The sequence below is a fragment of the Apaloderma vittatum genome, unplaced genomic scaffold (assembly GCF_000703405.1).
Source record: "Apaloderma vittatum isolate BGI_N311 unplaced genomic scaffold, ASM70340v1 scaffold6551, whole genome shotgun sequence".
Taxonomy (NCBI): domain Eukaryota; kingdom Metazoa; phylum Chordata; class Aves; order Trogoniformes; family Trogonidae; genus Apaloderma; species Apaloderma vittatum.
The window spans coordinates 57,633-129,721 of record NW_009699521.1 but is presented as its reverse complement, the minus strand read 5'-3'; the positions used below and the strand labels follow the sequence as shown (position 1 = coordinate 129,721).

General features: G+C 40.3%; 1 protein-coding gene across 1 annotated transcript; it reads right to left on the bottom strand.

The window, feature by feature from the left end:
• Positions 1-34,225: 34,225 nt before the first annotated feature.
• On the bottom strand, positions 34,226-63,752 carry LOC104280676 (beta-chimaerin; the record flags this gene model as incomplete). Its single annotated transcript, XM_009878404.1, has 5 exons — positions 34,226-34,511; positions 36,439-36,552; positions 39,644-39,675; positions 55,685-55,740; positions 63,714-63,752. Coding segments are annotated over 5 exons (527 nt in total), but the record flags the coding sequence as incomplete, so codon positions are not given.
• Between the last annotated feature and the right edge of the window lie 8,337 nt (positions 63,753-72,089).

Here is a 72,089-nt window from a genome sequence, read left to right as displayed (position 1 = left end):
CAGCAATGGCATTTATGTTTGGACCCACAAACCACTCAGCAGAGCCAGCTGATCTCCAGAGGGGCTGTAAAGCAATGCCAAGAGAGCTGTCAGAATGTGAAGTATGCTGTGGCAGTCTTGGGAACAGTAAGCACCCTAAGTTTTGTCAGCTTAAAGCAAGAGACTATAATGTGGGTTAGAGAAGATATTTATGTAAGTGAAAGAGAACAAATTATCTGTGAACCAGGGATTCATGAACCAGCAATCATCTTGTCTAAAAAACTAGCAATCTATAAAATTGTCCCTGGACAGCAGAAATTCAGGAGTGGATTCTCAACAGCGTGATGCTCTATTTGTTTAGCTCTCATGGGGAGATGAGGATAATAAGCAATTTGCAGGAAGGACACTGCCAATATCAGCATCAAGCAGCAAGCAGGATTTTCCTCCATTTTGTTTTAGTTTCTGGGTGGTGTGAAGGAATTCTAATGCTTCAGTCTCAAACTTATAAACAGCATGACTGAGTTACAAGGCTGCTCAGCAGTTACAACCCCTTCAGGTAAACTACACAGCGCAATGTAATCACATGTTTTCCACCATTAGTAATATTTCTGTTCCCTTTTTACTGCAGCATCTTGTGAGTTCTTCCTGTAAAAACACATAAAACAGGTAGACAACCTAAGCTGAAAGAAATTTTTCATGCCGTTTAGAAGACAAAGTCATCCATTAGGAAATAAGAATGCAAAACATTCTCTGGCTGAAAGAATGCTTTTTAAGAAGCCTGAGCCATTGCACTTTACCAAAACTGAGAACTGCAGGTTTTATAAAGTGCTGTGCTTTATGACTGTGAACCTCTATTTCAGCACTCTTTTTGAATTGTGTGGCAAAAAAAAAAACGGGCAACAGGGAACAGTTTTCCATATGCTTAAGCGTGGCACGGGGGGGATCACTGGTTTTGGTGCTGGGCCAGCCATGGCTGTCCGATGGCTTGTCTGAGCTCCGCTGCATATCCATGAATGCCTCCATGTCCCAGGACGTGCTACCCTGAGGCGAGAGTATATTGTGTTTACAGCTTGTCCACTTGTGAAATACGTGCTTCTCGCCCATCAAGCTTCAAGGAATGTTACCCTGTTCATAAGAGACAATGTCAAATCCTGGACTGTCATCCCCAAAGAAGTGGTAAGGCTGTATGACCCCTGGTATATCTCTGACTAATGGCTCTGAAATGCATGTTTGCTTAGAAAAAGAACAGGAATCCATGCAGACAGAAGGGATGCGTGGTTAAAGCAAAGCTCCACCTCCTTCCAGGTCATCCTGCAGAAAAAACAGCTCAAAGCATAACCAACTTCTCCTGAATGCAGCTTCTGAGCAGCACTCAGCCCTTACTCAGCTTCCCTTTCCCCACAAAGAAGCAAGGGAACTACTGTGTGCTGCAGACTGCCCATGAAAAGCATGGCTCACTGAGCTTTTATAAGGGTGTGTTATAGGATACGCAAACCACTCGAGTTCACACACTTTGAACTTGTATAAAGTACCAGAATGCATCCAAGTTGTTTTATTTTCCCTTTGAAAGAATTGTTTTGTGTCGTGCTTGCTCTGCCCACTGCTTGAAGCTGGTTTAGTTACTCCATTACTCTGCAGTAGCTAACGGTGTGGCTGTCTTTGGTAACACATATGCATTTCCATGGCCATTAGAGAAAAATTCAGACAAAGACTGACCCCACTCCTCTGCTCGTGAATGAACACATAAAGGCCATATAATCCTAGTTTTGTTGTTCCATACAGGTGTCACCTGACCCTGATATCCTTATAATTCCCTGTGACCTGCCGCCCGCTGCCCTCGGGTATGAAGCAGCAGCTTTTGTTCCTGAGGGCACACCATGCACAGCTGCTTCTGCCATTGTTCGGAGGGGGACAGATGGCTGCACTCTGCACAAAAAAGAGATTTAAAAAAGAACTAGGGGAATGACATCACCATCCAGCCGGGCATTTAATTCACAGGACCCATGGGGCTACCACCAGCAGCATGAACTCAAACTGCAAGTCGACTGCCCAAAGAAAGGAAGAAGTCTGTATTTTGCAGAACGAAAGACCTTTCTTTCGAAATAGGTATCTGCCACCACTCTAGTATTCATATTATTTGTTGAGTTAATCTGAATAGATACTGTCCTATCAGCAGTAGCACTTCTGAAGTACTCAAACCCCAAGACTTATACTGCATCCTACCTCTATTCAAACCCATAGTTCAACTGTAGTAACTTGGTTTGCAGCTTATTTATTTTGCTTCCCTTGTGATGAGGAGTTTGTAAGAAATGGTTGGGGAAACGTGATTCAGAGTAAATGAGTTTCACCGTTAGTACTAATCCTGCTAAGATATTTTGTAGGTGGAAGGATTTAATCTATGTCTCTTAGCTCCACTTAAGTCAATGGAACTAAACAGCACAGAACTTTAATTCTGTAAGTAGTTAGCTTTGTAGTCGTTTTTCTACCTTGAATTTAGCCCAGATCTATTAAACCACTCGAATTTTGCCCTTTCTGATCACTGGACACCAAAGAATGGTTGCTGCTATGGTGCTCCAGGATAAATCCTCTGGGTGACTATGAATGCACTGTTTATACAGCAATCTTGTCCACTAAAGTATTTTCTGCAGTTTACCTAGCTACTGTTTATTTGAATTTATATATTATGTACATTACCCAATTATCATTTGGGACAGGGGAATTCGGCCTCTGTATATGTGTATATGCCATCATATTTTTCTGCAGAGCCCAGATTTTTGCTCTGTGGCAGATGAGGTCCCTAGCAAAACCACAGAAAAATCATGAAATGAAAATTCCCCGCTTGGTCACCATGTGTTGCCTGATCTAGTTGAGAGGCGTCCCTGCCCATGACAGGGAGGTTGGATTAAATGATCTCTAAGGTCCCTTGCAGCCTAGGCCATTCTATGATTCAAAAATGAAAACAATAGCGAGATCTTTCCCAACTGTTAATCTCCAGGAAAAAGGTTAGCAGTATATATATGGTACAGTATACATAATAAGTGTCATGGATATAGATTACATCATCAGCAATCAGAGCAAGATTTCTGAATTGCTTTTTGTAACAGTGTTGACCACAGTGCCAGATAAAACAATTTACCTTTCTGTGCCTGTGTTTTTACAGCTCCAAAACTGACAGAACACAAGTCCACCTACGATCCTGGGCCTTTTGTAAGATGTAACTAGTACTCATGAGCCTCTGTGCAGGGGGAATAGCACAACATAAGTGCAATATTATAAGGAATAGTAATACTTAGGTAAAATTTGTAAAATTCAGCAACCATTTTAAAAAAAAAACAAACACTCAAACAGGCACATGCTTGATGTACTGTGTTAAGGGGGTTGTTACATTTAAGTAAAACGATGTTACTGCTTTAGGAATGTCTCACTGAATTCACTAGTCAACGTGGCCATGTAGCTACTACCATGTTCTTTACGTTACCATCAACAGACATTGCCACAGGGACTAGAAATTATTTTTCTAAACTGTTTTAGTTCACCTTTCCTGTGGAACAATTGACAGACACTAGATGTGCAGGAGTATCACCATACGAAGATGAAATCCACTCACAAAAAAATAAAAAGCTCCCTCAAGGTGTTATTTTTTCAACTCGGAAGGTAAAAAAGGAAGGTATTGAGCACCTTCCGTCTCCTCAAAGATAAATGGGAGTATAATACATGAGCATTACCAAGATCAAGAAAGCACCCAGCATCTTCTGTCACTGAAGCAACTTCTTCCTGCCTTGAGTGACTGGGAGCAGGAGAGAGACACTCCTCCACACAGCCCACTCTGCGGCTGGGACCGACCACTCAACAGTGATTCACTGCAGCTCCTGCTCCAGCCTAGAGGAATGGTTTTACTCCTAAACGCAGATCAGTGTCTGTGGGAGACGTCACTGTCTATTTGTGGTTTTACCCAAAGAACCAAGCTAAGCCTTTTCTTCTCGCATCTAACCACAGAGAATAAGGTTTGGATTATCCCCTTGGGCACAGCTGTACAAACCAGCTCTATCTGGGAGACTTCCGGAGCAAACCTGTGGCTTTAACCGGATTTGCACAGCTATGGCCAGTGGATGAGAGTGCAGAAAACCATGATGCTGATGAGACAGGAGACGTAACAGCTCCCATCCAAAGTGCTCAGAGTTCTACTGTCTCAGCAATGCTGACAGCAGCACCAGCATTTACTGGAAGGGACTGAACCCACGATGTGCAGCACATCTTCCACTGTCACTAAATCAGACCGGGAAGCATTCAGCACACCCCAGAGGAAGACCAGAGGTTATGATAAAAGCCAAAGACTCATTTGTTTCATAAAGTGCCATCACTTTTAACATTGCTAATCTGAAAAGTGGAACAGGGTATCACTCAGAGTGTTTGAACTCGGGGGGGGATTTTTCAGGGAAACATTTTTTGTTGCAGAATACGTGACTCATCAGACTGGGAACTTCACACCAGGAAGTTCTGACCAAGTTCCCAAACTGTGGAAACATTTAAGTTTGAAATACTTTAAAAAGCAATCTTCTGTTTCCAGTTTGAAACACTTTGTTAAAAGCAGTTAATAAAACATTAAAAATAGTTCGAACAGTTTCAGTCAATCTAATGAAAATCTTCTTCAGCCTTTTTTTATCCTACTTCCTCAGTGCTCAGTCATGAAAAGTTGCTTCTTTTACTTTTATCGCAATTCAGAGCAAAGCAAAAACAAAAGAGCAGAAATTTCCCACTGCTGTTATAACCCTCTACTACAGTGCTTTGATAACATGTTAGTTTCAAAGGCAATCCTCTACCCATGACTGCCGAGTAAAGTTGTACGAACTCAACACAGGGACACAAGGGCTTTGCATTCATTTTCTTTCTGTTAACCAGTCATTCCCCAGTGCTCTTTTAATCTGCAATGACAGCCTCAGTCCTGCCAAGAATGGCTTTTCTGCCACTAAAACAAAAGGCACATCTCTAAATACTTTATAATATCAGGCAGAAAAGAATCTTATTCTCCTAGCTGAAGAAAGCAGTAACAAAAGACTCATGCCTTAGCAGGCTGATGTGAATCACGGCCATCTTCTCCTTTCAAGTTTGCTCTCTTGGGATTTCAGCTGAAAGACAGACTTAATCTAGCCGGCACGGGGAGAATGAGCAGTGCCTCAGCCTTGCCCTCGCAAAGGCCGGTTGACAAGACGGGTCCCTGAAGGAATGCTGTAGAGAGACTCTCAGCTGTTTGTAAAGTATCTCACTTGAGCGTCGGCGGAGGGGACAGCCATACTTAATATAGACAGAATTAATGAAGGATTTAGTCAGCCAGGAGAAGACGATGCAATACTTTAAACCTCATGTTTACATAAACTACTCAAAGACTTGCCAATACACAAGATAAAAGCTAAAATCAGACTTCACTGCACTGAAAGAAAACCACATCTTTATGGGTGGTACATTTTCACACCATGTTAATTGCTTCCATTTATATTAAGTTAATTTCCAAATTAGATGAAACTCCATCTTTTTTTTCCTTGCAACATTAACGATAACAGCTCGTCGGCTCTATATTTTGAAAAATAGGCTGAGCACTGTATTGCCTATTCAGACAAAGTAATTTATCGCTTAAAAGCATTTTCACTTCATTCTAAAACATGTAATTTGCTTTAAGAATTTTAACAAGTTGGTTTACTATTGCTGTAATACAGGGAGATTTCATTAAATGACCTGCCATCTCCTATCAACATCATCATGATTACACGCTGCACTTGTTTTATTTTAATTTATAGCTATTTTTTTGCAACTTGCCAACATGAGTTTTTAGTAACTTAACAGAAGCACAAGACTGGCATGGAAAGCAAGAGTCGCTCCCATTTCCCCTGTGCTCCACATTTCATTTGCCTGAGTTTCACAGCCCTTGGTGCTGCCTGGTCCTTGAAGGGCACCAGACCTGGAGACCCTCCTGATGCATAGGATTGAGGTCTTCCCACCTGAGGGCTTTTTGCTTTACCACTAATCTTCTTCATTAACTTCAGGGGTGGTAAATTTTGGTGAAAAGTTATCTCCACAGGTAACAGCTCACAAATTGTCTTGAGCTTTACAGGTCAAAACCTCAACATCCTAAATTTGTTTGCAAACTAGCAGGCAGAACACACGTTACAAACAACCCGCACCACTTGCTCTGCAATGCTCACTGTTGCTAACCCCATTTCCTAGCTTGGTTTTCAGGAACAAGCAACTGGTAGAAGCAATGGGACAGATTCTGGTGGCAATGACTGTTTCTGAAGGAAACCACTGCAACCTCCAGGCAGATGCAGGTTAAAAATAAAAGCACCCTTACTAGATACCACTGCTTATAAATGCCAAAGAGTGGCAGAGGGTGTAGCAATACTCCCAGCTGCAGGCTCTAGTAACACGTGTCAGGTAAACTGTGGGACTTGAAGGAGTAAATGTAATATCCAACAGACTTTCAGGTTGCTTCATCACATCACCTAGATTCAGCTCCACATTATCTTAATTGTGCCACTGATTTCCACACTGCTGCCTCTATCTACACAATGAAAATCAAATGGGGGTTGGCAAGATAAAGCTCTACACCCCTCTACCACTGCAGCCACATGGACTCTGCAAGGCAGACGTGAGGGGGAGCATCTGTCCCAGGGAGCTCCTGGGACAAAGAATCAACACCTAGAAATGAACAAGTGGTGGATCTCTGCTAACAATAAAGCCACTAAAAAGGTATTACAGATGTTCCCCCGGCTGTTTACACTGACAATCTGACCAATGATGGTCTCAGCAATGTGAAAATCATACATGTTTACCAGTAAGGAGAGGAGTTAGGAACCACCCAGGTACCAGTTCTCTACATCCAGCTAGTAAAGGCCAGGTACCAGGTTTTGGCACATCATGTGCAAAGGACGGTGGCAACACTTCCTAAAAACCATAGCAAGTGCTTAGCACAAATGAGATTAGAAGGGCCTTGGAGATCAATCAGGGATAAGGAGATTAGCTCCTTGGTTTCACACGGACCAGTGTCATGGGAAGTTGAAGCTACAAGTGAAGAACAGTGGTGATTCTGGCAGATTTTTCCCTATCAGAAAAATATCAGCTGGGCAATGAGAAAGCTCTCCTGAGCAGCCAGAGCGATCTGTCTAAAGCACTGCTCCTCCAAAAGTAGAACATCAAAGACAACTTACAGCTGCAGTACTTTCATTTCTTATTTTTGAATGATAAACAAAAATTCACTTGAGAGGAATAATTCAGTGAATCTTCAGCTGACACTCTTCCGTAGTCCAGCATCAGCTCTAAACAGGGATCTCTGTTACCTCATAATGACAGACTTTTACCCTGTATATTTTTCACCTTCTGCTTCCTGCCCTTGAGTAACTGCCTGTCTCACATTAGAAGTGGGCCCCCCATCCTACTGAATGCACTTGGCACATCACTTTCAATGCAGTTTTATGTACGCTACCCATACTATCGACATTCCCATCATTTCCTTCTCACGTTCAGCTGAGATGACTCTACTCGCATAACCATGTGAAGCATCAAATGAGAAAAAACACTGAGCTAATTCCATTGGTAAAGTTTCATTTTTACTCTCTAAGATGTCTGGAAGCACTAATACACATTAACCCACTGCTTAGAGAAACTTTTTTTTTTTAAATAAGAAAATGAAATGTCCTCTGCAGTTAGCTATATTGTAATTCATGTAGTGAACTGAATGATCAGACACCCTAGAATTACTTCGCTGCCTGCTTTAGCAATCCTGTGGTTTACAGTGATTAATATTTACAGAAGCCCTTTAGGATTCAAGGGCTTTTTAAATGTCAGAGTTGCACAGTGGGAAGAATTTTCCTTTGTTTGGTAAATCTGTACAGTCTCACTATTTATTGTTAACAAGAAACGTCATCATATTTATCAGCAGCAAATCTTCTAAAGTCTGCAGAGTATCAACTAGCTACATGGCTAATTTATAAAACTCATTACTAATTTAAATTGTTACTATGTGCTAAACAACCCATACTGGACAGCATTGACTTTGACACCTAATTTTCCTCTGTTCATACTTGAGTAAGGCTCCAATTGACCGAACAGATCCTTTATTTTTCAGTAGTGTTTATTACTTGCATTGCAATAGTGCACACGAGCTTGAGCCTTCAAACACATCAAGGCAACAGCAATGCTGTACAAACACGGAGTAAGAGACCATTCCCTGCTCCAAAGAGCTTACAGTCTAGAAAGCTGCCCCACCTTCATAACAAGGACGTTTTTTCACACAGGAAAAAATATGAAATGAAACAACATAACCATAACCGACAAAGACAAATTAATTTTTAAGCCTGTGAAAAGAATTTGCAAATATTGGAGCAAGGTCCCAACAGTAAATTACCAGAGTGTTTTAAAAGTGCACTATATATAATACCCCAAGTAGTAAAGCTCCTGTCTCTCCTTTGCTTAGGTGCTGAATCACTGATTAACATGCAAATAAAGAGGAGGAGGGAAGCAGAAGCCGCATTTTAATTCACAGGATTTTCTCCTTGCTGTCCCTGTTTTACCCAGAATAACCGGATCCCTTATTTCTTCAGAGAATAAAATGTGACAAGTTCAAGAGAGAAATGTGTACAACAAATGCCAGGCAATTTATTCAACATTTTCATAAATCTAGAGCTCTTCTTGAATATTATCAGGGGATGTAGATTATTTTACAAGGCGATGCTTCATTTTGTAATTCCTAAAAACCACCAATCTGCCTTGAGAATCAACCCTTGCTATTGCAAAAGTCTGCAGTCCACAACACATACGAAAGTATAATGTTTATAGAACATCCACTGAAAAGTCACAAGCATTTTAGTTTAAAATGAGCCTCTCAAGACTTTCCATTAAAATAAACCTTTAAAATAACTTCCTAAGTTTATAAATAGACTGCAAACTAAAACATTTATGAGCCAAGAAATACCAAAGCTAAACACTATCTGAAGAATTCCAGCACTGCCCTTCAAATCTACCTAATTACAGACAACATATTTTGTCTAATTTTGTGTGTGTGTATATATATATATACACACATATATATGTGTGTATATATAAGTATATATTCAGAGAGTCTGTCATTCCACGGACATAATAGGAAAGAGGCAAACATTAAAATAAGGTATTGTGAATTAACGTGATGATTTATCAAAGTGAGTGAGTGGACAGGACATGGCTGAAAAGCAAAGGGCTTGTTCTGTGTAAAACTTCTTTTTTCCAAAATTTTAAACGCCAGGGGAAATAGCAGGCATTTGGTGGAAGGAGTTTTCTGGCAAAAATGTCACCGGTCCAGGTCTGCTGTGTCTGGGGAAGATCTGCCAGCCAGCCAGGAGACTGTGTTTCAGCTTGTCAGCTTAATGGCAGACTGCCTAAGGCCCAGAGATCGTTAACTTCCAACGTAATTAGCCAATCTATCAGGCAGATTACACTAAGGCTGAGGACACCCAAAGAAATCCAAGGAAGTGGTGAGGTGTGAGTGCTGAGGATGGAGGTGCGATGCGTGAATACATATGGTCACTTGGACTCAGTAAAATATTTTTTTCTTTCAGATGAAACATTTCAGGCTCAAACATACATCTTCCGAAAAAATAAAATAGAAAATAAAAAATCTAAGTGTTGCTGGAAACCTTCCAAATATCTCTAAATTGGACTCCTGCCGAAGGAGCTGGACTGTGCTTACTGGAAGAACCAGAACTAATTTAATGAGCAGTGGGTCTACTTTTTCAACAATGAAGATAAAAATAAATATTGAGCAGCTGCCTACTTTGCTATGCAGCAGCCACAGGCTTTAATCCATTTGATAGACTATAAATCCGTACAGAAACCAAAGAACACTGGGAGTATTTTATATTTATGAATCTATTACACTCACATAATATAACATTACACTATTTGTCTTTAGTACATCTGCATATGTATCTATCTTTTGTTATGCTACGCACATACAATATGTATGCACATAATATGCATATCAATATTGAAGCATCTCTATATCTAAATTTAATTACTTGGCCATATTTGGAAAATGTATTACAAGCAAAAGAAAGCCTTGGCAGGTCAACTGGAGCCATGCACAATAAACACCACACTTACGTATCCAAAGTCTGTCTCTAAACCAGACATTATTGTGCTAAAATGTGTACAGGTAAAATAGTATTATCAAGATGTTTCACCAGAAACATGCAAATATTTAAACTTTTGCAAATTACAGTCCCACACAACTAAGTAGTGGATCATATGGCTCTAAGTTCATAGCCAAATTAAAAGAAAGCTTTTATTCTAAGCAAAATGTGTTACTTGTTCTTCCTGCAGACCTTTTAAATATTAGTGTTAAAAAAATAATTGTGCTAGGAAGTATACTATAAAAATAGCTTTCTCTCTCAAGCAGCCATGTGCATTTGCTGTCAAAGACTGTGTTTGGTAAATAAGAACCTGAGCTGCCTACTGAGGGAAGATAAATCATCCTTCCCCAAAATGATATCAACGATTAACAGAATTTATTAGAGCTAGTATCCCTTCTCAGCCATCAGGGAAGATTTGTGCCTTACACTACCAAGGATGAGATTGCTTTTCTCTATGGAGACTTTGCAAGAGATTCCTTGCTTTAATACCTTCAGGGTGAAGGAACTTCCACACCATTTGGTTAGGATGAAACCTGGAGCACCCACGAGAGGCTCTGCATGACACAGGTTGTAGCTGCCAGCCTCCTGAGTGGGAGCGGGATGCTCAGAGCACCCAGCACCTGTGCTGAGCCGCCTGTGATTTGCTTCTCCCCAAAGGCTCTCCATCAGCCCTGGGAACTTTGCTTCTCCCATTTCCTTTTAACACATAAATTTGGCAGGCTACAGGCTGAACTTCTGAAATGGCTAGATTTTGGAGGGTGAACAGGAAGAAAAAGAACCAGGAAAGACTATCTGTGAACCTTTTTTCTTTTTATTATTTTTTTTTCCTTAAAATATCATGCCAGCTGCAGGCCATGCTTAGATTCTTCTGTGGATCACCTACCACATTTCCAGGTTTTGTTAAACAAGAGCTGTCATGGTCAGGCATGCATGATAAATCGTTACAAATAATAGATAAATAAATACAGCCCGGAGAGACTCATTTTACACTGCTACAGGCAAACTCCTATTGATTGCAAGTTTCTAGGAAAAGTAACTTGCTTCTTTGTCTACAAAGTGCCTAGTACGCCTTGGTGCTTTTACAAAAATAGATATTAATAAGAAGAGAAAATATTAATAGCAATCCTCAAGATATCTGTAAGATGAGCAAATATTTGCTTCTGGGTGATGGAAAGCAAGTGACAGCTGTGGGAGTAAGCGTGGTCTAGGAAGAAAGCTTCCAAAGCATTTTCTTAAGAAGCTATCTAATTAATTTTCCTTTCTAATATAATATTGTGACTAAAAACTTTGCTTATAACAACCACAAAGCTGGCAGACCACCGCAGTGGTAAGAAATGCTTTATTCAGTCACATTAAGCTCTTAAAAAAATAAAAATCAATACTCTGTGTGTCGTTTGTTTTATTTGTTTCTTCCCATGACTTTATGGAACAAACTGGTGGCTATTTTTCCATCACGCTGACTTGCACTCAGAGAATAGCTGATTACTCACTGTCATCCATGTAAATCTTTGATGTGCAAAGGAAAGAACATCCCTGTTTACTTCTAGAGTAAAATCCCAGCATCCAGCAGAATTTTAAAACTGATTTTTCTAGGGCAATACCTCTTTCATCCTCCCAACACTAAATATTAAAGAAGAGAGATCTGTCTTAAGCTGAGCTCTGACTACTGAAGTCTTATGATGCTGGTTGTGTTTACATGTGCAAGGACTACTTTTCTCCAAGCCAGCTCACATCATGCACGTTCCTCTCAAACTCTCTTCTCAATCCTGAATGTTAATGTCCCTCCCTCAATCCCCTGGCTTGCCAGGGAACTGGGAAGCTCTGCAGCCTGGATGCTGCACAACAACTTTCATCAAAAGGCTGGTACTATTCCCATTTCACTGAAGAGGATGACTTGCTATATTAATCTTTTCTCCTTTTTGGCACCTAACGGGAGTCGCAGCTTGCAATTTTTTAATAACATTTAATAGAGTATATTATTTTCTATATTCAGATAACAGATCTCATTAGTTTCACCTGCATTTACTCGATACTCCTGCAGAATCTAATTTGTGCATTCAGTAGCAGAAGTAGCCTCGTTAGCCTCTGAACATATTTGAGCTACTTGCCAACACGAAACAAGGGCTCTGGGCAAGGATGTAATCCAGCCCATTGTGCAACTTTCAAACAGTTTTATCACTGCAGTAGACTTTTTTCCCTTCTTTTCATCACATGACTTTCACTTCCATAAATAGCAAGGCAAAGCTGCTTGCCCACAGCCACCCACTCACCCACAGCCATGACTTAACAGTCATCAAGAAATGGAAACAGTAGAAATTGTCATCAGCTACAGCTGTGACATTCAGGGGAAGGCAAAATTTGGAAATCCTTCTTGCTTTTAAACCCCTTGAATCTAACTCGTGGACAACAGCATGTTTCACTACATAACCATGCTGCTTTAGCTGAGCAAAGTTTCTCCAATGCACTGAGCAGGAGCCCCACAGGAAAGATCCTGTAACTAAAACCAGTACCGCCATGTCAAGGTACAGCTGGGGTTGTACTGGTGACCCTCCATTTGGCATTCCCTAACTTTCAAATGTTTGACTTCCTCCCTTCAAAGCTCTTCTAATGTTGACTTTCTTCCTTAATTACTTTAGATTCCTGCAGCAATGTGAGCCCCTTTTCCAAGCTAAAAATATGAACTGGGGAACTCTAATGACCCCAACATGCTCAATTGCCCAGACTGGACCAAAGCTTAAAAACCCAAGGGCAGACATCCATAGTACGAGTCAGCACAGTGACCATCAGCAAGGAGCAGCTGATGACTTTGTGGATGAGTCAGTCATAGGAAGAGCATGAGACATCAACGAATTTTCGTCATTTTCTGCTAACAGCAGAGCAATGATGAGACTTCAGAATTTTTAAGCCCTCTAAGGGGTAAAAACACCACCCTGTCAGCCACCTGCTTGAGCCTGGCCTCCTCTGCTTCAGGCTCCTTCAGGATATCTCTGTTAAAGTGAGTAGTTTGTTGGAACCGATCCTCCTCCAAAAGTAGTTGGTATTTTTCAACAGAAAAAAAACACTGTGTAGAAAAATTCCCAGTTAGCTGCAATCTTCTATGTGCTGTCAAAGCCTTGTACTTTCCCCCAAACTCATCTGAGCAGTTTTCTGCAGTTAGCAGAGAAAAGCCAGCTTGACACATGATGTGGAAACCTTCCAGCCAAGTGGCTGAGGCTGAGCAGAAGCATTTTTGGGGCCTTTTTCAAATGGAGAAAATCAGGCATTTATTTCTCTGCACAACCAAGAGAGTAACTCAGTGGGAATAGTCTCATTAAAGAAGCGAAGGAAACTCAACATCTCTTGGAATCAGAGCACATGTTTTAGAAGTTGCCTAACTGGAGATTTAAACCAAACCAAAAAAAGAGAACACTTGATGCATATTTTTGGAAGACAATTTTTTTGTACTGCTGAGCACACGTAACTCCAAGCGCAATCAGGTGAACTGGATGTTGCAAAACAGTTCAAAACAGATCACCACGAATGATACACTGTCTGCTCAGGTACAAGGATATGACCCACCCTGGAGGCCCTTCCTGCCACTGCAGTGAGGACACAGTGTGTGTCCCTCAGTCAGAGGCTTAACTGTTGCTGAAGGGTGATGTCCCTTGTCCACCTCTCAGAGCCCCCATTTTGAGGGACAGAGGTAAAAATGGGCATTTTCTCAGGGATCTCTGCTAGAGGAGGACAGAGTAAAGATTCCCTTCATTTTACCCTCTGTAGGTAAAGGTAACAGCACTTTGCCGCTTCCAAAGCTGCTACTTCCAGCTGCTAAAGACAGGAGCAACTGCTCTCCTTCCCTCAGTCCACCTGGAAAGGGAAGAGAAGGCTGGAAGCCACATGTTACTCAAGAGCATGAGGAACGGCTCCAATGAAACCTCTTCTTTCCCCATCCCATGCAAAACCACCAGCCAACTTCTAGAGAGGCCAGTGTCACCCACCTCACAGTTTCAAATGAGGTCTCAAACGCTGCCAGTGAGATGCTCAACTCACCCACAGACACATCTTCTTCCAGCAGCCACCACGTAGTGGAAATTGCAGTCAGCTACAGCTGTAGCATTCAGGAGAAGGCAAAATCTGGGTAGTCATGGTGGTTTGTTGTATTTTTTTAAAGCCACCCAAAGCCAATCTCTCGGCAAGTTGCAGGGTACCTGGCTAGCTTTCTGTAAAACACCCAGAAGCAGTTTGTGTGGCACTGGTGGAAAGTAAAGGGGCCCCTGCAGCCAGGTAGGTTTTTGCAGAAGAGGCACGTTTATAAATGGGGTCAGGGGACAGGGGAAGAGGTGGATATTATAACTATATTTACCCTTACAATGAGGTAAAAAACATGTTTGGAAACCGTACCTATGGTGCTTAAAAGAATTTATTATTAGCAATAAAAGGTAATATCAGCCTTAACGTAGCCTGGTTGCCTCTAGAAATGTAGTTGCAGTATATATCAACCCATCCTGCCACTTGCCCTGACTAATTCTAACTGAAGTTGATGGAGCGAGAGGTGTCTGAATTCCATGAAATTTGGTAGGTGGGCCGAGGTGAGAGATGCAGCCTGTGGTCTGAGCTCTCATGCTCTCTCTCCCGGCCAGCCTGGCAGCAATGTCTTCTGCCTCTTTTGCGGGTAGTGGAAAGGAAATGCTGAGGGAAGAAGAGGGTAGGAGGAGGAGTGGGGGCAAGGGAGGGATGTGTGAAAGGTCTGGAGGGATGGCTCAGCTTACCGAAGTGGGAGTAAGGTGTGCAGAAAGACAAATGAAAAGGGAATCAGGCATCACCAATTCCAGTGCTCACCAAAAACAAACTCTATGTAACTGTCTCTGAGCGTTTTGTCTCAACCAGAAATATCTGGAATTGCAAAGACTTATTCTTTCATGCATTCATAGATTTTAGTGCTTAAAATTTCAAGGCATTGCAAATCTTTGCTATAGGACTCCCTTTAACCCCTTTGCTGCTGGTCCTTCTTGCATCTTCTGTGCTGCGGCAGAAAGTGACTGTTTTCCTTTTCTGTGCTGGTGCTCCATAGGCAGAAACCAGAGTATCTGTGTTGGGGTTTCTGAAGCATAAAGTGGGAAAAAGCCAAAAGAAAGACTTTTTCTTGTCCTGGGAAGGCAAGAGGGGAAATAATGAGGAAAAAAATAAAGGTGGTGGAGGGTAGTTTTTAGGTTGATAGTTTAAATAAAGGAGGAAAAAAAAAACCAAATGAAGTAAACCCACAGGGTGAGGGGAAGATATTTCAGTGCATCAGATTGGAGATGAGTCTGTTGATTTCTCAAATGACATTTTTACTAAGGAGATCCCTCTTTAAATTCTTAAAGAATGTTAAAGCAAAATTCTTCCCGGAGGATGCTTCTGAGAGACAATAATATTAGATAGCAGTTGAATTTGTAAACTTTGCTGCCAACTTCTTACAGCTGACTGGGGCAAAAGTTGTCTTTGATGTAATTTTCTCCAAGATTTCTCAGAGCAACACCTGAAAACTTTTCAGGCAGAATCCCAGCATAGGACTCTGTCTGTGAAACTCTGGGGCTTATTGTGTTTGGTTGCTGCCAGGAAAGAGGAAGGCTGAGGAGAAACACAAAGCAGACTGTGTTCCCTGTTATGCCAGTCTTTTTGGCTCCCAGAGAACAGGTGCACTCATTTTTTTCATGGAGCAGCTCCGAATTGCCTTTTTTCCTGCCTGGCTCCGTGCTATGACCAGATCTCCTCCATGAAAGCTACACACAGAAGAACATGGAGACAGCCAGGCATGGCTCCTCATGAGCCTCAGATTCAGGGAAGGACACCCAATACTGTACTGGGGTCGACAACCTTTCATACACATTCCCTGGGCACCCTTCTCTCCAGATTCTCAGGAGAAAGCCCCTTTCCACTTTGACATCTGAAAGAAGGTAGCAAGGGCTGAGCAATGTGTAATAAATATATGTTCTGATATAGCTCTGATTCATTCTGCTATGGCCATGACACTGTGATGTCCATAGCTCCCTTTGCTAACAAGGGAAAAGCTGAGATTGCAACACAACTGATGTAAAATACTAAAAGACTCTCCAATGAGGGCTTTGAACAACCAGCATGAATGATCTTGCTAGTGAAGTTAACAAAGAGCAATGAGGACAGGGCCAATGCTTTTTTCCCTGACTATCTGTGTACATGAACATTACAAGAAGGCATTTCTATAAATTCTTCAATAATTCACTAATTCAGTTGTTGACAGTTTGTTTAGAAATGTGTCTAGACTGCTTAAATGAAAAAAGAAATCAATGGAACTAAGATCTGCCAATGGACAGACTTTTATTTCCTATTTCTGATGTTTACTTCTTCCGTCATTGCTCCTCTAGAAGTGATGTCACTTGTCAGAAGAAATTGTCAGTGCTCTGTTCCTTAGTAGCAGCAATAGGAAGCCACATTTCTTATCATGCGCTTCTCTTTGCAACGGAATCTTGATAAACCTCAAGTTCCACTCTTGCCAAAGTTATTTTTCTTTTCACTCCATATGAGAGATTGATGTTGCAGAACAGGGACTGAGGTTGACCTCCTGACTTTCAGGCTGGTATCCAAATGGTGGGAAAGATTTGCAAATATCCAATAGGAAGAGGTATAAATAAGAGCTGGTACTACAGCCTCTTCCTTCTCTGGGATTAGAGATAGACACCACAACACAGCTTTGACTTGTATCATGTTTGGTCATCCCATGGAAAAGCAAAGGATGGGACAGTAGGATAGAACTTGGTTGCCCCTTCTCAAGGTCCAGGCACTTGATTTTCTTCTTGTAACTATCAGCAATGGTCTCTTGCTGGAGCTTCCCCTCTGCTGAAGGGTGGCAATGGCAGTAACTCAGTGTCTCTTACTCTGGGCAAACTGGTGGTGTCTCTATATGGGGCTTTCTAAAACCTGTTGGTTCCATATTCCTGTCGCTCACCAGGTCAGGAGTGCATACAGGCTAGTTAGAAACCATTGCCTCTCCTTTCCCTCTTGCCTGGTGAAAGAGGCTGAAGCACGGCCAGAGGTGACTGCAGTATTGGCAGACAATATTAAAATTTTATTGCTGTTCCCTTTGAACAGAGCAGTAGAACCTCTCCTGAAGTGACAGCACAGCACCTGCATTTTCAGAAAGTCCATGACACAGATTTAAAATAGAAAAAAATTTGATTGCTGAAGTGGGACATATTATTTCTTATGCAGACTACACGGTCAGATTCAGAAACACTTCCTTGTTTTGAAGTGTCTGTTTCAGAAGATGTAGAATCTAACCATGGTAATATTTTTCCTTTTTTAGAGGCTCTATTTTAAAACCTCTCTCCTCAGCGTCTGGCTTGGGCAATCTGCTTCCTCAAAACAAGTTCCCTGGACTCCTTTATTACACCACCAGAAGCTCTCAAGCTTGATTTTGAGAGAAAAAGTAAAGCCCTGTAAAAGAAAAAAAATTAGACTGAGCGGAAGGGCTCAAAGCTAAGGAAGGTAAAGCTTGAAGCACCATTACCAGAGATACACCCATGAGGGGTTAGGAAAGTCATAGGTGAGAAAGCTGCAAAGTACTTAACTAGGAAAAGGACACCTTATTTATTAAGTCTTTCCTAAGCACACACTGTGAAATCTTACTCAAAGTTACAAAGCTGAGGTAGTGGGACTTACTGAACTGAAGGATGAACCAAGAGCCAAAGGCTGCTACATTCAAACTTGGGCTTTGACTGTATTGCACTGCTCACAGTCAATTCACTCAATGGCTCACTGCATGCCTGTGTTGCTACGTTCAGATTCGCTATATAAGCAAAATATACGCTTATCTACTCATCTGAGCGAAAATTCATTGAAGTTGGGGGAATTTGAAAATCCAGGCTTTGGAGACTAAATCTGATGAACATTCTAGCACTATCTTTTACATATTTATTTTAATATTAGCTATACAGATGTGTTAAAAATTCTGCCATTTTTAGATCCTGTAGTCCCAACTATCAAGACATCTATAAAAGTGTGATTAAAGCAAAATATTTTGTCTTTGATATTGTGCCACACGAGAATATTCAAGGGAAAAGACTGATGACTGAGAACAGTAAGCAATTTTTTAAAATGCTTTTTATGCCATTTCTACTATTGTTTCTGTCTCTCATGGCTCTCTAGTTTCTTCACAATAGCTTTCTCTACATTTGCCACCGAGATCAATAAAGAGATGTTAATTAAAGGAAAATCTGCTGGAGGTTGTACTGAGTGTAACACCTCACTAGCCTTGACTAGAATGTCAAACTAGGCCTATTCTTGTCATGGATACACGCTCAGGTACAACCTTGACCTTCAGTGACAGTTCCAGCAGCACAAGTGTGCCTCCGTAACAGCCTCCCAGCAGAGTCCCTCCTTTACAACGTGACTTCTGAGGGCAGTAAGGTATACAAAATACATCGTGCATCAATATTACTATTCCAAATAAACCATCATGAGAACGTGTTTACAAAACAACCCTAATTACCACAGCCATCCCAGTGACACATCATTCTCGAACAAGACAGGTCTGCATTTCTTTCCGAAATTCACCGTTTGCGCATCTTCACCTTCCTATCTGTGAATCAAAGGAAGAAAGCATCTGTGTGGAAATCCACTTGCGCAACGGTGGTGGAGATAAGGACTCAGTGGAAGCCGGAAGAAGGGACCTCACCAGGTGCTGAGATAGAAACATTAATTCAGCTGGGTACAGCATTTAACCCTACATTGGTGAATGGCAGAGAGAGAAGAATTTTCCATTATCGTGGCTAGCAAATACCAAACACAACAGTTTTTCACTACTCCAGGCAACACGACCACAGACAGACCAACTGCTCTGTGTAAAAAGAGCGAGGCACGCAACCAGTTCCATGGATTCAAGTTGAACAGAACATGTCCTGCTAATGGAAGCAAAACCAAGAAAGACAAAGAGCAATGCTATGCTTTCCAGGAGCAAAAAAGGCATCCTCTGATGCTTTGTGTGACAACTACTTTCAGTAAGTTCAGCCAAAAAAAAACCCAAAACAAAAAAAAAAGAAGACATACCGCTGAAAATAAAACAGACAGTTTGAGGCTTATTATTGCGCATTTTGCCTGCACCTATGTGTGGGCTGAGAAACCCTTCTGCTCAGTTTCTTGCTTTTTCAATATATCACAAGTGCATGCACAGATGAATCGCAAGGCACAGACCTGTCAGGTGGCAGACTAATGTCAGCACTTCAGCCTCCTGGCTGCCAGGTCTGATTCCAAATAACCTTTTGTCTTCCTGTTCCAGCTACGAAATCACAGATCAAGTGAAAAATGTAATTATAGCCTAAAAGGCCATGGACAGCATCTTAAAGTACACTGAACTGTGAATGGAACAATAACAATAATAAAAGATAAACTAGGATTACCCGTGGTGCATAGCTAATCCAAAATGCTCCATGGTCCCACACGGGTTATTACAGAACTGTTTCCTATTTGCTGATTTCTGTTTTGCAGGGACAAGTACTCCCCCCTGCCATTTTTAGTATAATTTTGATATTTGAAGTCTTGTGGAAAATATACCTTCCCGGTGGCAGTAAATACTCTGTTATAGCGTTACTGGATTATATTGTATTTGGTATTTTTCCTGAAGATGATGCATAACTTCAGCACTTGTGGTTTTTAAAGTAGTATGTAGATGGGAATATCAAGCCTTATTTTCTATGCACAAATTTAGCTGCCCAATTTTTACAGAAAGAAAAAATATTAAAAGCCTGTAAGAATTTATTCTTTTCTCAGTTACATCTGAGTATGTTATGTTGGATTGGAAGTGCTACCAAATACTGAATTAACTTGTTTTTTCATCTCATAATTGGAATATTAAATATTCAAGGACTTTTCCTAGATTCTTGCACACATCTATAAAAATATAACTACTCAAAATACTAAATTATTCTTAGTGACACCTGGCAAGATAAAAATAGGTGGTGGTGTTAAAAGTGCAAACCTTCACAACTGTTAAGCCAATCTGCATACAATCAGAAAGGCTGCTGATGGCTGAAATTTTTCATCTCCTCTTCCTTATTAATGTCACGATTCTTAGGTTTATTCAAGAATTTGAACTCACATTTTAAAAAGAAAATAGACAGGCAATAAAATGGAAAAGCATTAACATTTCAGTCACTGTCTCTTTATCTGCAATCTTCTACCTCAAATATAATTTGCAGAAGAATCGAATTCACCACCCTCATCTATTTGCACCAGAAAGAATTCTTTTGAGTCAAAGGAGATACTAGTATTTTTTTTACTCCATAGCTAGCTCAGTACTCCATTCCCAAGTTCCATCTTGAATACTGTTGCGACATGCTCTGCTCATGTAGTAGCAACTCCGGGTAGCAAATTGAACTAAATGCACTAATTTATTCCCGTTACAAAATTCTACTTAAAAGACAGGTAGATGTCTCAACTCCATCCATGTGGTGCTTTAATCTTCCTATTGCTGTCATCCAGTCAGATGTATGCACCAAGATCTCCAGGTAACCTGGTCAGAACAAGAGCCCACGTGTTCTGTGAACTGCACGTGAGCTGACGCATCGAACAAGCTCCCTGAAACATCTGCACGAGCTGCCTGATGCTGTCCCCATTCAGCAGGCTGGCTGGCCACTGCTCCAAGGCACTGGCCCCTGTGGTGTATGTCACAACACACTTGTCCACGTTTCTCATTCTGGGCAGCTTTAACGGGATACCTACGTGCCTCGACCCATGGCTAAGCAGGCTTGCTCGTGTTTCAGCTGGGGCTTTGTGGTAGCGTACACTGTGATCTGCAAAGGAAGAAAATGCTACTTATGCCCTAACCACTTACTTTTTTCCTTTTTCTTTCTTTTTTTTTCTTTTTTCAATTTGCAACATAAAATTTGATGAGGAATAGGACAAGAGAAATTGCAGAAAGTTTTCTATTTTCTTGTGAAATTCAGTGTCTATAGCTGGACAATACAGAGCTTGTATAGTTCTCGCATGCGGAGAATGAAACTTCAGCCACTGAATTGAGGGCTTATTGAAAAAACACACACGGAAAAATTCCCTACAAAGCATCGTGTGGAAGTTAGATGAATCCCGCACTGCACGCAGTGTCTCATTAGAAACAAGTTACATAAATGATGACTTGACTTTATTCACTTGGGCTTCTGCCAGCCCATAAAGGAACCACAATCCAGCCTTTTCCCTTAATTCCTAATACTCTGAGGTCTACAAGAAACCAAAGTATACGAACAATATCCTTGAAAATACACTCTCTTTACTGCAATCTCTGCCAGTGTACTTCATTTTCAGCCATTCTGGAAGTGCCTTGAGCTTTGTCTGCAAATTCACTTGGCCTGACATTCGGCAATGCATTATAGGCCAGATGGATTTAGGAAACTGCACTGATTGGATTCATCTAATTAAAGGGAGGGGAAGAGGGAAATAAAAGGAAATTATTTTTCCCTCTGCTTCCTAAAATATATAAATAAATAGAATTAATTTATCTGAAGGAGTTGCCCAGGTGTCTCTCTATGTACTTAAACTGTAAAACACGGCTTTGTGAATGCATCCCAGCAGTGGCTATGGACCCAGTCACTGTGTGGAGGGCTGCAGATCTCAGTTCAACTGTCCAAGTTACATGCTAGTCTACTAGTGTTTTCCTGAGACCTGGGAAAATAACAGACATGAAACCCCTTACAGAATACAGATGTCAAAAGACACCACTGAAAAATAAAAAGAGACATAAATTCATCTCTGTAGTACGAACCTGACCACCTTCTTCTGATGCCAGAGCTTGGATGCTTTGGACACATTTTTGATGTTCTAAGGCAAGCTGTAAGACATTCGGCTTTTGCCACGCCACATCCCCTGGCATCAGATAATGCAATAGCTACAGCCTGCTTCTTGCGGGTAATGAGAGGGTGGAAAAAGGAAGGGGAATCAGACCTTCTCCCCTTGAAGAAGACAAGCATGTCTTGGGAACAGTTGGTGTCAGGCAAGGAAAGGATTTGCCCCCATAATCCTGTTCTCATAATAATATTTATTTTCCACACTCCTCAGCACTGGCATAATGAGCACACCCTGTCCCAGACCTACATATTTAGCTCCCTTTTGTTCGTGAGAGCACACACTGAACAGCTCTAACCAGTTCTGTTTTCTCAGAGGTCCATACATGAGTCACAGCTGATGGATGACAGGATTCACCTCAGAAATCCGGCTGGTGGTGGACGCTGGTCAGCAAAACTTCAACTCCCTTCCAGGGAGAGCTGCAACAACCTGCACAACCAGCACTACACACATCTCCTGCGCTAGGGAAGTTTATCTTCATGGTATCCACAGTTAGTCGAAAGTATCTATCTGTTTTTTTAAACCACCCATAGGAAAAATTTAGAATTTTTACAGCAGACATACTAAACATGGTATATTTTTCAGCAGTGGCTAAGTGCTCTGCCCTGGTGATGGCCGTGTTTTCTCATGGATGCAGCATGTGCAAATCTGTGAGCTAGGTGCATTTATTCTTTCACCGATAACAGAGAAGCAGCAGCATATGGAAAACTGCAGCCTGGCTGACTTAACAGGTGTCACATAGACACAAAATAAAGGCATATTTTCTGCCTTTGAGTATTTTGCCCAAACCTCTGGATGCTATTACTTCAAGACACCAGCTCTGAAATCAAAAGCTGTGCTTTGCATTCATATTAGGAGAAATGTTACGTTTCCTTCACCTGACTTTTAAAATGCATTATATATGCCTATATTCAGCCTTTCAGGTAAGTAAAATAAGTAAATCACACTATGTTTTTGCATATTGACCTCTCTCATTAGTTACACAATTCCTTTGAGACTGGACCTTCCGTAGGAGCATCACCATGTACATCTATTCCTTACTGCACTGCATTTAATAATCCATGTGTTAATATAGAAGTGACTTCAAAGCTAAAGAACACCTCCAAGGCTGAAGTAAGCAATGGTGTCTTTGTGTCAAGTTTTTTAAGAAGTTTTTTAAGAGGAATGCCTGTTGTTAAAAAAAGGCATCACATGGTCATGTTTCCATGAAACTACACTCATTGCACGAGCACAAATGGGTATCAGCAGTGTAAGATGCCCTAATACAGTCCCTGGAAACTCTTAAGTAAATATGCCACCTAGTGTTTAACAGGGACAATTTCATTCATAAATCACCTTGATTGATTCCTCCCGAGCTGTTCCCTGCAAGTTTAGGTGGTATCGAGTCTGGCCGAGGTATTTGGTGATGCCTTCTCCAACTTTGCCCCCTCCCTACCCCTGAAAACCCATCCTACAGCTTTTTCACTGAAGAATTATCTTCCTCCCCAGGGATTGTTTAGCTCCTGATAGACTCTGCCAAATGGCACAGCTACACTCCCAGCCCACCTTTTTCATTTGAGGAGCCCACAGCTGAGACTGCCATGAACAATCCAGAAGGCACAGAGCTGACCCTGGGGCGTGACCTTTGCTGTAAAGATCCCGAAACAGCCCAAAGGACTTCAGAAAAGCTGCCTTGTACCACCAACCAAACAGTACTTGGTTCAGTACACAGGCATGGAGTGAAGGAAGCAGGATTTTCCACCTCTCCCTGACTGCAGGTGCTGGGCACAATCATTTTGAGAAGCAGAAGCACCGTTCCTGGCTTACTGCTTATCAAAAGGGGACAGCGAGTTACCACAGCAATAGGTATCATCTAGACAGATGGATGACCAATGAAAGAGACTTTCAAAGTGTAAAAACAACTATTTCTCTTGACAAGTGGTGGAGACATAATTCCTTCTGAGGTTTGGCATTATTTTCCTTCCTCACCTCTAGCCCCGGCTCAATAGTGGCACACCTGCCTTAAATGCAAGCAACCCTCTCACTCTCAACAGAAGAGATGCTCCAGGTATGTACATGGCTTGGCCCCTTTTCATGTGCTTAAAACATGCCAAATTGTCTTCTTGCCTTTTCTATTTGCGATTCTTTTTATGTTTCTGTCATGGACATTCATTATGCTTCCAGGGATTAAAGTCCTACAGTGAGTCATATCATAGCACAAACCATCCTGAGTTTTCGGTAATGTCTTGTTTGCACTTCTTCCAGATCAGAAAAAATCCCAAATGAAACTTCTGTCTCTGCAGTACTTCATCAGATACCTTTCCCCAAGGTATCAAGCTGCTGCCTACCTTTATTCTTTGCTTGAAATTCCTCTATTTTTGGCCTGTGTGACCGTGTTCACGTGCCAAGCAATTTGAATTAATGTCAAGAGTATGATTTCATGAGACATTGTACTGCTTTGCTAAAAATCCAATTATTCTGCATTTGCTGCATTCTTTTCATTCAGTACATTTGTAAATCTATCAAAGAGGCAATCAAGTCTAACTGGCAGTATTCTTTCTACATAACCCACGCTGACAACCATGCACAGTCCTACTTTCTTCAGGGCTGAGAATACATTACAAGAAAGAGCCCATTGTTACGATTTGTACTTTTCGCACCACAGCATCCTCTCTTCCAAAAACGAGCAGTTATAAAAAGTGCTGTTTCCTGACATTTCTAGTCAGGCTTCAGCCGAACGTCATCAACAGCATGTGCTTCACTGTGGCCATTACTAGTTGCTGTTTGGACCAGGATGCTGCCTTCTGCTGTCTGGCAGCTCCAGCAAGCTCTGGTAGCCTTGTGGCTTGGACTGCAGCTGACTGATGGCTGCTGACCCAGCCCAGAGGTGACTGTGGAGATTCCTGTGCCTGGATTCCCAGTATCCCAGCTGCAGGGTGAGGGTGCAGGCTGCTGAGCAGCAGCTCTCTGTGGCAGAGCTCAGATCAAACCGAACACTTGCTTGGGCTCTGCACCTGACTTCACTCAAGTGCCCACATGCCTCAGGGGAGAGACCTTCTGCCCCCTGAGTATGGAAAATTTGCTCAGTGGATGTGACATACACGTTGTATGCTCAGAAGGGATAACATCTAGAGCATGATGGGACATCACACCAGTCAGTGTGTAGGGACATAGAAAGCTGGCCAAGACATTCCTTGGCCAAAGGTCTGCAGAGTACACAGGATATAGAGGAGGAAGAACTTTGTGTATCTTGGCTAGTGATAAGCACTTCATGGAAGCCTTGGTTACTAGGATCATAGCTGCAGCTAATTTCTCACTAGTGAAGTAATGACTCAGAATTGAATCAGAGAACCACTGAACAGTTTAGGTTGGATGGGACCTTAAAGATCATCTAGTTCCAACCCCCTGTCATGGGCAGGGACACCTTCCACTAGACCAGGTTACTCAAAGCCCCGTCCAGCCTGGCCTTGGACACTTCCAGGGAAGGGGCTGCCTCAGCTTCTCGGGGCAACCTGTGCCACTGTCTCACCACCGTCACTGTAAAGAAAATTGCTTCCTAATATCCGCATTAAATCTACCCTCTCTCAGTTTGAAACTGTCACCCCTTCTCCTATCATTACACTCCTTCTTAGAGAGTCCCTTCCCTTCTGTCCTGTAGGGCCCCTTTAAGTACTGGAAGGCTACAAGACGTCCGCGAAGCCTTCTCTTATCCAGGCTGGAATGTAGTCTCCTACCATGGGGAGGAATTAAGTAACTGCTTCTCAGGTACGTTGGCAAAATGTCTTCATCTACACACAGTAATATTTTTTCAGGCACAGAAAATGACAGACAAATAGGACTAGAAAGTACTTTCAGACTTTTTTTCTCCTATTCGCCTCAGGTATCAGTGCTACCTGTGCCATTTCTCCCAGATGTTTTCTAAAGTGTTTCTGTGCCTTACTATGAGTGAGATTTTGTCATCCCCTTGGGCAATTCAGCCCAGTGTTTCACTGGTTTTTTTTTTCCCTTCCTTAATAGCTAACCTGCAATGTTCACCACAGTATTTCAGGCCTATCGTCTCTTGTCATGTCCACCATGACCACAGAGGACAGGTTATTTTTTTCCTTGTAATTAGCCAACGAAGCATATGACCTAAATAAGCACATCAGTAAATCCACTTATTTTCTAAACAAAATATGAAGGATAAATATCAGTCACCATTTAAACCCTTTCCTTTGGACACTAACTGAAAGTCCTTCATTAGCAAAGATTAATAGCTCTCTTATTCTTAAGAAGTTGGACACTTGTCTTCCAAGATCAAAACCTGACAGTTTAGAGGCATTTGTAAAAGTTTAGTGCCTATTCCTACACAAGTGTCTCCAGATTCATGCAAGATAATCAAGTATAGCTTTTTACTCAAAAAATGGCTTTTCATTTTCTAGTAACTAGACAAATGAAATGTTTACACTGAAGGCTCTGTCCCAATCCCTATGGATAGTTGTTCATACTAATTTAATACTATCAAACTATGTGAAGAGCATAAATGTCAAGACAACAATACCCATTTAAGGCTATTATTTTTAATACATAAAACTAAGCATGGGTTTTACGCAACAAACATTTAGCTTTACTAGCATTATTAATATGCTCATAACAGGAAAATACCCAAGAGGAAAAGATTAATTTACATATTCAGCATAGCCTACCAGCAGATACAGTATTGTACTTAAAGAGTCACGTCGCATTTGCCTTAGGACCTACTGTAAGGACTTCTGGTGTATCTAATCACTTTTAGTACTAATCTGACATTCTCATTTCAGTAAATTTCAAACTACAGTTCTGGTATTCTGGTATGAAGTTTTCACAACGCTTCCATGTGCCTGTCTTCATAAAACACTGAGTTGGGAAACACTTTAGTGGTAAGAAACTTCATATTTGCCTTTGCTACATATGCTTAACAGTGCCCTTAACTGCCCCAAGACCCAGTGAAATTTTGGGGGGCCTTCCCATTAATTTCAGTAGCCTTTGGATCAGGTCATATTCGTTGCATTATGTCATCTGTGTAAACCACCGTTGCCTCCAACTTAGAAGTCTCTTCAGACATAATCATATCACTTATTCTGCTTGAGGGAAATAATCATGAATCCTAAGCTGACGGTAATAACATAACATAAACCAGGAACCTGGAGAGATGTTAACAGCTCAGGGAAGCAATGTAAGCAAATACTCTGCAATGGAACCTCTCTTTCTCTTGATTCCCTCAATTTCCATCACTGTTAAAATGAACCCAAATTATTCCTCTCAAACTTTGCTGGATCAGGCAAAACATTAGGTATTAATTAGGAATGCCACAGTCAACTACAAAGCAGCATCCCTTTTCCTACGCATAAACACAGACAGCCAGAGGGAAGGAATTAAAAAGGGTACTTTCCATGATTTTACTTCTGTAGCTTTCTTATTTTTATTTCTCATATATTGCCTATTTCATATTTATGACTCTTTAAACAAAAAAAAGAGAGAAAGCTGTACAGAGACACAGCTGGAAAATACAAAAGAATGCCAACACTGAAAGGCAAAGGAAAATGAACAGCCAGCTATATTTTCAGTAAGATGGTATCTGTCACTCGAAATACAAAACTGCTTTCTAAAATATGTATACTGTATTCATTGAAACTCCTCCTTGCTGTGGTATAAAACCAAAGAGTATTCTGGATGAATTCACTAACGAATTGCTAACAGTTATTTAAAGACAGTCAGGTACGTAGTTAAGAACTCATGTCAGGGCACGCCACAATTAAGTACGTACATGTGGTAATCTGTGTGTAGAATACTACTCTTCCAGGACAAGCCTGATTGACTGATGAAAGGAATTAATTACTCCCAAAGTCATTTTGATGCATAAGTTTGTTGCTTCTAGCAGCAAAAATGCCACACACCTTTATCCTGCATGAGTTACTGAAATCTGCAGATAAAGGCCACCTTCGTGCATAGGCTTTATGTTGCTGCTTATCGTCTGTGCATCCTTCAGGAAAATCAGTACTGCTGGGGAAAAGTCCCTTGTGAATTCTGTGGCTATCCATATAGGAGTGAGACTATAACCCCTAACAGAGAAAGGTGGCCGGTTGTTAACGTCCCTGTAGAACTGAGCATTTTAATTTGTTCCGACCAAGCATGTTGCAAAAACCAGGGAGCTGAAGGCGATGTAAAACACACCATGTCACATCACCAGTGCGGTTCCAGCCCGGAGTCTGCAGGAACAGATGTTTCTGCTTGCTATCTTCTTAACCCCATGTTCTGCTGCTGGTGTGGAAGAAAGTGTTCAACATCTGGATAGACATCCCAGCAGAGAGTTAAACACTAGCTAACAACCTGTAATAGGATCATTAGAGGTTTAGAGGAGTTGCAGAATGGGAAGAATAATGAATAAATGAAAAAGATTTCTTTATCACTGGCTAACAGCAGTACCTGTAGAAAAGTCAGCAAAGAGACAAAAATGGAGTGGTAAGATGAGGCTAAAAGGCCTTCAGAAAGGGATGTGGCATGAATAACAATGTGGAAGTGTAAATACTTAGGAAAATTGAACCAAACCTGAGGTTTGGTTCATAAAATTGGCTGTCTCCTGTGCCGTTTTGATGTATGGAAAACTGCAGTGCCCCCTAAAAAATTTAGTTCCATAACCAGATTACATCTTCAATTAAGGGATGTTAGAAAATAGACTTTCCTGGAAGCCTTGCATTTTCTTCTGTGGGAAACTGTGCACGAGCAGCATGACTAATGAGGACAGTAATAACAACTACTACTACTTCTAGCAAAGTTATTCTTCCTTTTCTATCACCTTTGCCTTAATAGGAACAGGTTTATCTGTCTATTATTTGTGTGGGATTTTCTGCTGAGGAAATCTGTAAGTTTCCAGACTTTGTAATACGCTTATCATTTCAGTGCTTTAGTTCTAGCTGCAGTATTAACTATAGGCTCTATCACTGCACTGAAATGCTCAGTAATGAGTTCCAGCAAAATAGGTAGAGAGGTTACCATGTAAAGCAGCAACATTTTGTTTCTGTTTTTTTAATCTTCAGTTTTCTGCCCTGCCTGTTAAGTGAAGACTCCACATACAGTTTGCTCTTGGTGTAGCTAAAACTGCTACATTATTTTTTGCAGATCATCGCCGTTAAATGCCTCTTGCTGCTCCTGGCATGTACTTGCAACCAGAGAGCAGAATGAACGCTCCAGCCCAGGCTCCAAGCAAGCTCATATTTCATGTACAACCGGTATGTTTGAACTGACTGTGCCAGATCCTACTTGGAGAGAAGTTGATGGGAGCTTTGCCAGGATCCAAATAAGCAGAGACTTGGCACCAACAAAACTTTCCTTAATCTTTACTGCGTTTACCAACAGTTTGTCCTCTGTCAGATAGGTTAAGATCATTCTTCTTTTGCAAATACTTTAAGCTCGACTGCTGCCAAAGCTTTTCTTTAACTCCCGCCTGCCGTTTCCATTGTGTCCCCCATGATGACATGAATACTTGAGAAGCTATAAGGCAGTGCAAACCCAGGAAGCTCCTGTGTATGACCAGCACAGCAAAGAAACACGGTGTGGGGCAGAGCCTTTCTCTGACCCAGGGCAGCGTGTCACAGCATCTGGGTCCCACCCAAGGCACAGACTGGCTGTGGCATGCACAGGGCAGGTCACACCAATGGGAATGAAAGTGCAGGAGCCAGGAGCTGGGGTGGTTTCCATTCAATTCTTCCAATGTATTTTCCCAAATTGCATTCTCTGGTGTCCAATTAGAAATTAAAGACCTTTTTCTCCTTGCCTGGGACACAAGGATGCAGTAAGAGCAGTAGTTGCAGGATAACATGGTATGTGATAGTGATAGATGTTTTCAGAACTACATGTTTTACTCACAGACCACTGCAAAATTTTTCACTCCTACACATCAAGATTAATTGCTTACAGCAAGTCACAGTTCTCCTACGTTCACCAGTAACGTGAATTACTGGTAATTAATTACAGTACATACCAGTACCAGGTACTAATCTGCCCTACATCTTCTATTATATGTTCATTTGCCCAAAGTACAGCATTCTATAAGCAGAGCAAACATGAAGCAGGCGATTGCAACTTGCCCAGAATTACAGCCCTAAGCTGAGAGCATACAATCTTCAAATGTTCTTCGCACAGAAACCTATTTCTCTATCCAAAATCCCTTCTGAAGCTGGATTCTGTTAAAATTGCAATTGCCTACACTGCTAAAAAAGTATTCGCAGCATGCTGTGCTCCCACAGCACTTCATTCCTAAAAATCATTGCGACTCCTTTCAGATTAAAGATCTGTTAAACCATTTGGACTAAAATTTGGAATCTGTGTCTACAAATCTAGCACCTCTTTCAAGTCAGACAGAAATAACTTTCGGACAAAACATCGGCATTAAGTATCTTAGAGTACAAATGTTTTCTTAGGCCTGTTACAAAGAACGTTGGATAAAAAGGCATGAACAACAACAGCGTAATCCAGCCCATACATCACCTCCTGCTTCTGGAATGGGCCTGACTCCATTAATTACAGCCTCAAAGAAATTATCATTATGGGAACAGACAGGTACCCTGGGCAGTTCCAAGACATTTTCATCCAAAGGCGGGCTGCTCCTGCCAGCCCCTGCTTCGGTGGCCTCTTCCATCGACCTGCCCCACAGGGACCTGCCGAGACGTTGAGCGACAGCTGCTGTCAGCAAGGGAGGCGACAGAGTGAGGAGTCTCCCCGGCTGGTGTTAACAAACCCGCTGAGGAGACGAATGCCTTCAGCTGCACTTTCACACCCTGGAATTGCTTTCTGTATAAAGCAAAATCTCACTTGTAAAAAGCCTAATCTGTAAGAGGAGTACGGGTGCTTAACCTCAGAGCGCTGAATTCTCACCTTCCTCTTGAGAAATAATGGAAGTCTCTGTCCTGCATGTATGGCTTCCCACCCACCATTTCTGAAATATTCAAAATAATCCAGGTAGCCCTTTCAAATAAACCAGCTCAGTTATCAGGGGGAAAAAAAAAAAAAATTACCTGATCTATTGGCCAGAGGAAACACACCTTACAACACACTCGACAGTTTTTCACATATGCAGCAAAGAATTTACTTTGTAGAAAAATGTCATCCAAAATAATTACTTGCTTATTTCTAGGAGTTCTGAAATTTTGAAGTGGATGAAGGTTTTGATTTGTGAGCAAACCGTGGTCTTAGTCGAAAATGCTGTACAACACGATAGCCTCAAGCAAGACATCTGATACAACTCCCACTGAATCACCACTTTCTCATATCATTTCTATATTTTAGAGGACTTCTAAAGACTATATAAAACCAAATATCAAATTCCTTTTATCCTCCTTTGTCCCTATATGTTATTACTGACAATGCTCCCTATTTCACCAGTTTATTCCAAAGCCCAGTCCACACTATATCTGAGGTTATTGTGAAGAACAAACGGGAATGATGTCCCCTGAGTTTTTGCTACCCAAAAGCTCTTATGAGCTTCCCCCAGGAACATCAGAATCAAAAGCAACCATGGCAGGCTTTACCATATAGACTTTTACGAATTTCTTTCAGTTGCTAATAATTTAGTTGATGTAATCTCTTTTCACATGGATTCACCTGAGATGATGGAAAACTACTGGTACCAGTAGAGGAGTCCACTGGGAATCTTAACCACCACCACCAAGGTTTCACCTGCAACAGCAGGTCTTCAGCCTGTGAGCAGACCACCTTGCCTATTTAGCTCTGCACTTCTTGTGGCTGTGGTTGCTCCTACTCCTCCTGGCAAGCAAAATATGTTACGAACAGCTGCTATTCCTCCTTCTGCTGCTCCCCCTCAGTGGGAGGAAGGCAAAGAGGGTTGCCAACAACGTAATGGCTCAGCTGAAGCCAGCTATTTGTACACGACAACGCAACCAGGCAGCCCAGTCTTGCAGGCTGCTACTGCCTGCATGTACGGACATCTGGATGAGCACAAGTCCTTGTAGGGTAAGGCCTGTGGTACTGCCTTTCACATCATGAACCACCTCAGATGTAAATAATACTCTAAATACTTTAACTTCTTTCAGCTGCGATACAGAAGAAGAGCCAATCCAATCACTAGTGAGGTCCAGGGTTGCATTTTCACTAATGACAGCAAGTTCTGTCAAGCCCAAACATTTTCAAGCACAGGGATCTGGAACTAAGGGTGCAGCTCTACACTCACTTTAAGCCAATATCATCATTTTCTGAGCTGTCATCGGAAAAAGGTCTGGCCCTCTCCTTTGTGCTGCATTTCCACTTATTTGAGATGGATCAAGTATAAGATCTGGCTGAAAATTCATGGGGTTTTTCTTCTGAAGGAGAGAGGGCAGGGGTCCCTTCTGCAACAGTTCTCCTTCTGTTAGTTTAAAATAGTTTTCACAGTACTTACTAAAAACTGCCCAGCCTGAAAAACAACATCCAACCCCAAACACAAGAGAAAACACAGTCTGTTAGAAAACATACGGTACTAGAACAAGGCCCTCTGAAGTCTTGAAGAGCTCTTTGAGAGATACAAAAGACCATTGCTCCTCAACTGCAGGAACTGTAATTAAAACGGAACATGATTTTGAAATTGTGTCTTTTCTTGCACAAAAAAATATTCTCCTGATTTCCTAGAGAATGTAGCATGATTTTCAACTGTCATTATTGACATATTAGACTACAATAATGTAAAAATATTTACAGTCATCCCAATGATGGTGCAGTATTTTCTCAATAGAAAAGAAACTTTTCCAGAACGTCCTCTGGACCATTTTCCTCCCTACATAGAAACAACTACACCTATTGTCACACTGTGCTATTATTATTTCTTAGCATGCCTCAAATAAAGTGAAAATTCACTTTCTTGTGCCTGTTAGAGCACTCGCAACCAATCCATAATCAGTGTCCAAATAGCACTCACAACCAATCCATAATCAGTGTCCAATCAGAGGAATCGACCGAACAAGTACAAACAGCGTCTCTGTGGCATCTACCCCTCTTTCATATTACAATATCATCCAACTGAACCAAAAACTGTTGTCATCCATGGATTCATTTTGAAATAAAGCTTGAACAGAGGACTTCTTGCTGTGCCATTCTCCGAAAAAAATTCCCTGCAGCAGTATGTCTTCCTTTAAATATGTCATTGTTAATGGAATTAATGTGTTGTAGTGGATGAGCAGGTTTACATCTCAGGTCAGTTACTCGAGCAATTATTACCATTGAGAAAGACGAACCAGTATACAATCAGCTGATGAAGATATGTGAACCCAGCAGATAATAACTATGGCAAAAATATCCTAGAGTCATGAGGATACACACAAAAAAAAGCTGATCTCTTTATGCTCACTATTAGTATATGACAGCAAATTCACTCCCTGCTTCCCAAATGCAAGCTGGTTCTAGTTCTCGCTAGCTAGCACATTAAAACCATCAATCTCACTGCAGAGGTATATTTATAAATGTCAGTAAGTCAATTCAGCACAAACACTGGACTCAAAAAAAAGTTTTGTTTGACAGTTCTTACTGCCTTACCACCTGGGAAATGAAAATACCCACATGTCACTGCTTACAAGACTGTTTCTCATATGTAAAAGAACTTCTAATTTTACATCTTCACATGACTGCTAACTGCACAAAGTTCTCAATTTATCATCATATAAATAAGTCCTTGTCCATACAATGCTACAGAATATGGGCACATGAGAGAAAGAGATCAAGGAGAGCCCGCTTCAAGAGAGAAGAGCGAGAAGAAAGGGAGGCAAACAGAGAATGTCCTGATTTCAGACCCATGAGAAGAAAGGAAAGAAAACCCCAAATATCCCAGTTTGACACTCATCCAGCAAAGACCCAGCAGAAAAGAGGAGCTTTGAACTGTGAATGGAAATGTAACAAACTTGAGCTGTGGTGAAGGGTCAGTGGGAACCAGTTTCATAAACCTAGTGTGGAATATGCTTGAGTATACATGGATGAAGAAATGTGACTTGTGAACGATTTTAGATGCAGTTCCTAAGTCAGCCAGAATATGTATATGTATACATTTACACAGTGAAAACATTTGCATTTGGTACTCATTAGAAAACTTTCATCATAAGCTCCAGTCATATATTAGTTTGGAGCCATAACTATATTAACAGGATATAAACTTTTCAGTGGGGTAGTAATACTTAATGAAGTACAGAAAAAATAGAAATAGGTCTTTAGACAAAACACTTTTTGCTCTCAGATTTTATAAAAAGGCTGGCATTAACTGCCAAAGTATTAAACTGAACACTTACCTTTTCAACCGGGGTATTTTCCTCACTCGTTACACTTGCTTTTCTTGATTCATTTTTTGTTCTGCTCAGCCTTCGGGACACTTTTTCTCTAAGCAAAGTGGCATATCCAATGTGTTCATAGATGGGGTTTGTTGTCATTTTGGAAATATACTCAGAAGCCTTTGTTTCTATATACAATGTTATCAAGCCATCTGTAACTAGATCGTGGATGGATTCGAATCTTTTCTCCCCAACAAAGTGCTTCCCATCATAGAACAACCTGTAGTTTAAGGTCTGATTACCAAATCTGCAAACATCAGAAAAAAAAGGAGGGAGATAAGAGTAAGAGAAAGAACTTCTACTGGCAAAACACTCAGGAGGTAGTTTGGCTGATGGGTCTATACATCTAGATTGCATATGGAACATGCACATGGCTGCAACTGGATCTTTGCATACACAAAATCAAATTCAAATCTAAACCTGACTGCATCACAAGGACTGGGCCAGAGAATCGAGGTCACACAACCCAGACGTATGGGCTTTAAATCTAAATCCTAAGGGGATGACCATAGCGATCAGAGAGCTGTGTTTGCACTGACAAGACCTTATAGCAGGCTGTGTAATTATGTGCTAGGGGCTTTTCCGTTCCAAAATGTTTCCGAGGTGCAGAAACGGGACACATAATCACCTGAGCGTATTTACAGTCAGTGAAGAGAGATGGGCATCCCTAGCAAGTAATTCAAATCCTAAGGGATCTCAATCAGCCAGGGAGACCAAGTGCCTAATTCAGGTGCACAACTAAACACCCAAAGTTCTGTGGGATAACTCTGGCCCTATGAAGCTATTCCTGGCAGGTGTAGTCTATATTTTTTTTTTGAAGAGTTTTAAAAGTCAAAGTAGCACATTCAGTTTGTAACACTGATGTTGGAATCCCATTACTGATCGAAGGATTTGAAGATACGATATTGGGTTAAATGGTACTTAGATTTCATCAAGTGTGCATGCCCCAGCATGCTTTGTTGGGCATTCAAACCAAACTGTTTAAGCCTCTTATTTTTTCACCCACATTTTCATACAATTCCCAATTTACTATAGAATTCAGTTTATGATTTTACAAACAATTATTCGGCCGGATTTAGAAATCATTCTGTTGTGTCAAAACAATGGGCACTTTGCCATAATCCCCATCTTTTGATAGTTCTTTTTATTCTTTATTTTGAAATCTCTTTCCAAAACCTTAAAAAATTACATTTGTTCTTTTTCAGCTGACAAAAGTTGCTTTTAATTTACACCACTTTTTAGTTGGCATGACTCACCAGCTTCTCCAGCTCTACCATCTGCACATCAATATGAATTCCGAGGATGATTTCAGCACTGTATCACTGCTACTTGGGATAAAAGATTTTTCCTACTGGCTTAGCCGCAGAAGGGTAAAAATACAGACTTTTGCATATATCCCACAGAAATAATAATGCTATATACATTGGAAAATATTGCCAAGGAGATTGTTTTGGAAAAATCCAATAGTCCTCTTGCCGGTAAGTCATTGCAGCTTCAAGACTGTCGCATGGGCAGGTTGTGAATAGCGCAGCTGAGCCAGGAAAGGCACCAGTGAAGGGCAGTAAGGTTGCTGATTGGGCTCTCACTGCATTTTTCATTCACCTGAATAGCAGACTCTTACTTCTCTGAGCAGCAGTGCTTCACACTGTATTTCTACAGCAAGCTTGAATTCCAGTTAAGGGAGAAAACTCAAGTCAGGTATGTTGCCTCTGGCAGCTGATCAGCCACTAGCCTTCATGATTTTCCAGGTTTATCCAGGATTATTATCGCCCACGGTTACCAGTGTTTGTGTATAACACAGCACACTCTGCTCAGAGGACAATGCGGCTGTGTCCCCTGCCATGACCCCCCCTGGCTCTGTCCTCCCTCACATCTCTTACACAGTTTTCAAGAAGTTCCATCTTTACAATACTCAACTCTATGTAGCAAAAATTTTGAGAATAGGCACAGTTTGCATCTGAAAAGGGACTTCCTAGCCAAGTGCTACAGGAGTGTCTGAATATTGCAGCATTGTGATTGTCAAACCCCTGACAAAAGAGTGCACCATCACTCTGACACCATGAAGTTGATTAATAAACAGTGGACATTGACTTCATTCACGAGGGACTAATATAATTTCCTCCATTAAACAAATTTACATTTGAACTATAAATCTCTATTAAAAGAGCAGTTACCTGAGAGCAAGAGTGTAGCAGCCAGGTTGCCGTTGGCTTTCTCTAAGAATATATGCTCCTTCTACGCCAGCAAGTATTTCATCTGCTTGCTCCCGAGAAATGATCCCGTGAAACCTAAGGGGAGACATTTTGGTGATTTACAGAACAATTCAACCAGAAATACCTGCCCCTCCACCTCAGAAACCACTCAAAAACTTCTGCATTTTAGAGTGTCACGGTCTAGGCCATTGGAACAGCACTCAAACATCTAAAAGTGGCAGGAGAGTCTTCTGGGCAAATCCCACATAGAGGCTAAATAAAAATGACACTGGATATGCAGTTTCAGTCAGTATGACACTTTGACTGCACTCAAAGGCTTTTTTCTGTGAACGCCCCATCGTTTCACAACTTTTCTCCTCTACCAGTCTATGCCCCTCTTCCTTGTTTCCCTTCTAGAAGCCTTACAACAGAATTTAAAACTAGGCATAAAGGCATAATTTTTTCTTTTAAATGGAGATGACTTAAGATGTCATTCTTATTATCAGTTTGCTTTGTCTTTATATTACCATTGCTTCCTCAAATTTGTAAGGGAAACTGACAAAAATTTGCAACAATTATTCAAATTTCAATTCTGCATATATTAAAGATACAGAGTAGCCTTTAGAAAAATACAGTTCTTAATTTCAATGAGTTCCTTATTCAGTGTTGAAAAAAAGGAATACTTCTCTGATTCTCTTGTCATCGCTATTTTAAGAAAGAGGCCCTAGGATGCACAATTAACCTTGCGATAATCAATATTTAACGGTGATCTTTCTGAAAGTACAAAGGCAGTCTTTATAGCAGTTTGGTCTTAACTCCTACGCACATTTTGCCAGCAGATAAGTCTCTGAGGGTCTCCTCAGAGGTTTTCAAAGTTTCTATTTTTGCTGCTGTCTGAAAAAAAGGCACTAAAATGTACTGGCCTTCAGCATTGTCTCTTTTCTGACAATACATACGAAGTGGCACATTTCTAACACTGCCTCCGGCTCAGTAGTGAAAGAGAAGAAAAATACATAGGAGGTAAAAGCAATTGCCATTCCGCTCTTTTTAATCCATCTATTCACAATTAATATATGTTGGAAATACTAGGTTTAGGTGATCTTTCCAGAGTGATGTAAATTAATTCTTACTTTCTGTCTCTAGGGATGGGGGACACACTCATTTACTGCCACATCCAAATTGCAATGAGCATATCCTCTAGATGACATAATTTAAGCATGTCTTTACCAGTAAACTCATAGCAATTACATAACTCCAGTTAAAAATAACGAGCATAAGCTATTCACTCCTAGAACTTCATTATAAAATATAGCAAGCTTGAAGTTAAATATTAGGGAAAAAAGCTCTCCTGGAGATCAGTTTAAGACTCCACTGATACGGGATACTTGGGTACCTGTGAAATTTCTCTAACCGTGGGTGGTAACCACTGGGTAATCCAGGCTTTCTCACAGATATTTTGGATACATTTTTTTAAGGGCATAAAATCAGCTTGTATACAGTACAAGATCCCTTGAACTCAGACTCCTGCCTCTGACAGTAGCCGACAAGAAGTGCTTACGGAAAGAGTACAGGAAGCAGTGACATATTTCTTTCACTTCACATCCCTGTTCATCCATCACTGGTTGCGCCAGAAGTTGTGTCTGATCAGCTGTGACCTTACCCTTCATGGATCTGAGAACCTCACTAGTAAACCCTTTAATACCTTTATGCTTTTGGCCTCTGCAGCACCGCACGGCAATGAACGTCAGAGGGGTACTGTATGTGTCCCCCTCTTGGACACCCACTGAGGAAAACCTGCTCATTTTCTTCCTATGGCAGAAGCTGCATCCCTTTGCTCCACCACTGTTGCATTTTGCTGTACTCTTCATTTCTTCTATAACCTTTCTAGAAAGCAGGGAGGCTGAAGGGGTAGAAAGGGAATAGGACTACATCCACTATTTAAAATGCAGCCACATCATAGTCTTATATAGTAATATAATTATTGTTTTCTTCTGTTTCTTTCCCCAGAAATTCCTGATCCTCTTCTCAATCACTACTGAGCACTTCGTCAATTGCTTTTATAGGACTGTCCCAGTCATAATAACTAATGTGATCTTGCCTGGGCAGCTTCGCCCCAGGTGATTTTTACAGCTCCTGCCAGCCCTGCTGCTCTGCAAAGCCGAGGTACGCCAGCAGCCAGGCAGGTTCCTGGATCAGAGACTGCAGTAACAGCTTTATGAGTCCTGCTGTGGGAAGTGTGGTGGGTTAATCTGCTAGGTACTGTCTTCAGCTCTTTTGTACTCTAGTGGCTAGATCTGAATTCCCTGTTGTCAAAGATAATATTTAAGAAATGAAACTTTAGTAATTAGGGGCAAAGCTACTGGCTCTTGAGGTTTTTGATGGTGGAAAAAGGATCATTAAACACAGATGATGCTCTGGGATGGAAGAAAAAACAGAACTAGCAGTAAGGGCTAGCAGTAACTAGCAGTAAGGCCTAGCAGTAACTAGCTAGCAGTAAGGGCTATGTTCTCAGCAGATTACTCTAGCAGAGGCCAAATGCCAGATGTGGGTGGTTGCTGCAGTAGCTATGCCCTTCAACTTCACCTGCCCAAACCTCCATGCCAATGCAGGATCCAGCCCCTTTCAAGATACTTATTGGCAAGAAAACTGCCGAGCATGAAGGAATTACACTCTAGTGGTTTGTTATTTTCCTCACAACAAAATTACACCTCTTCTTTGGGTACTTCAGACTTCATAACTTCGACAGGGAGAACAGTATTTACACATGCAGTAGTATATGTGTATGCTTCCACAACCACACAGGGTGGTGAAAAATGTAGGAACATATCCAAAAAGATAGTGAGAGAGGCACACTGCTTTTCTCCTCCTCAGGCCATTGCAGGACCACTGGGTGGTTTAAGCGAGAACCAAAATACAAGGAAGAAATACTCCAGACTATTTTTCCTCAAAGCTGTCCTGAGAAAAGCAAAATAAACATGCAGGCTCACATAGCAGTAAAATTCAATGGATTGTGAGCAGCAGTACTGGACTGTAACACAGCTGAATTATTAGGCTTTCAATATATTTAGCTCCCAGTTGAAGTGAAAGATGAAATATTTTATCAGACCTCCACTGTGTCTTTTTTTTAGTTCTAGAATGACGGCTTTTGGATACTCCTGACAGATACTTAAAAGAGAAAAATACTTACTCTCTCCCATAATACTTTGGTCTGTTCTCCACCTAAATTTTGAAAGAAAGGAAAAAAATATTAAAAATATACTCAATTTTAAATAAACCACATAAAAAAATAAATTGTGCTTGATTATTAACAAGGACTACTGCACCCACTTCAGTTCTGTAGGTTCAACACTGTGACCAGAACACGACTACATAGAAGAATAAAATAAAACAGAAGAGGGGGTTTTATTGATGGATTTCTGGGAAGAATAACACGTATCAATTGTGAAAAAACAGAATTACCCATAACTGCATAAAATCTGATCAAACTGATAAAGAATGGTTTACTGCAGTTAAGTAAGAGTATTTTTGTTATAAACCCTTCAGTTTCTTTTGCCTATATACAGCAACTGACTCAAGACAAAAAGCTTAATATTCTTGGAAGAAAAAGGTTCCTGACTTTAGACCTAGTTTTAAACCCCTCAAAGGTCTCGAGACCTTGCTGGCCTGATCCAAAGCACGCTGGAAGCTGCTGGAAGGACTCCCCATTGCTTTAAAGGTCTTTGAGTCAAGCTTCGGGGATGTCACATCCTCGCCCGGAGACTCCGGAGACTTCTGACCCTTTGACCCGTTGTCCCTCAGACCCCCCATCTTTCCCCCAGTGCTCCCCAAAACCGGGCTCCCCCCAGCCCCGGCTGCTCCGTTCCCGCCAGCAGGGGGCAGGGCTGACCAAGCTTTGCCGCGGGGCCGCCCGACCCTCTCCCCCGTACAGAGAAATTCCACATATATAGAAATAGATACGCAATCATTTAAGTGTCCTTATAAAGACCTGCTCTCCCTGTGCAGTTATGGCACTTAGCAAAAGTGTCACCTTGCCCGGCTGCAGCTCCAGCCAGCATTTTCATGCTGACAGAATTTAAGATAGACATAAAAGTTTCATGATTATTTAAAAAAAAAAAAAAAAGTATGGGAGTGAGTAGACGCTGTCGTAAAGCTGTCCTTCTGTCCTTTATTAATGAGATCGCTGCTTCTTACATACCGACACACATGCAGGAAAATTGCATTTTCAAGACTGTTTCGTCCCTTAGTATAAACCCAATGAATTTTCACCATTTTATCTGCGTGGAAACAAGCACCCTTCTTCTCACTTTGATTATATTCTCATTATTTCACTCATAAAAACTTTAAACTGATGAAGGTTTTTTACTTCTGAATACCACACACATAAAGATCACATTTTTATTCAATTATCTACACGCCACGCATTAAATTGAAACAGCTGATTTTCTACCCTGCAGTCACTACGGCTACGATACAGTGCAAGATGAACAAAAGTCTGTAAAGGATAATGAGAATCTTCAATGCAAGACCTATGGGAGTTCAATCAAGTCCTCACTGTGCTTCTTTCCCAGCTCGGCATTGCTCTGCTAGCACAGCACTAACAATAGCAGTAGCATACCCTTCAAACTCCTGCCTAGGAATAGTACCTTGATGCAAACATTTTCTGAGTTCTGAAGGGCAGGAATAAGAGGAAAAAGCAAATGCAGAAGTGAAGAGAGAGCAAAATCAGAGGAATTGCCAAGTGCAGGTGCTGTGTTCCAATGTGCATATATGGCATCTCAGAGAAGAAAGTATATTCACTTTTTTGAACTTTTTAAGCAAAAAAAAAATCAAAGAAAAAGCCATTTTATCTCAGAGAAGAGGTTGTTCATATGTTCATCTTCAGTAGCACTACATGACTTTATTATCTTGGAACTATGCTGCCTTCCTGTCATCCTTATAGACCTTAATGACCCTTTAAAGCATATATTTAGCTGGGAACTAAATTAAAAATGTGTATCAGAAGCATGACTACCACATGCAATCTTCTCTTTCATGGAAACAAAGGTCACTCACTACACTGAAAATGGTGACAAGGAATGAACAGATAAACTTTCATCCCCACAGAAAGCCAAACAAAACCTTTACAATGCAGAAATAAAAGATGACTTTCATCTAGGATTCAGAATCCGCTTCTATTAAAAAAAAGAGACTTGCCTTGATTTTGTATGTATACACAGAATAACCCTCAACACTTTCAATCTACCACAGAAAGAGAAAAGAATTAGCACTCAGCCTCAAAATCACCTGTAAGCACAAGTTCCCCCCAAACATAAATACACACACACATATATATATGTAAAAACTATGTATATAAAGCATAAAAGTAATCTGGAAATAACTCCTTCAGCAAATGGAGGCATGTTTTCTATCCTTGTCACAACACCCTTTATACAAAAATACAAAATTTATCTGTGAAATTTTTATCATTTAACTAGTAACTGACTGAATTGCCCTAGACATGTGATTTCTGTTTACCCTGCTGTTCATGAGCTAAAAGATTCGCTCCTCTGGGTATCCACTGAAAGCCCATCAAATTCTATATTCTTCCTCTTCTTTCATAAAACAGAAACCTTCACTCTCAGCATCTTTTAACTTCCATGCAACTTAGCTTTAGGAAAGAAAAAAAAGTCGAATTTCCTGAAATGAAGCTCCACCCAGGTGCCTCAGCATCTAAAACTTCTCTCCTGTGCTCACCGCAACCTTTCACCTGAAATAGTTATTTCGCTCCTAAGCAACTTCAGCACCAGGAACAAACACGGGGAAACAAAGTTAGAGCAAGATAAAAGATCAAAATAACATCAGGGTCTCTAGATCAAACCCAGAATGTTGGACTGAACTTGGAAATAAACCAAAAGCCTGCACAATTGATGGAGCAGAGGCTTAGAAGTATCAAAGGAGCCAGTAGGTCTGTTTTGCACCGACCACAGACTCTGTACGAACTTCAAGGGAAATTCTATAAATCCCAGAAGGCAAAGGTGACTGAGATTCAGTTGGGATTAGCTTTCCCTCTCCTGCTATAAATGGGTTTGCACACACAAAGTCAGGCAGATCTGCCTAAGAGAATTCTTAGTGGTGGAAAGAACAGAAAATCCACAGATAAAAAAAGGGACTGTTTCCCCATAGTAGGAGCCCAGAATAACCAGCCGTATTCTGAGGACACACACACTTGGGTACTTTTCATCGATAAAGGCTATGAAGGACACTTTCATCACTTTCCATATAGCCCTCACAATTTTCTTGCTGAAACAGGGGCCACCTTTCCCAGGTCACCCGTTGGTTTTCTCCATCACTCTGGCCCATCTCCCGAGACGTTGAGCAAGGGGTTTGAATCATTTAGGACTCTTATGCTAATAGCCAAAAACAAAGTACAAAACTGAGGAAAATTATGTAAGGCAAATAATAGGTCTTCACCAGTGAAAATATACTTTGCCTTAAAGCACTCCACAGCTTGCTTTTACTACTCTCATTCAGAGGATATATTAAATGGGTTCTCTCTACTAAAAGTAAGTAGCAGCTTTCAAAACACATGTGAGATAGTAATTTTCTGGCTTAGAGAAGGGTATTATTGCCAAACTCAAACAAAAAATATTGTTGCAGAGAAGCCACTTCTGGCCGTTGTTCCAGAAACCATGGGGAAAACACTGAAAATTACTACTGAAATTCATAGCTGTATAAATTCTGAATCATCAGTGAGTGACAAAATTGTTTGAAGTCAAGTTGATCAAGAAACAAAATCCATGGTGAAACACCCTAAATCACTTCTAATCCAGTACTCTTAGAAAGCCAACAACATTCAATTATCTTGAAGCACATTCAAAACGAAGTGAAACCCAGCACCAGCACTCTCTAAAGGCCTTTGGAAGCTCGCATCTGAGAGATTCTGTATACTCCAGCCTTGACTCCCAGCCTGTTAAACCTGAATTCCTCTCCCCATCTCCCCCAAAAAAGCCAATGGCGCTGACTTGTACATTTAGTCTAGTTTTACAAGGTTTTTTTACGTTACAGCATATTCTTCAATGTGTGGAGTTAGTTGTACTGCAGCTTGAAGTCAACACCGAGAAGGAAATATATCTTCTTCAAAGAAAGCACACTAGCTATCTTAACTAATTCAATATATTACGTTTACATGATTTTGAAGTTTACTGAATTTTAATGCCCTGGGATTTGTGGGTCCTCTTTTGGCCAGGGTGCTTTAGCCCTAGAATGACATACTCCTGCTAATGTACAGATCATTGTATTAAAACCCTACACCACTCTGCAAGATAACTCATAACAAAACTACTGGGAATCACGCAGGCAGAAGGTGAGCATCCCCTAATGTGACAGATTTTCATTGCAAGCATTGACATATCCAAGCCACACTGCACTGAAGGTTTGAAGACACCCTAAAGAATTCTTTCTGCATTTAGCACTACCACAGAAATAAGATAACTCTAATTTCAGAAACGTGTAATTTGTCTTCCTCTTCATTGCACATGACATATTTCTGTACCGAGTAGCCCAAGCTGAACTCTAGAAATGTTGGACTGAAAATTTAGAAATCCCTCTAGGACAGTAATCTGTCTGTAATCCAGAAGGGCTAGCTTGTCATAACACTGAGTATCTACCTATTTCAACCACTGCTTTCATGCACCCATGAAGAGAACATAAAAGGGGAAGGGAAACAACGAGGTGGGTAGTTGCACCTGGCTTGCTGTTCTTCTCTCCAGAGAAAGAGCAGAGAAATAAGATCCAAGAGTTCAAAATGTCTGTGTGTTCACTCATAGCAGGCAGTGAGGCATTTTCTCAAAGGAAGTTTAATCTGATGTATTTTCTGTTTGGAACAATCCTAATTATTTTTCAGTAATTCTAGCTGACTAGATATAAATAGGTTTTTCAGCTCAGTTTGACATGAAGGGAAATAGAAGAGTTGGAAGGGAAGCTTTCAAGACAAGTCCAGTAAAAACAAACTGCACAGAAAAGCAGTTCATTGTCTGAAATGTTTGGCTTTTTGCTGAATTGTCATGTCAACTGCTAACTTTAGCCTTACAATCAACAACCAAAAATGATTAAGAAAGATTGTAAGCCCCCATTAAATGGAACAAAGTAAAAAACTATGTTGTACTTCCATTACTTCTATAATATAAATTTTTTTGCCTCTATATGTTTCCTAAAGAAATTTCTACTCAGAACAGTTAGTTTATCTATCTTTCTTTCCAAATAGGACAAATCATTTTGCATCAATGACTCTGAAGCAATTTAAATTTGGACAATATTCTTTTTGAAGGGAAATATCTACCTTTTTACTACCTTTTAACCACTTTCTCACTATTACCTTATCAGGCCCTCTGGCACCAATGTCTTCAAAGAGATGCAACACTTGGCTTCGCAAAAAGCGTCGTATCATAAAACCTTGTGCTAATTTCATTAGTAGGAGTAGCAGCATAATTCCGCAGCCAAGGACAGGCCAATTGCAGACACTCACTATGTACATACATAATGAAAAGATGGTCTTCTCCCCTAAGGTTTTGGGTCAATGGCATTGAGCATGACTGATGGGACAGGCTTCATACGACAAGCCCACCTAGCACACGTACATTTGTGTATGTTTCTGTAGTTTGGCTGTGTGATGAGGGAGGAACAAAACCATTCCTCAGAAAGAAACTAGCAGTGCACAAGTCCCTCTAATGTATTCTACCTGAGCTGCCCGTGTTTTTGAGGATCTCCAGAAAAGTGTCTGCATCTCCTTTTGTTATTCGGTCACAGAGCCATGGGTATGCCAGCATTAAGGCCACTCAACGGACGTACATTCAGCCTCGTGACGGCAAGGGAATACAGCGCCTCCAACAAAGTAGCTGGGAGCAAGATGTTGAAGTCATTCAAAATACCAGAAGGGCAATGATTAGATAGGTCTCTGCAGAAAAGGATCCTGGCACCATTACAGGTCATAAAATGAACATGAACCACCAATGCTGTCTGCTGCAAAAACTGACAAAACCAGAATATCTTAGAGGGGTATAAAAGTAAGAGTGCAGCCAAGAAGACACCTGAGAGTAAGCTCCTTGCAATGTCCACTCAGAAAGCCTCCAGCTGGAATAGGGAGAGTTGGTTTGGGCACCACATCTCAAGCAAGACTGGAGGAAATAACTGGAGTAAGCAGGAATTTAGCAACTGTGAAAGACATGAAAAGAGATTGCCCTAAAGAAAAGAAGACAGGGGCTGCAGCAGACAGGTAGGAAAAAGGCTGCTGTCCAGAGGAAATAAAATAATTTGTTCTCCATGCGCTTACTAGACAGGACAAGAAGTAATAGGTTTAAACTGCAGAAGAGAAGATAAAGCTTACGTTTTAGGAAAGTGTTAAAAATAACTAAATAAATAAATAAGCAGAGGCAGTCATGAAACCTTCAACCTTGAAAGGCTTTAAGAAGAGAATATGCAAACATCTCTTCTTGATGCAAGGATTGCAACCTCTTGAGTTTCTTTTGGCCCTGAGACACCGTGATCCAGCCTATTCCTCATCTCTGCCTGGACTGACTCCTCCCTGGAAGTGTTTGAGGCCAGGCTGGATGGGGCTTTGAGCAACCTGGTCTAGTGGAAAGTGTCCCCGCCCACAACAGCCAGGTTGGAACTAGATGATCTTCAAGGTCCCTTCCAAAGCAAACCATTTTATGATTCTATGATCTCAGGAGATGGGGATTAGCAGGGAGCAGACTGAATAGGTTGTATAAATCATGTGTAAAATCACGGTAATACCGTGTCTCTGTCACCTCTGTGAGGCTCTCAAGAGTGAAGGCATCAGGGAGATGGCAGCGGACTGAGTGAACTGTTCTAGAAGAGAAAGCCTAATCTTCAAGTGATAAACTGGTCATTACTTAACTAAATAACAAAATCCAGCTTAAATCTATCGGCATAGCAAAGCGCCAAATGGCATTTGATATCACCTAACAAAATATTCTGTGGTAAGATTTACAGTGCTGAGGAGAAAGTAGGAGTGAAATTCTTCACTACTAGGAAGAATGTAAAAGGAAAGGCAGAAGTGAAGGACACAAAGAATGCTTTTATTAACTGCTGCTCAAACCTACATAACTTCTCTGCCCTGATAGTGTGCTGTAACCTATGGAGAAGGCAAGATGCACAATGACCCTTTTGCGCAAGGGTAACACATCGCAAAGAAACACAGGCAGCTCAGCAGCTCTGTCCCTGAGGCACTTACTGCAGACTGATTTCCACTCAGTTGAGATTATTTCTATCATTTTTAAAAACAAAGAATTTAAAAAGAATTGGATTTGCTTGTTTGCTTACTTGCTTGTACCAAACTTTCAAGAGAGCTGCCTTACAGCATTGTTCATGAGTGTATTTTTAACTCAGGTTTGTTTCCTATCTATGACCTTGAGCAGAGTGTCCAGGAGCCAATAGTCAATATACCAGACAAAACACTGTAAGATCTAAAAGGTAACAAAAATCTCCCCCAACATGAACATCGGCTATTGCTACCAAATCATAATCTCTTTCTGTATATATTCAGCTCTAACAGAAAAGAGCAACACTGAAGAAGAAAATAAAACAAATATTTTCTCATTTAGTAAAGAAAATAATGTGCTCATGAACAACAGCTAAAATAAATTGAAATAAATCTTCATCAAGAAGTCTGATGCTAAATAGTCAGAGTCAGGTTCAAACAACTTCAACAGCAAAACCAGGAGACATCTATTTTCTTATGCAGCTTCGATTCACACAGTGAAGACATTGCTAAATGCAAGAAGGAATATTGATGTTACACTGAATACAAGATGATAAATTCGAATATAGCATTCAAACTGTGCTCCCTTTTTCTCAAGTATGCCGTGGCAAGTCACTGAAACGGGAGGAAAAATATGCCCAGCAGCAGCAGATAAACGTAGTAAGCCATATCGGTGCTCTAAACGCTGGCTGCAATTCCATAACCAGCGAGCAGCTCTAAAACATTCCTGTGGCACAAATGTCACAACAGTCCTCAGTACATCGGTACAAACCTATTGGTGTTATGTCACCTGTCCTAAGGGACCCCCAAAGGCCACGCTTCCCCAACAGCCTGCTTCTTCTATTGGATGTCAATGTGTTGCCCTGTGAATGTGCTCACCAAGTGCCAAACAAATGTTTAAAACCAATCTGCTGGAGACTGGTTATAAACTTGGTTGTGGACTGGAGGCATGGAAGGAAAATTAGGAAAAAACCCATCAGAACTGATGGTGGGTGGGGCAGGTGGAAAACAAGGAGGAGGGGACCTCAGGCAAGCCCCTGTGTCTCATCATGAGGTGTGAGAAGCACCATCACTTCATTACACTGGGAGAACATCCGCGTGTGGCGACAGGGAAAGGATGAAAGCAACAATCCAAGAAGGAATAATGCTATTAATTCAGTTTATCCCATAGTAATTTTATTAATGCTTCTGCTCTGGACTTGGAAACTGCAGATGTTTCTCTTAAGTCAGCCTATCTGCAAAGCCTGAACAGCTATAAGGGAGCTTAGAAAGTGCCAGGTATTTTTCTGAGTCTGGAAAAAGTGGGGATCCTATTGGCTCCTCTGCTAAATACTATGTAGGAGAATATTTACTTCCCAAATGACGAAGAATACAGGAACTTATAGATGCTTTCACTTCAACAAAGCTGAATATTTTGATAACTATTTATGAGACATCCTATTCATAAAAACACTCCTATCACACATGCACTCTTACTAATTTGTACAGGGAAGCTAAAATGTGTCAGTTTATATTAGCTAGTCATGGGCATTTCGAGCAGATGTGCAAATATTTTGGAAACTAAGAATAAACAGAAACCCACACTGCAAACCTTCTGGAATTTCACTCAGAATGCTGAAATTCAGAAGTCCTTGTCTGAAAACCACGCAACCTCCACCATGCTCATGCCTATGTCTCTTCAGTGTTCCAAACAGACAAGTGTAACCGACTGATTTGTTCACTCTGTGTGTATAGCTTTAATCATATGTGTACAGGAAGCAAGATAGATGTGTCTATATTCATTCTAGGAAAAAGAAATTCATCAGCTGCTCAATGTTTCGTGTTTCTCATCGTGAACCTTGAAAAAGACACCTCACAAAGTATCAGTCAGAGAGCTGAGACAGTAAGACACCCCCTCGTACATATGACTTAATCAGATACAAGAAATAATTCTCTAAACTGAAACAAATATGTAAACCTATACAAGCATATAGCATTTTCACCTACAAATAGGCTTATGGATAAACTTTTGGTTGAGATATGAAACTGGCTCTCATTTATGTTGGCTTAAAAACTACTTACATTCGATATCATGCCCAAATAAAAAGAACTAGATGAAAGACAGATATGCAATCAGGATAAAAGGTAATAAAAAAATTACGAGAAGAGCAAAATCACAAATACAGACACATACACACATCACCCACTTCCAAGGAAAAATAGAGGAGGGTGAAACCTCCCAAAGAAGCTTTCAAGCAAAGCCAGAGGGATAATTAGCAAGTTCAACAGCCCGTAAAGACAGCTACATGCAGTTCATGCTCATTAGTCAGAAGTTGCCATCTTGTCTTCCAAAAAGATGGCTTTAACTTTTCCATTTCACAGTGATCAATAAATGCACCAACTGGTTCATACCGTATTCCTCTGATGAAAATGAACACCAGTCTAATTTGCAAATCAAAACCTAGAACATTAGTAAATCAAACGTAATGAAATTCAAGTGGAACAGACAGAACTCTTCCAGTTTTGTTTAGCTGTAACTACTTAAATGAAGTATTTACTATCATGTCTTCAGAATAATTAGAAAGCTTTCTTCTCCATGCAGTAGTCAACTGACTGTTACAAGGATGATGTAGCTTTGTCCACGTGCTCAATCACCCTGACACTGCAGTAGGATGAGACTTCATGGACTCTAGGAGATGACAGAAGACGACTTGTCAGTACTCAGAAAACACTCATGCCTTGGAAAAAAACCACTGGCAGCTTTCTGTGGTGTGATGAATATGAGGGAACTTTGGACAAGCAATATTCCAGCCTTTCTTCTTTCTTTCACCCGCTGCTGCACATCACAGGCATTCTGTGGGACAAGAGTCACTATGGAGATAGCACAGAAAAATGACACTGGGTGTAAACCCACATTTTAAATCTAACAGGAAAACCTGCATATGGCCAGTTTACAGGGACGTTGGATACAATATATTTTGACATTCCATGGGTCCTCTGCACAAATTTAACCTGGCCTTCAACTGTTTTCAGTCCCCTTCAGTGCAGCCAGGCTTTCTATTTTCACTACAAATTACAGCTGAAGAACTAACTTTCTTCTGTGAATATCTATTCAAAATTACTCTTCAGCTTCATTTGCAACCCACAGACTACTGCTGTGCCCTCCTTGTTTCTTTTGTTTCTATCATAAGGACAGGATTATAAAAACACAATTAAAACAGGAGCAATATTATAAGAATTTGAAGATACAGGCTCCATTAAGTCTTATATGTACAAACATTTTCATTAATGAAAATAGGTTTCAGAACAATTCTGCCCATTTTCACTTAACTGCTGGCTAATGGAATTTCTTAGTGTGTCACTGTGTGTGTTCTGAGGTTTCTTACTAAAGAAAAGATAAAATAATATCCTAAATTATCTTCGATAAGCTATCAGGACTGACACCTTCTCATGATAGTGTCTGGTGTCTGACTTCTTGCAGTAGAGTGATCTGAACAAGTGCCATGAAAATTCCCATTTACTCCCATTATTTACCATCAATTTTATGGCCAATTTCAATGCCTATTACAGCTCCCTACTACTTTACCACAGTAAAGACATTGTTCTTAGAAAGAACGAGGGCAGAGGGAAAGCGGAAATATTCAGCTTGTAAAGGTCATTAACTGAGAAGAATAAGGGAATTCATGGAAGACTTATTGCAATGATTAAACACTTATTATCCAGTCAGATATACTCTGCAAACATCTTACTAAGGCTTAATTCTAACAATCTTGCTCAAGCTTCTCTAATCACAAACTTTTTATTACGTGCAAATATAAAACATTTTTCTACCTGAAAGGAGGACTGACAGAAGCAAACAGCATCTGTGAAGCACTTTTAAATGCTGCTGTTGTTTAAATGACACTCTACTAATTGCAGTGCTCTTAGCCTGAATCCCATGCTCCAGAAGAAACTCTGAGGATACCCGAGTAAAGAAAAATTTGCAGTGCTCTGGGTTTGAAGATGTGCAATGATCCTGTATATTTCTCTGCTGGTAAGGTACAAGATGGTAATAACATTACAAACCTGCTAGTGACCATTTCAACAGTGATGCCACTATTTATACTCCCGTTTTGACAAATCTGTGTAATGGATACCCAGAGGGTCAAAGGAGTTCGAGACCCTCCGCATGCTTAGAGTGAAAGATTCTCAGTGGTACAGCCTGAACATGCCATCGTTATTTTAGTCTCTTTCAATCACTTAAGCAAAAAGAAAAACCCTTTTCTTTTTCAGTGAAAAATCTTATAATCATATTTGCTTTTATTCAAGAAATCATATTTTTGATGCTTTAAAGGCAGAGACAATAATTTCTACTGCTTCTGACACAACCTATTTAGAATTCAGAACAACGAGGAAGGCAATTAACTGGCATTTTTTCTACATAATAATATAAGTTAGGGCTCTAAGGCTTTGTCTACACTAGGGAAATTTAGATGAGTTTCTCACTGTTGCTGACACCGGCTTGGCCAAGGCACTGTTAGGAATATGCAAGGTCTAATGCAGATAAACTCAGCAGCCTCAAAAATTGCTGTAGGCAATTAAGGTTTTCTTGGAACAAAACAGGAAGAGCATCCACGGGTATGAATATCTCTACAGAAGTAATGCAAAAATGCATGGAAAAGACTTGCTCCCTCTTTGAAGGAAATTTATAACAACATAATATTCCTTAATCAAAAATATTCCCAAATAATGGCCTCAATTCTTTTACTTTGTTAAAGCCTGCGTCTCTTTAAAAGATACTTTAACTTTGAATAGTCTACTCCTGAAATACTTCTTAAAATTAAGAATTCTTTATTACTTTTGAGTAAGACCAGGAAGTTGAATATTTGAACTATTTTCTGAGACTGTCATTTTTTATCAGCATTTCTGTAGAATAAAACCTAAAAGACGCTGTACAATACGACTTGCTCACAACACGAACCTGATTCTTTGGTGCCTATCAACACACTCGACAGTAGTTAAAAGCTACTCCTCCACCTGAATAGCGCTTTTAAACAAAACTTTTTCTATTTAAAAAATAAATCATTAAAACATTGCTGGAAGCAATATGGTTACAAATGAGGATATTGGCAGAAATCCAATGTTACTGGGAAGGTAGGATAGTCACACTAGTCCCGCTGCCAGTGGTGATTAATTAAAAGCCGTTAGATACCTGGAGCCCTAACAGTTCATTCAATATGATTCCCATTGCAGAAAGATCTGCTTTTGCTGACAAGATATTTATGCAGGTGAAAAGAAGAAGGAAAGGGAAAATCATGATACAAAGCTCAAAGACACAAAGATACAAATGTTCATGTTTTATTTACAGTCCCAGCTTTTAGTCTGGTGGTTTGCATATGAGGAGAGGTAATTTCTGCCTCCACAGTACAGTTAATCAAGAAATTCACACAAATCAGACAGCAGAACTGCAGAGATCTGAGGCTAAAACCCCTATGACAACGGAGTAACAGAGAGGTAATGGAAAAACAAATGCAGAGCATGTGGAAGACGGCAGTGGAAAACGAGGAGGAATGATGAAAATGTCAAGTGGCGAGAGCAAAAAAACCTCCTCCAACCCTTCACAAGTTTATCTGTTGGTGATACGGATTTTGTTTGCACCAGACGATCCAATTTCCTTGCGAACAGTGCAGAATTCAGCAATTATGAATGAAACACATCTTCCCATAAGTGTGAAGGATTTAAAATTACTTGCAATTTTTACATTTGTCTGAAGCTGTTTGAATCCTGAATTACACAATAGGACACTCTCCACCAAGTCTAGTTCCTATGATACACATACAGAGGGATAAATCTTTCCCCTGTCAGTCACACATCCTGCTGGCACCTGCTCTCCAGATGTTGGATGAGCATCATGTTGCATACTAAATAATTATCATACTGCCAATTAATATATTTTCAAATACACAATATAAAATTAGATTCTGAGATCTGTCTACATAACTGATAGAGATTTAAGATTAATAAAACACCATTTTCAGCGAGGCAATCCTATATAATCAGCAGATTACACTGAAGCCAAACTGGAATCCAGAAAAACAATGCCAAAACACCCACTTTACAGTCTGTGTGCTAAGGAAAAGCTAACAGGTGTTCTAGAAATATAGTGCTGATTTTTTTTCTTTAAAATAATCTGTGATGCTCTATAAAACCAGTAGATACTTCTACTTCATATAAAACTGGCAATACGAACCACAAGGAGCAATCTAGCTATGAGGGCACCCCACCTTCCACCCCTGCCTCCTCCATTATTTGTAAAAACAGAGCACATCATCAGTGTTGTAGTGTTTTTTTGGCTCTGGGGTCAAAGAACCTGTTTCTAGCAATCAGGTTGTGAACACATGCAGCTTAGCTACACAAACATTGAAAATCCAAGAAAATGAAGTCAACCAAAGATAACATTTGTGGGAATTTGTACTGCTCTGTATACCTACCCCGAATAAATTCTCCTATTTTCAGCTGTTAAGCTAAATTAAAAAAAAGAATCAAAATAGGACTTTCATCAGTCTGTGAAGTGAGTCACTAAAATGGTTCATCAGTAAGAATCAAACTCAGATGATGTGAATCAGACATTTTTTACTTCTTTTGTAATGCACTGCTTTGCCAATTATGTATTAATTTGATTAATATAATAGGATCTTAGCTTCTTTCTGCAAATCTTTGGAAATGACCTGAATAGACGCTAAATATTTATGGTCTTTAAACATCAGGCAAAAGGGGCAAAAGATGGCTTCAGTTGTACATAACAACTGAGTGTAAGGAAATAAGTTCCATACAGAGCACTGATACAGTTCACAGTCATACACGCACTCCACTTGTGTAGCTAATCCTGTTTCTAGAACAACATTACAATTGCTACTATATGTTAAAAGCACATTGTACCTTGATTCAAATTCTCACTCACGGAGGCAAGCTAAAAAAATGCTTCTCTGGAGACTTTCAAAACCACCTGGACACGTTCCTGTGTGGCTGCCCCAGGGGATCCTGCTCTGGCAGGGGGATTGGACCAGACGATCTTTCGAGGTCCCTTCCAACTCCTGAAATTCTATGATTCTGTGATAATAAATTTTGGACTAAACTTACTCTAAGTCACTTACATCCCCACAAAGATGTGTTCCAGTTGTAGAAAAGGGTGCCTAGGAAATCAGTGCTTATTAATCAGATTTTCTCAAATGCTTCCTCAAAACAGTTTCACTATGAAATAGATAAATAGAATATTAGATAAACTACTATCTCACACAAAGTGAGAAGCTCCTCTAAGGCTGCATTGGAAGTGAATAAAATCATTTAACTTAACCAACTACACCACTAAAAGCTTAATACCTGTTACGTGATATTCATTCAGTACAAACCTTAATGTCCTCTCCTGAACACCAGTCACAGAAACCTACCTGTCATGTGTTTTGCATGACAACTTTGGAGAGGAAGCTCTTGTTAAAACCTTTCAGCACAGGTGAAGTCCCAGAGGGCCACAGCATGCTCCTTCTCCCTGAGCCTCGTCTTTGACAGGCAGAAAGGAGGGTTTGCCCACTCTGGTGTTTCGCCTGCCCTTCTCAGCATCCTCTGTACATGTCTTGGGACCATCCCAAGCTGACAGGGCTTGAAGACTTCCAGTGTGAGGCCAAGACCCTGCTCTCTCTGCCCTGAAACCACTGGTAGATGGCACTTGAGAGAAAAACATCATGGCCTTTTAGTTAAGGCGTTGGGTGGACTCCGGAAAACTGGATTCAACTCCCAGCTTTGCAATGGATCATCTTCATGGCTCTGGGAAGCTACATGTGCCTTATTAAAAACTCCTGCCCCATGCAGAACTGTTTTGAGACTGTGTCTGTTAATATCTGACAGTCGCTGTGCTAGGGCTTTACTTCAGGGGGTACACAGTGCGGGAAGCAGGTCAGAGCTCAGGATGACGTTTGAGAGTAGAGCTATATATCACACTGATGAACTGCAGTTTCTGTCTTCCCTCACATCATCTTTTATACCTCGTGCAATCACTTCACGCATGTAGCATTCCTATTACTAGTATTACATGTCTATTTGCACAAAATATGTCCCTGACATTATAGAAGATAAAGCTATCACATTTTTATTGATTGTGCAAAGACACCTACATACGTTTTCCCTTACTATTAAGCCATACAGGTTGTGAAACTGACATATTTAACTAAGTAGAAATGGAGAAATACAGAAAAAAAAACACACCTGGGAGACAAGATGACTGAGCCAAATCTGTAGCCCTATAGATTCCTAAATATCCCATAATTTTTAATGTTTCTGTAACAGAAAAGAGCTCTCTGGTTATCAGTCTAGTAGATTTAGTTTAGATATTAGAAAGAAATTTACTGTGAGAGTGGTGAGGCACTGGCACAGGTTGCCCAGAGAAGTTGAGGCAATCCCTCACCCTGGAAGTGTTTGAGGCCAGGCTGGACGGGGCTTTGAGCAACCTGGTCTAGTGGGAGGTGTCCCTGCCCATGGCAGGGGACGTGGAACTAGATGATCTTTAAGGTCCCTTCTAGCCCAAACCATTCTATGATTCTATGTTTCTATGATTATAACAAACATAACCCTTTTCAGAATGCATCCAACAAACTGGAGCTACATAGACTGTGTTGAAACATATCACGCAGATGTTAACATGCAGATGCAGGAAGAATATACACCATTTTGACAAGGAAATGCAAAACTTTAGGTAGTATACAGAAAAGCACACTAAGCAATGATTAATGAGTGTTCGTCTAATGAAGGGGCTTCTAGTGGTAGAATGAGGCCTCCATGCCTAATTAGCAAATATTAATTTGCTTTAATTAATCAACCTTAAGGAAATGATTATATAAAATAATGGCTTAGAAAAATTAAAGCAAATACTACTCGCACACTGTACAAAAGATTTTTTGGTAATCATATGCTGCTGACAATTCATCAGATTTAACAAGGTAGAGTGAAAGAAGAACTGACCTCCCGAGGACAGATGATTCTCTTGGGACGTGGTGCCTCTTGTTGCAATTGATACACTGTCAAACACAAAAATGTACAGATCATTAGAAGATGGCAACACACACAAACTTTTATTCAGATGAGTCTGTTTAGCCAGAGGCTGCAGAGAAAAATGCAAATGTAAAGAAAAGGACAGCAAATGGAGGTATTTCAGTTCATCTAAGTCATTTATATGAGTATCAGTTGTTGACCTGCAAACTAATAAAAGTGATCATTAGCTTTTAGAATTATTATCTCCTTTTGTACTTGTTATTACATTTCTACACCGGGGAAGACTAGTCAGAAAGATTTATTAGGTGAATTTCAGGATAAATTCTCACTTTTGCATATACCATGTTGTAAGAACTCAAGATGCTTACCAGTAGCATCAGCGGTTTTTTGGACAGGCCAGGAAAAAGTTCAGCACATTTGAAACTGTTCACCACAATCCCGTAATTTATTTCAAGATCTGCTGGCAGTTACTGACAAGCAAGCAAACATTCCTTTCAGGGCAATTACTCCTTATTCAAATATCCCTGGATCAATTTTGCAAATCTTCTGAAGGCTGGAGGAGAGAGACCTGAGGCTAGGGGTGGCCACTGAACCCCGGCCCTCGGGCTCCTTGTTGCATGTATTTAATGAGATCCTCTCCTTCCTTTCCACTCCACAGTCGTGAGAAGAAGCTGACATGCAATGACAGTAATCAATTCCAGCGCAGACAGACTGTCTCTCCGTAACTCCAGTAAAAATCCCAGAGGTCTGGCCTGCATCCCTCGAGAAAGGCCTTCTGTATGCTGAGCTGCTTGTATTTGGAAAGATCGTGTCTACGAATTATTTTAAAAGACTGAGTTTCCAGGACATAAGGCTTGTGAAGCTCAGAATTGTGCCCTGAAAGATGGCAGATTACAAGAGGAATATAAAAGCCTGTAGGTCTGACAAACACAGAGGCCCTGCTGCAGGAAGTGAATTGAAATGGTAGGTGTTACTCTTCAGCACCTTCTCCCACCTTCTGCACCTTCTCTTTAAATGGAGGTAGAAGCAACGAAATCTGAGAAGCAGGAGGGTCCTCTGCTTGCACCCAAGTTTGTTACTCGGAGGATGTGAAATTTTTGAGGGCTTCTGTTCTCTGCTAACGTTGAAATGGAAAACCCATAACCTCTCCTTTTCCCAATCCAACCTTCACCCCTACTTCCTCGGAAGGACACAGAAAGAGAGTGCATGATTTCTTATATTCTCTATCAGTTTTAATGCATATGGATGTGATCCAGCTTTGAATTTGTACTAAGGCTTTGGATTTAAGCTGCATCATTCAGCACTGCCAGATCTCCCACTACTTTTGCACAAGATTCATGACAACTAGTGGTCTTTCTTACCTCCTGCAACATCAGACTAAGACTCAAAGTCTTCCTTTAACTCTTTTGTGATCAAGTGACTTGGGTATCCAAATGAATTGCCAAGCAAAGCATGAAAATTTTGCTTCAAAAATCACATAGCATGTTTTAAAACTCTGATTATTCTGGAGCCCAATATCATTATTTTAGAGTCCATTTCTGAATGTCAGCATAACCACTGATTCAGCAAGTTACTGATACTTAATACTAACTATAACCAAGAGGAAAACAGTAACCTTTTCTCCTCCTGCATACATTTCTAGCAAAGAGAAGGAACTCTAAGGATTCAAAATATTGCAGGAATATAATTGCTTCCCAATTTATTTATTTCAATATTAATTGAAAAATCATACTTTTAAAAAATGCTATTTTTCAATAAGCAAACCTGGTAAATATTAACTGATATAGCAAATTAAGCCAGCGGAGCTGTTTCTAAGATAACCTTGACAGCTGTGGTGCAAAACAAGTTGGTCTGAAGACACACTACAAGCCTAACTTGTGATGTGCTGCTTTTATAAGAAATGAGAAAAGCAAAGAGCTCTCTAAAATGACCAAAAGGATTGCTGAGGCTGATAGCACTGGAGAAGTGAGGGTGGAGAGGAGAGTCAGCATTTCACAAAACAAAGGAAAGAATGACTAACAGGAGAGGGCAGATATATGAAAGATTTGAAAGCAAACACAAAAAAATGGATGCTGATAGGATGCAGTGGGATGAATCAGCGCAGGGATTCATGATGAATGCAAGGAAGACAAATCATTTTAACAACTGTATTTAGAATAGACTAGAAAAGGTTGCTGTCATTCTCAGAGAGGCACGGGTAATTAATCTGCACAATAATCTGAACTGAGAAAGATATCTGATTTAGAAATAATTCAGAGAAAAATGTAGTAAGATTATTACTATACAAATTAGAAAAAATAATAAATTATATTTTGCCTTAAACATGCAGGATGAAAAAATGGACCCAAATAATATGCAAGATTGAGATTGTGAATGGTGGTAATCACAGAAAACATCATGAATGAGAAATCGTTCTCTGGGAAAAATAAAGAATTCAGATTTGGCCATATTAGCTTTAAACTGAAAGACATTAAACTGACAGAGAGACAACCCTATGGAACTACTGGAGAGAGAGATGCAGAACCACTTGACAGAGGGAGAGGAGACAGATCAGGAGCAGAAAGAAAGGACTGAGAACCACTGGTGGCATCATGATAAGGAACGCCAAGCAGTTCAATGGGAGACAAACAACAGAGGAGAGACAGAGAGGCACGTAGCCCCTGAGGATACCCGGAATAGACACAGCAAGGCGAGGGTGGAGGAGGTAAAACAACAGTGAAAGTGCAGTTCAGTGAAAAACGAGGGGAAGACAGTATCTATGATGTTAAGGAGCAAAGGACTATGGTGTTAAAGCAAAGCGACACTGACAAAAGCTGTGTTCTTCTCTAAGGGGTTCTCTCCTGTTTCTGCTTCAAACCATTGCTCTGTGAAAGCCTGCTAAGGGGCTAAGACTACAAGCACTAAGGTGACTTGAGAAAAACGTGCCCTACAGCTAAGTTCCAATGAGTGTAGACACCTCATTAAGTGACCTCATTTTCAGAAGTGCTGAACACCCTGCAGCTCTGCCTGATTTAGTTTTATATTTTTTTCCAAAGTGCTGGGCACTCACACACTGGCTGACACTGCAAGACCCAAGCAGAGTCCAGGGGCTGGTCAGAACTTCAGAAAGCACATACCCTTCACTTACTTGCTCAAATGAGAAATGAGTCTTGCCTTTCTGCCTCATTTTCTCACCTGCACCTCTGAAAATCTTGAAACAGAATTCAATGTATAAGGATATGGTTAACTGAAATAATAGAAAAACACACTTATTTAATACAGGGGTAAGCAGTGATTGACATCTGACCCAGTTTATTCCAGCATTTAAAACTGACAGGCAGGTTAAAAGACAAACCCACTGTGATCAAAAAAAGGTGACACTTGAACATAATAATGCATCATTATTTTAGTCTCTGAGAAAATTAACCTTATAAAAAGTCAACTGCATGCAAAAAGAAAATGTATTATTACTGCTTAGAGAATGGCATCAGACTGGGAGCAGCTTTTTGTTCAGCATCAGATGCAAATGAAATGCACAGTAACAATGCACACTAAATATTAGAACAAAATGCAGCACTCCAATAGAAAAATGCAGTAGCTTGTAACTGGCCACTGAACACCTTTATCGGTTTCATAATTCAGACAGTTTGCCAGCATTCCCAGTATCACTTGGGAACTTACAAAGTTAACAAAACTTTAATTTATTACTGAATCTCTAGGGAACATTTCCTTGAGATGTAAAGTAACTAGTTAGAATATATATATCTCTTTTGTTCCTGCCAATGAATGTTGTCTCATGGCACAAATATGGGAAATTCCACAACAAGTTTTAGAAAGAACTGCCTAATTCTCAAATCTGATCTGCCTAAGAAATAAAGGGATGACATGCGAAAATCAACACTTACTCCTTTTCTGCCAGGGAAGAAGGTCTATCACCCATTTCTTCATACTTTTTTCATTCTGCAGTGTGTCAGGAACTCAAGTTTCTCCTTTAACTCACCTATGAGTAGTGTTCAGTGATGCTCCAGTGGAGATGAACAATTCCTATCATCACTTTCATAAAGCAGTAAAGAAACGTAGTGCCTTCTCCCTGAGAACGTTTCACAGAGTTCCTTAGTTTTACCTCCGTGGCCTCATCTCAGTCAGGCACTTATCCACGTGCCGAGCTTGAACAATATGAGCTGTCCTACTTCTGCGGGATTACTCACATGCTTAATTAGAAACCTAAGTGCCCGGCTGAAATAAAGCCTTAATTTCTAACAAAACTGAGTCTCAGACACTGTGCTTATTATTTGATGAAAGACAGAAGGTAGGTACTTTGTGAGGAGCTGAAGCATGGCATCAGCTGATCCTCCGCACCTTGCCACACTGCTTCGTGTCAGTGTACTGATCTTAAATAATACAAACAAACACTGAAGTGGCACGGACATTAGGCTTGCTCAGCACACACCAATCTCAACAGTGGCAAATAGAGGAAAAGAGTGGGTTTACATCTCTTCAAAACCCAAGAATGCTGGAAGTCAAAAAACCCAAATTGCCTATTTATCACACGAAGCAGGTAAAATCAGTGGTTTTGCTCTAACAGGGCAATGCAGCACTGGAGCAGGCTACCCACAAAGGTGGCAGAAGCTCCTTCCCTGAAGGTTTTCAGAACTCAGCTAGATAAATCCACGGCTGTTCTGCTCTAAAGCCATCCATAATTGTGCTTCAAGTAGGAAGCCGAATCAGCTCATCTCAGAAGTGCCTGCAAACTCACGTCTGTGATTCTTCGCTTCCTTACTTTCCTACCTCCACAATAGTAAAAAGGCAAAACGTCACTTCATATAATATTACTAACATACAGCAAACTACAAGAAGAAATCTCTTATCGGACATCTATTTGTTGATCTGTTACTCAGGTATAAATGCAGTCAAATCCACTGCTTAGAGACTGTTGGCTCCTAACAACTTTCCAGATTTTTTCCCCAAGTCCCTTCCTGGTAATACAAAATCATTATTGCCATTTCTTTAAGCCTCTGTGTTCCAGTGCTATCAGGATGTCCTGGTTTGAACTAAACAGAACCAATTCTATTCAGTGACTTTACTTTTCAGCTCAGTCTCTTCTAAGAGGTTGCACTCTGAGGTTAGCAGTGTGTTTTTGCAGACAGTGTCTGCTACTAGAAGTGATAACGCCTGATGTTGATAGTTAGCGCCAGGGATTGGTATGCAGAAAGGCTCTTGCTTATACTTGCTCCCATAGTAACCAAGGTCACTGCTAAATCTTGTGTAACACCTTGGGAGTGCCAGGAAGTAGAAGAGTGACAAGAAAGTCAAAGGTTGCACCTCTGGGGAGGAACGGACAGGACAGATGACCAACAAGAGTATTCCATTCCTTATACGTAATTGTCAGTATAAAGCTGAGGGATCACAGGGGCTGAGATCTCTTGCTCTTCCACTTCTTCAACAGCCAGCATCCAAGGAAGACTCTGTCCATTCTTCTGCCTTTAACCCTAATCCTAAATTCCTGAATCCAGCTCCTGTGTTCAGTTTTCCCAGTGCCTGCCTGCTTCTGTAACATCAGTAGTAATTGTTATCAAGGGGGAGTTCAGTTTAGATATCAGTTTTGTATACACTTACACATATTTCATTATTGTCATTATTTCCTTATCAATATTATTATTACTTCTTTAAAGCTGTTTTACTTTTCGTTTCCAATCCATAAATTCCTCCACCTTCTTCCTTTTCACCTCCCGTCTGGGGAGAGAAACGAATTAAAGAATATCTATCAGTCATTTAACGGCCTGCCCAGCCCTAATTTGTGACACAGAAAAGGTCTGAAAAACCTTGTAATCTATGAAACCTAGGTATCTTCTGACAATTCATAAGCAAGTGAAGATCTTCTGCATCAGAAATGTTCATCTTCTCCAAATACAGCTGAAACAATCTTCTACATTATGCCAAAGAATAAGGCTTGGATTTTGAAAGCTGTTTTACTTTGACTGGCATTTGACCATGGATATGTGCAATACTGTTCATCCGAATACTTTGCCTGCATAAACAGGAAAATGTGCCTTTGTTGGGAAGCTAGAAGGACTGAAGCCTTTATCATGATGTCAATAAAAGGCAACCTAGTGCACCTAAATTTATCCTGGACTAAGAAAAGAAAGCAAAACTGTATGCAAAAGTATCTTAACTGTATGTTAGTAAACTTTAAAAGTTACTAGCTAAAATATACTGAAAGTAATTGTTAAATAGGCAGTAAACACAAACTGGTAAGAGTGAAATACATACCTTAAGCTAAAACTGTGATGAGGCAGGACAGTAGATTGCATCATAGACTAATGTTATCATTGGACATAACCTCTATAATTAATATTTCTAGTAGAGTAAAAAAGCATACATTACCCAACATTGCAATGAAAAACATATGTCTGTGGCTAAGCAGTCTCAGCAATAAATCTCTGTAACCTTGAACTATTTTCTGCATTTTGGAGCTGTGTAACTTTTTCCAAGGTCACTCATGCATGGGGTTCAGATGCTGAGGCCATAACTTTGTCTTTACCACAACCTTGGCATCCTACATACATCTGAATAGGAAATTATATATATTCATATTCTATTTGTTCATTCTGGTTTTTTTTATTATTTTTTTAAAAGTTTCCTTGGACTATGTGTAAACTATCAGACAAAAGTAACCAAACTTTTTCACTGTCTGCAGTGATCTCTCTGCCACACCAGTGGGGCAACGGAGAGAAGGTAAGTAAAGGGATGTACTTATTCCCTGACTTTTTAATGAAAACTTCCCACAAGAAAGGAAACATCTGTTATTTTAAATCCTGGTCTCATCAGAGTTAATGGGAGCTTTTCCATCAGTTGCTCTGAGAAAGAAACCTGCTCAAGTGTCTGCTTTTTTCCAGGTACCTAGTAAAGTCCACTGGAATGGTCCAACTCAAATCAATACACTCTTGCTGACTTTTAAGGAGGTTTTTCTTATAAATTCAAAATATTGCTGTCAAAAAAAAAAGTCTCTAGAAAACAGTGTTCTGGTGTTCTGAGAAGCAAAGCAATATTTGTAATTTAATACTCAACATTTGTTTGAAAAAATCCAAGTCTATTCTGAGGCAGAATGTCATTTTCAGGTAACAGAGAGGTGATGTCTTTGAAGTCAGCAAGGTAGTTTAATGGGCATGTAAGTGAAGTCAACAAGTTTATTCCAGTCTTCAAAATTATACAGGTACACACACGTAACTACTGTGATCCTTGTCTTTTTGTAGTTCCATTTCACTAATGGCACTGTACTGAATTTGAAGTTGCCACAATAAAAGAGATGACTTTCGCTTAAGGATAGTTCCGTATCTGAAAATGGCAAAAAAATCCCCAAGTCTCCACACCCAAAGCTACAGTTTTATTAAAGTTCCAGTAAGGATTTAAATAAAAAGATCAAATTTAAAGGCCATCCTTAATAAGGATTTTAAAAGTCTGTATTTTGTCTTAGAGCTCTGCTACTTTATTAGAAAATACATTTGGAACACAGCAAAAAGAGCATAAAATATGCATTTCTGCACTTCACTCTATGTAAATTATTTTTCTAAAAGCAGGCAGGAAGGTTCAAAGAACTGATAATGGTGCCTCCAACTTCTAAACCACCGCTTCAGAAATCCACTTCTATTGCTAAGGATCAAAAATATTATTATCTTGAAGTGATTTGGTGACCCATATAAAAAGGCAAGTATACTCAAGCCTGACCTTTAGTAAATACATGAAGCATTAACCTCTACCTCTGGAATCCCTCTTCAGCAGAGAAACCGCGAAACCCAGGATTTGCTCACTGTTAAGGCAACCCAGAGAGTCTGGCACTCACAACCCTCCTGCACTTGCTCTCCGGAGAGCTAGAAAAGTTTGGGTTTTGCTGCTGCCCCACAGAGTAATTTCTACAAGCACCCAGTAGTAAATTTATGCCTTTTTTCTAAACAAAGGGAAAAGATCCAACAGTGGCACACTGGTAAGGCACTAAGATTATTCAAAGTTTTCGTATACTCACAGTATGATTTCCATATTGGAGGCTGGTATTCTTCAGCATCTAAAAAAAGGGAAAAAGGGAGAAAGTAATCAGTCAATTGGCCACTGGGTCAAACTGTCAGCATGCATTTTTCTGTTGAAAGACTTCAGCTTGTCAGCAAAATTCACATTTCTTTCCCATGAGAGAAGCTAGCTTATTTACAGCACAGTCTCCTATATGAGAGAAGAATATAAATTTCAACCACTTGTGGATCAAATGTGCTTTTCCCAAATTATTCATACGTAACACAAGTTAATTTCTTACAAATTTGCATATAGTTTCCTGACTCACCAGTATTCTTAAAATAATTAACTAGACTAGTAACTACATTGTTTATTTACTTTACTTGGCATGATAAATCTGCAAATCGCTGCTAGTTTTCCATCAGGCTTCTAATCCCACTATTAAGATTTTAGAATAAGCATCAGTGAGTAAAAAACCCCCTTAGCTAAGAAGATGCACAGCTCACGTTGGTCTCCAACACACAGATCGGACAGCTCCTACAACAATATTCAATTACACTTCTTGAACCCACTAGAAGATGTAATTGGCATATTTCCAGAAACTGCACCAGCAAAAATAATAATAAAAAGTTAGAAAAATGAAAGACTGCAAAACCTGCAATCAGAAGCAAACAGTTACTCCCCTTATCGACTGAAGGGGCACAAAAATAATTGCTATCTTCTATTTGCTTAAGAACTACACAATGCTGGTGGGCAAATTTTTGGCAGAGGGAGCAGAGCTTCTGTGTTCAATAGTGTAAGTTTGTGGAGCCTGAGCTAACCAACTCCAGCCCTGCTGTGTTTAGAGCCCAGCAAGCAAAGGGGTCCCCAGGCTGGGAGGCAGGTGGGTGCTGGGAGGCAGATGGGTGCAACTGGAGGGCACTTGCATGGTCCCACTTCATGGGGAGGTTTCCAGCTCACTGAAAGAAAGGCTGTTGCTTCAACCTCAAGAAATCCCATCAGAGGCCAAGCTTGTGTGGTAGGAGTTAAGTTACCATACACCAGCCACAAAGGGTGGGGTTACCAGGTACCAGTTCAGCTCTAAATTGCCACGTTGCCAAACACTTTGAAGAGTCATTTATGGGGGAGGGGACGTATGTCATTAACCTCCTAATACTGTGCAAGTTAATTAAGGTGTTTGGTATTTACTAAACTTCTACTTCAGTTATGCTAATGTAATTCAATTATAGTTGCACAGCTCATGCCCCTGACTATTTATATACATACAACCACTTTAAATATATCCCTGCAAAAGTTTGTTTACTAGAAATGTTAATCATTAACTACCATCTGCCACTTTTAACTCTATTGTTTTAAAAAAGGGATAAATCTACCAACGATCACAGTTACTGCCTGGAATAACACCCTGTGACGATTTGCAGATATATTCATCAGGAAACCCATTCAATTACAGTTTCAACTGTATCCACTTCACAACTTTGGCAAAATTCAAAATGCTCCCAGAATGAGTTATATCATTCTGGGGCAATCCAAGAGTAATTAGCTTGCAAGTCATCATACAGAAAGATTAAGTTACATGAAGCTATTCGTGAGACCAGTAAAGTTTATTCATGCAAGAGCTGACTAATTTTTTCTCCTCTCACATTATAATAGTAATACATTACTCTTTTTTTTCCCCATACATCTGTTGCTCCACATGAAGTTTAACATAATACCATAATATTGTATATTCAATTGCTCTGTCATACTTCTGCACTACTGCAAGAGAATTTTTGAATTTGCTTGTTCATTTAATGTAATTTTCCAACAGGAGAAACATTGAGATAATGCAAGCAACTGATTATCTATACTTGTGACTTCAAAAAAGGAAATAATAGTAGGAGAAAAAATTAAAAACTAATGAGTATCAGCTGTTGCTTTAGTCTTGCAAATTAGGAGTGTAGTAAATTGAACAGTGAAAGCTGATCTACAAGTGGCCATAAAGTGCTCCACTAGCTTGAGACAGACTGATGGTGTGGAAACACTGCAGCCTAGGTGGAGAGCAATCATCCAGGAGATAGTCATCAGCCAAAACTCCCGATGATTACGTTAGATTTGTCACAGTTATGAATCTGTCAACCTGGGAGAGAGTAGACAGAACCATTCACCAATAGATAAAATAATTCTTAAGGGCAGAGTAGTCGGAGGGAAACCACGGGTCACCAGCTCCACACTGGCCATTACAAGGTACCGCAACATCCTCACGATCCCTTCAGCCGACAGCACGTCCCCAAATCACAAGGAACAAAACTACATAGAGGTGATAGCATTCATACTCTATTATTAAGCTATCACGCATGGCATTTGATGGCTTACACTCATAAGGAAATAAAGAACAGTTTAAATACCACCTGGAGACAGAGGTCACACGTAAGGATCGGGGAAATGTTTAATGAGGCCACATATAGACCTTTTGCTCCCTTTGTGGAAGGAGGCCACTGGGCTCCTGTCTAGACGTGGGCCATGTACAGCTGAAGATGCCATCCTACATGGCTGTCAGCATGGAAATTACCCTCAGGACAGCAATTACTACGTCTGAGTCACTGGAGAAATATATTTACTTTTCTTCTTTTATGATACGTTCTTAGGACTCCCATTCTGCATTAACTAGATCGACTAAACTTCAGCCCTTCTTAAGTCAGGGGTCAGATGAGACAAATCCTACCCGAGCAGATTGGATTACTATTACTCGCCCTTTTTTTCCAGATTTCTGTTCTGTTTTTTGTAGGTTGGGGATTTTTTTGGGTCCTCTATCTTATAACGTAGCTCTACTCATTAAATCATGCTTCACTCTCCATCATTGGACTTAATATAGCAGGTTCACAGAAGGTGCCAGTAGTTGGGTGGTCGGCTCAGTTACTACATGACACCTCAACTCCCACAGCTTCTGCCTTCAGTTCTGCGTATGGTAATGGTCTCAGCAAGGTCCACGGACCTCAGTTTTGAGCCACTTAGCAAAAATCAGTCACTGAATCAACCAACCAACCAATCAAACGGACTTGGCAAAAATCACAAATGCTCCATGCTGATCTCTCATTAAATGATATTCCTAATGCAAGCTTTGATCATAATTCCTATCACAACTGTGATTAGCAGCATGGGGAACAGGGTTTACTGAGGTGCTCTCAGTATAGGGCCTCTCTTATCACTATGTTCTTGAAAAGTTCACACTTTTGGCAGTGACTTCTTGTCTAAATTCAGAAGCTGAGCCAGCTAAGGCTGAAAGTAGTTGTCACAGGAAAGCAAGACAAGTACTGGTTCTGAAAAACTCAACAAAAGACCCCGCAGCCAGCTATGATACCATTCTGAGTCCAGAGAAGCTCACTGTAAAAGAACTACGGAACGTCCAGTTTAGGTCTTTTGTATTATTTTGAGTCTTACCAATACTGCATCAGAAATGACCTTAGCAAAATCAGAAAACCTAAGGAGTACTCACTGAGAAGACCAAGACTGGCAAAGAAAAGCATAAGAGACTTCCACAAATAATATTACAGGCAATACTGTTAACTAAAAGCTTTAAAACACAGCAGTTGAGAAGGTTAATATTTATTAGACCTAAAAAAGTAATGAGAAATTAGCTGTATGTATGCTAAAGAGACAAGGAAAAGGAATGGTGAATGCTGACTCTTGGGGAATATTACAGCTACCAGAAGGTTTCTCACTGCATGCATAATTGACACAAAAAGATGCTGGAGAAAACTGTGAAATCAAAAATGAACCTGTGGAACTGGAAAGCGGGAGTAAGGAAAAGCAGGTTAGTTCTTACTTTATTTGCTTTGTTCTTACTTTATTTGCTTTACTCATCACAGAGCAGAGAAGATGAAAAGCATCTCAGGAATAAAATATTCTTATAAAGCTGACAAAGGACTGTAAAGATGAACACATCTAAAAAGACTACAATAAAGGGAGTAATGAAAAATGGGCAAAGCTTTAAGCAGCCAGGCAGAAAGCAGAACTAAATTTTTCCTTTTTTTTTTTTTTAAAGAAACATGAAGACAGAAGACTATTTCTGTAAATAACAGTTGGAAAATGGTTAATACATTACTCAGAGCCATTCTTAAGCAATTTCTGAGAAATGGGCTTACATTAATTATATAGTAAGTAAAGTTGTCCATGGACTTCAAACCTTGCTCTTCACTGTGCCTGGCTCTGTACCAAAGGTGACACCTTTCTGAATGTAGTTGTGAAGGGCACCGGAATCACTGAATTGCTTTTTACTACTTCCTTGTGCTTTATGAAGATGATAATGTTAAGCCAACACTTGTGGCTTTGTGCTACCAGAGCCAGGACTGACCTAGCTAAAGCAGGTCTAATAAGACACCAACTAAGCTAAAACTTTGGTTCTTCTGACTACCAAGACTGGTAATGCATTGGAAAGGGGAAACTCTGGAAAGAACACAAATTATGTCACAGGAATCAAATATTTCTGACTTATATGTGGCATTTCTAATTCTTAAGGGGAACATTAGCAAATATCCATACTGTAGCCATGTCCAGTTTTAGATATTCGAAAGGTATTAATGATGCCTATGGTAGTAAAGAGTTATGCCGGACAACTGTCAAAAGGCAGACCATCACTCTTTGCTAATTTCTTCATAACCACTATGAAAGGGAATAAAATATTTTCTTTTGCCTTTGTGATTACTAAGGGACTTAAAAAAAATATTCTGCAGTTCACCTTGGAAGAACTGCCTTAGTCTGGATTTTCTGCCACCATTGTCTGAACTTCAGACTTCCTTTCCAGTAACAACTGATTTTAAAACTACGACCTGTGTGTGCAAGAACAGACTCTTGCGTGTGAGGAAGAGCCAATTTGGAACCCACTGGCTTACTGGAAGTGTGCAGATAAATGAATCACCAGATGAACAAGTCTAGTTACTAATTTTTTCATCTTCTATTGTTATTTTCAGGACCAAGACTAATTATTAGTATTTAAATGCCTTTTGTATATTTCCTTTAAAAAGATTTTTCACAGTTTTACGATATACACTTTCGTATTTATAGCTTTGTTTCCAAAACACTGTTAGCGTATGTTATTAAATACAATTGTCTGATTTTTATATATGCAATTATATATATAACAATAATATGTAACTATTGAGTAAAAGGCTATGTGAAAGATGAACTGTGTTTGTACTCTTTAGGTACCTATATTTTTCTTATATTTTTCTTCATATAGCCAGAATTGTATCATACAATTGACTATAATGGGAATGGACATCACTGACTCACAGAATGGTTCAGGTTGTAAGACACCTCTGGAGGTCATCTGGCCCCAACCCCCCTGCTCAAGCAGGGCCCACCTAGAGCCAGGTGCCCAGGACCATGTCCAGATGGGTTCTGAGTATCTGCAAGGATGGAGACTTCACAACCTCCCCAGGCAACATGTGCTGGTGCTCAGTCACCCCCACAGTGAAAAAGTGTTTCCTAATGTTCAGTTTGTACTCACTGTCTCTTATCCTGCCACTGGGCACCACTGGGAAGAGCCTGGTTCCATCCTCTTTGCACCCTCCCTTCCGGCATTTACACACATTGATGAGATCCCCTCAAGCCTTCTCTCCTCCAAGCTGAACAGTCTCAGCTCTCTCAGCCTTTCCTCATAGGAGAGATGATTCAATACCTGCATCATCTTAGTGGTCCTTTGCTGGACTCTCACCAGCATGTCCATGTCTCTCTTGTACTGGGGAGCCCAGCACTGGACACAGCGCTCCGCGTGTGGCCTTCCCAGTGCTGAGCAGAGGGGAGGAAGGACCATGTCCCTGCACCTGCTGGCAGTTTGCCTCCTAACGCAGTCCTGGACAAGATCAGCCTTCTGCAAGGAGAGGATACGTGGCTGGCTCATTTTCAACCTGATGTCCACCAGGACCTCCAGGTCCTTTCCTGTTTTCCAGGCAGGCAGTCCTCAGCACATATTGGTGGATGGAGATTAAAGTAAAAGAGTAATAAGGGGGCTTCTTTGATAAGGTCAGTTCTTTTTCAACATATAAAACATCACTGTGTTACTTCTGCTCTGTGCTTAAAACTTATCAATTATAGAAGCTCATTTTCATCTTATCTGAACCTCTAATGGCCAATCTTGTGGACGGTGAAGGCTATATTCATCTATTTTGCCCTCTCACCAATTAACATACATACATACAAAACTATCTCACATTGCAGCAATTTTGCAAACTATTTTAAATATGCACTTTGCTCCTGCGTTTGATTGTCATTTGGCATATACCTCTGGGCGTTATGATTACCTCTATTACACACAGTACCTGTCCTTGCAGGCACGTCTGACTACACTTTGAGAAAGAACATTCTTATTTTTTAAGTTGCAAATAATGATACTGTCAAATGAGCTCCTCTCTTTAACTCCTGAAAAGTCACTGTTCCTTTGAAGAGCAAAATTAATTCTAATAATTAGAGATTTAGCTGCTGAAACATCTCAGCATTTCAAAACCTCTGTTTAATGTTTCATTCAGAATAATGCACAGTTGCCCATGGAGGAGCCAGTAGTTGCCAACTCTTGCTGCTGAACTTTCTTGTCTTCAGTACATGGACAGCTAAAATAGAGAATGAGACCTCTGTTTTAATGAGACACCTCAACTTTCAGCATAAGGCACAGGAACAGAAGGGATCAAGCTGTTTATTTGCAACATAGTTTATAATTGGTGTATTAATTCCGATGATGGGTTCTACCCACTGCACTGTTCTTTAAAAAAATATTCAGCAACAGCGTGTAATTTAAAACGTCAAAAAACGCTCACAAAAGGGGTGGAGTTCTCTCTTGCACAGCAATTAGACTGAAACAGTAAGCTTTTAATAACCACAATATAAATTGACAGCTATTTTGTATCTTTTGCTTTTGCCTACCAGAAACATGCTATTACAAGACACTGCTGTAAAGGTAGCTCAGTTACAAATCACGCTTTCCAAATCCTGCTCTCTCCTGCTTTTGCTGCAGATTTTGAAATATAGTATCTTTCCACTACCAGACAGGTGGTCAGCCCACAGATAATTTTGTTTACATGTCTGTTTTACTAAAATGCAGATGAAAGATCATGCAAACAGGTAAATTTAATAATTTCAAAGACTTAGCAAGTTTCAAATAAAATACAACTGTGAAATAAGTGAATTATTAGGGACCTACCCCAACGGATCACAGGAGATTTTTGAATTATTTGAATCCACAGCTAAACTTGTAGAAGAAAAGCTTAAGGAACCATGTTCCGCAGCTGGTGAGTGGTGTTCAGCCAGCAATGGCAATCCAATTGCAGCAATATCCCATGTAACTAAAATACCTGCCTTTCCATTCTGTGCAGATTTAAAGAGAGTTAAAAGCATTGAAAACATCATCAAAAATTTGGAAATGGAGAGAAGAAATAAAAAGGATTCTCAGCAGTAATGGGAAGGGTATTTGTGCAATTCTAGTTTTGCAAGTCTGTTTAGGAGACCAGTCTTTCTTAGGGCTACTGCATGAGGCCCAAGAAACAGAATTAACCAGGCTCTTCCAGAGCAAGTCCAAGAACCTGACAGGGGTCTAAGTAAGCTGATACAAATATTCTGAATGCTATCTCTGGGGAAATCTATAAGACTTAAAGTGCAGGGAGTTACTTCTGCTGCCTAAACTTAGGCAGGTAAGTCCTTCTTAATCCTAACTCATACTGAATCTATTTGACCTTGGATGTCATATAGAAGCCTCCATGATATAGGTGCTTTGAAACGTTCTGTTTACAGAGCAACAATGAAGAATTTCTTCATGCAAGTCATTAAAGTTTTGTGTCTAAAATCTAAAGAGTTAGACGATGAAAAAAAATAAATCACAAAATACCTCCTTCGTGCTTGATTGCCAAAAATGTGTTTAAGTTAATAGCTGCCATTAAATTTCATCTGGTCACTAAAAGTTATACTCCAATGTTTCTTACCATTCTCTATTTCAACACAAATGCCAGTGTAATTAAAATGTAGCATGGTTGTTTCCACATCTTCGTATTTTTAATCTATAAACCAGAGTTATCAAGACATTACAGTGGCACAATCAGGGCCCTGCCTGACTGAGAGATTGACAGGTCTTTGGTAGGAATAAACATATGACATAAGTTAAATCACATCACATTAGCAAACCTCCTGTCATACACAGATATACTTTAGATTCTAACGACCAGTTAGTTCCTGGCTAAAAATCAAGACCAGATAATCAGATGGCTTCTACGAGAATAGCTCTGCTGAAGTAGTTTTATCACTGTGCAGAATGTGGCAATGCATCTCCAGTCATCTATCTACCGCATCCTAAAAAACCGACCCTCCAACCCTCCATCCGATGATCCCTGGACTCTGTAAAGCAGTACAGGTATTGTCTGAAAAGGCATGT